Genomic DNA, 72,089 nt, shown 5'->3' with positions numbered 1-72,089 from the left:
ATCAGTTCTGGCAAAGTCTGACCAGAGTAATCCAGGAATGAAAGTTTGACTTAAGCTGTTTGGTTTTATCAACTCCAGACTCACTTGGTGTGAAATGCCACAGATTGGTGACTGTCCTCTCCCTTCGCAAAGCCTGAGTGTGACTGACCTTCAGCAGTAGCCTGAAGAGAATACATAATCACATGGAAACACCTCAAAAGAGGAAAATAGAAAACAAAGGATGCAACAAATTGGGATGAAGTTCCAAGGGGAGGAGCACAAGCAAAGTTATCACTCCTTCACAAACCCCAGCACCAACCAGTTTGCCAAGATAGGCTTAAGATCAATGATCTTGATCAGTGATCACAATGATGCTCACTGAGACTAATAGAAAAACAACCTTTTCTAAACATAAGAACTGATTCTCAGTTCAATCCTAACCTGTTTATGTAATTTTTCAGTATACATATTTCCTCTCAGAGGGAGCACATCTGAAAATCTTCAGTGCCACATCTGTTAGGAAGCATATAGAATTTAAATGCAAATATATAAGTAACCTTTGTCAGAGTAGTACACCAAATCCTGTGTCTTCCCTATCTTTTTTAATGCAGAAGGACTGAAATACATTGGAACTGAGATAGCTCTAGCACAGCTAGTAAAAAGAAAGTTAGTCCACATTCCTTACTGGCTATGGAAAACTATTCAGTGTAGTGCACCTCAGTACAATGAGGAACCTAAGAACAGAAGAGTGAAAAAAACAAGAGTATTTCTACAGGTAGAACTGTTTGTGTTATTGTTACAGAGGAACCATTTTACACAAGGGATCACTGAGTGGATATGCTTGTGTTTCAGAGCTCACCATTAGCGAGTGAAGGAAGATACCACCACTGGAACCCACAAAATAGCTATTTTGCTTAAAGGCCTGCGTTCAGACTGAGCTCAAGAGGTGGGGGTTATATTCCACTAACCAATCTGGAAGTATTATCTAGATTTTATTCATCTTCACGATGAAAACAATTATAAAGGCACATCTTGCCTAGACAGAACATAAGATGTGTAAACCAAAAGCTTGTCTAAAAAGGCAGCTAAGTACAAAATTTAAATAAAAAGAATGCTGCAAAGTAAATAGAGGTCTGGACTGGCAGTTACCATGGCACCTAAAATTTGGTGGTACATGAATATAGATATTCTAGCCTCAGAACTCTGACATATTCAGAGGTTGGACTAGGTGATCTTGGAGGTCTCTTCCAACCTAGATGATTCTGTGATTCTGTGATATTCCTTGCTAGTCCCAAGGAGAATCCACATAGTAAGCATTTTTTTTTTCAGCAAACTGCAGAATAAAATCTTCTCCAAATGCAGATTTTGTGACTGTTCTTTGAAAGGATTGTTGGCACACTGGGCATGCATGATACCTTGCAGTTACCCAGCTGGAGGGGAAGTGGGTTTAAAACTTTTGCCAGCCAACTTTAATATGCCAATAACTAAGTCCTGGGAGATTCTTTATCTTCCGAGAAGCAAAGCTGCTGATTTCTTGAAGAAAAAATGAAGTATTCAGAGGGCTAGAGAGACAGAGAGAAAAGGAACCACAACTCCGTTACCATGACAAGTAGCCTGCCACTAGGGAATTTCATATGGTTATGAGGGGACCCCCCCACAAGTCCCAGTTCCTAAAGAAGCTGCATTCATTATGGCCAGTGCCTGCTTACTGCAAGTTGTTCCTTGAGCCTTTCTGCGAGAAATTTCCATGGTCCACCTTCCAGATGAAAAGAACCTGCCAAAAGCCATGTAGTACCACAGTGGCTTGAGCCACTGGAGTCTGCACTTAGTCTGAAATAATTTTGTAATGCAAGACTTGTATCAGTTATAGTCTGAGGGCTAAGTTACACTCTGTGAAGGCAGTGTAGGAAACGCATCCTGGCCTGGCTGGACAGAGCAAGACACAGGGAGACACCCAGGTGTCTGAGGTGAAACCCATCTGTATCACCTCATAGGTCTGCCAGAATAAACAAAGGAATACATGTAAACTATGCGGCTTGTATGGAGAGCAAATATACACTTAATCTTCTAGTGAATCACCTTTTTCACACAAAGATCATCAGTGATCCCTAGCAGAACAGCTGCTCAGACACATTCGGCTGTGGCCTCAGAAAACTCCCACACCAATGTCATGAGTAAAAAGCTATAAAAGAGCTGTTCTGCCAGGTTGGAGGGTCAAATAGCAGCCTGTAAATGTTTGTAATAGGGGAGAGTGTGACCACAGATATTCATTTCTCTCTCTTAATGGCCTTATGCAAAAGTAAAAAGTCAAGAGATTTTTATACTTTTTTAAAATGGGAAAACAAAGTATAGGTGCCCTTCACCAGAAATGAATCATTTTCATCACACTTTATCTTTTATATTGCTGGAGTATGCGTCTCAGTTTTGAATTTGCTCTGATTTTTGTTGTTGTTGTTATGAAAAAAAGGTATATATTAGAAAGTGTCAGCTCCTGAAACATTGATCTAGAATGATCTGCCTATTATCAGCCTCTTCTGAAGAGTCTCATTCTTTTTATTTCCTTACAAGAGAACCAGGCAGGGGAAAAATGAGTGATTTAAAAATCTCAGTACCGAAGAACAAGAACTTCTCAGTTTCAAACAAGAACCACTGACTAAAACAAAACTCACTTCTTATTATATGCCATCAATTAAATGCATTATATCATGTTTTGTCTTCAGCTCATGTCTGTGGAACATATTGTGGTGGTTTTACTCAAGTGGGCAGCCAAGCTCCACCACAACCGTTCTCTCACTCCCCCTCCTCAAAGGGAAATGGGGAGAAAATGTAATGAGAAGGGCTCAAGGGTTGAGATAAGGACAGGGAGATCACTTTACAGTTACTGTGATGGGCAAAACAGATTCAGAGTAGGGAGATTAGTAAAATTTATTGCCTCTTACTAACAAACAAGACAAGTGAGAAACAAAGGAAAGAAACCAAAAACACCTTCCCCATCTACCCTCTTCCACCTCCTCCCGCCGAGCATAGCAGAGGAACGGGGAATGGAGGCTGCAGTCAATCCCTAACGCTTCATCTCTGCTGCTCCTTCATGGTCACTCTCTGCCCCTGCTCCCCGTGGGGTCCCTCCCACGGGATGCCGTCCTTCCCGAACTGAGCCTGCGGGGGCTGCCCACAGGCAGCAGCTCTTCAAGAACTGCTCCCACACGGCTCTGTACCATGGGGTCCATCCATCCCCCAGGAGCAAACTGCTCCAGCACGGGTCCCCCACGGGCGGCAGCTCCCCCCAGACCTCCTGCTCCTGCGTGGGCTCCTCTCCACGGGCTGCAGCTCCGGCCCGGGGCCTGCTCCTGCGGGGGCTCTCCATGGGCCGCAGCCTCCTCCAGGCCACATCCACCTGCTCCACCGGGGGCTCCTCCACGGGCTGCAGCGTGGAGATCTGCTCCGTGTGGGACCCGTGGGCTGCAGGGGGACAGCCTGCTCCACCAGGGGCCTCTCCACAGGCCGCAGGGGAACTGCTGCTGCGTGCCTGGAGCACCTCCTGCCCTCCTGCACTGACCTGGGGGTCTGCAGGGCTGCTTCTCAGTCCTCACTCTCCCAGCTGCTGTTGCCCAGCAGTTTTTTTTTTTTCCCCTTTCTTAAATATGCACTTACAGAGGCATAAACAGCATCACTTATTGGCTTGGCTCTGGCCAGCGGCAGGCCCCTTATCTAACATGGAGCAGCTTCTGGATTCTTCTCACAGAAGCCACTCCTAAAGCCCACCCCACTACCAAAGTCTTACTATGTGAACCCACTACACTTATATTGTTACAATTCGAATTAATAAATTTTAGCAAAATGGTAATCCCACAGAAAGAGTGTCTTTCTCACCTTATAAGAGCCAGAAACCTTTCCGAGATTATGAAATTTCATGTGGTCTATCTCATACTTTATAATGACCTTTTTGTTCTTTAAGAACAGACAAGTCAAGTTGTTTTCTTTCTCTCTTCTTGGAGAGGAGCCCACGCAGGAGCAGGGGGTCTGGGGGGAGCTGCCGCCCGTGGGGGACCCGTGCTGGAGCAGTTTGCTCCTGGGGGATGGACCCCGTGGTACGGAGCCGTGTGGGAGCAGTTCTTGAAGAGCTGCTGCCTGTGGGCAGCCCCTGCAGGATCAGTTTGGGAAGGACGGCATCCCGTGGGAGGGACTCCAAGTGGAGCAGGGGAAGGGAGCAAGGAGGAAGAATCAGCAGAGACAAAGTGTTATGGACTGACCATAACCCCATTCGCCTGTGCTACTCAGGGGGAGGTGTTAGAAGAGGGTGGATGAGGGAGAAAATGTTTTTAGTTTGCTTTTAGTTCTCATTGCACTGGTCTGTTATCAGGAGGTAATAAATAACATTAATCTCTCTACATTGTGTCTGTTTTGCCTGTGACAGTAATTGGCAAGTGATCTCCCTGTCTTTATCTCAGCCCATGAGTCTTTTTTCATCACATTTTCTCCCCCTGTTCTTTTGAGGAGGGGGAGTGAGAGAACAGTGTGGTCAAGCTTAGCTGTCCATCAGTGTGGAACCACCACAAACTTCCAGAAGAAACATGATAGTAAAGGTCAGAGTATTTCAAGCAGGAGCTGGACCACTGCTGAAAGGTTTATGAACTTTCAACTAAGTAACTGACTTAACTCTCAGTATTTCAGGCCAGACACATTACAGTCCTTAAAGTGAGCAGCCCCTTCTCAACTTACAGTATTTCCATTTCCTTCTCAGCATTTGAATGGGCAAGAAAGGCAGAAATAAATTAGGGGCAAGACTTGCAAAAACGGCTAAATGAACTTATGATATTGAGTATCCCTCTTATATGGGATTCCCCTGGGAATACAAAAGCAGGCCGTGGAACAGGAAAGAAAAGTAAGGATTTCTGCCATATACAGAAGGTGCTTACTGTCCTAAGAACATGATCCCATACAATAGTGCCAAATAGAAACACTCCAAGAAATGTGGTTTAAGTATGTGATAAGATTTAGTTTGAGAAAATAATAAAATCTAATCAAAGGACAGGTTGGGATTGCTAGAAGAGAGAAAAAAAAAAAAAGTAAGAAGGGCAGCTCTGTAATGAAATGGAAAAAAAAAAAACAACACATTTTAGCAGCAGCATTAGCAATTAGATCTAAAAATATTGGCAATTTTGGTATTCATTTTTTGCTTTTGCTTTAAAAATTAAACCAAACATAATTATCAGTTGGTCGCAACCGGACTAGATTCAATAAAAGTTAAATATGGAGTTTTTCTTCCCATAAACTGTATTTCCATCATGATCATAAAGTACAGTTAAAAAAAAAAAAAAGATACAACATAGTACAGGACTTGAGAAATCAATTATTTTTGGCTTACAGATTTATGTCAAAATATTGTAAATACTAGTGACATGAAAAAAATGAGCTGATTTATTATAAAATTATTGCTATGTGATATCTTGTCTCTGAAGAAATTATGTTGACAATCTTCACTTCCTCTTTGCACATGTAAGATGATGGAGGCTGTAAGTGTCAGGTATGTGAAATGCTTGAAATAGCTTTTGTGCTTATCTGCTGTTCCACTACAAAGCAAAGTCAATCGTATGTAGGACAAACACATACACCAATTCTATGACTTCAAAAAAATGACACTTCAGCCAGAGTTAGGAGTTGCTCACTGTACTCTACTTCTGTGAATATTCTTGCCTGACGTTGGCTTACAAAGAACCAGTTTCAGAACTGCAAAATATTTCAAGGGTTGTATTGAATAAACACATAGCATCCTCCTCAGATGCTTAGCTGGCTGCTTTCTCAAAACCTTACACTGATCTTGATGGTCATTCTCTTTCTATCTGTTCAGATGTAACAAAATAATGTTGTACTGTCTCAACCAAACTGTTTATCTCTAAAGTTTGGGTAATGTTCTAGTGGGCTATAACACAGGCAAAAACATAGGCAATATTTTAAGTATAAATGGGACATAGCACATCACAAAGTATTTACATGTCATTAGCTCTGCTGAAGTTAATGGGGAGTAAGATGGGGGGATATGGTAGCGTGAATTTTATTTAAACCTCTTAGCCCAGAAAAGAATATGAGAAAATGGAAAATTACTACTGTGCATACGACAAAAGCTACAGTTTTTTGTTGTTTAAGATACCTAGCGTGTATATGAGTATGAAAGAGGTATGCCACACTTTCAGATTGTGGAATGCTATAGCCAAGGTATCAGGTTATAGCAAAAAAAAACAACACTCAGATGTGTGCCAAACTATGGAAAATATCACAGTCATGTATGGAAACCCCAGCAACAGCCAAATATTTTCTGGAATATCCACCAGAGCAGAAAGAGCTCAAATGTGGTTCCACAGGCCTCATCTGCAGAAGTGTTCTTTCCACCTTTCTATAGTTTTCCACCATAACTAATCAAGATATGCCTGAATGCAGATTTACTTGATTTTTTTCTCCTTTCTGTGGCATGGTGAGAGCTACCCTAACTCCCAAAAGCTCTGGAATATGCCTATTAAAATTCTAGGCCTAGCAAGACCTAATAACACTGCTAGTGTCGATGTTGTTATACTAATACAGGATATATATGTGGTCCTTGATGAGATTATTCTCCATTCATTTAAGCAATTCACGTGGTTAGCACTATGTTGTCATGAACGAGACATACCCTGCTGAAAACAATACCTTCACTGGCAGAAAAAATCCGTTAATGTAAGAAAAAATTAGACAGCTTCAGTGCTGATCCATATTCATACATACAAGGAATGAGTTCAATACACTGTAGGACTTAGCAGTACAACTGTTATGTGCAGACAAGATATGGAAATATTTAATGTCAGAGTTTCCAAGACTATTACGGTTTTATTAAAATAATTCAAATTCAAATAATTCACCCAGGTAGTGGAAATGGCACCTGCATCTCTTTTTAAATATTCAGGCACAGTGTGACTGGAAAAGAAGTCAAGAATGAAAATTCAACTTGAATTATTTGATTGTAAAAATGCTGGATACATCTGTTGTGAGCTTTCATCAGACTGACATTTCTTATCTACTGAAATATGTTTGATCTTGACCTTGGACCACTAGAGCTGATACTCAACCCTAAGCCCAGAGTACAAACACTAGAAGTTAGTTCTAATAAAAAAAATGAAATGTTGTGATAAGAAAGTCCAATAAGATCTAGAGAACCCAAGCTTCTGTCAGAATATGGTATTAACAGTATCAGCATGACATAAGAGAAAAGTCTTACCTGGCAGCACACCTACAGAAAACACTTGCCTCTTACAAATTCCTCCACAGAGGAAAGAGAATCAAGATCAATCAAATATAAGGTAAATATGAGATAATGCACAGTGGGCAATCCTGCCTTAGAGGTTCAGAGAGCTTGAGTGCTCTGCTTCCTCTTCAAAAACAGTAGTAAGTATTATGCTAGTGAGTGAAGCAATATTCCTTACAGTCTTCTTCCATGGGATTTTCCCATATATTTACCTGGAGAAAGAAAATATCTCCAAGAAGATGGTCAGGAACACATATTTTCTGTGATATCCACTCCTGAATAAGGTGATTGATGTTATCCATACATCTGTATTAAATTTTGTCCTGATCCAGTTTCCTGTATCGCCTTCCTTGGAAATTCCAGAAAGCTTCAAGGCCCCAAAAGAGATACAACTGAGAACCCTCACTATTTCAAACACTCGTGTACTGTCAGGAATAAATACAGAGAGATGCTTGGCCTCCCAGTGAACATTCCTGTCATGCATTTCACACCATCTGACCATTTCATGGGCTCCCACCAGTAACTACCCATTTTTGTCCCTCTGCATGCTCTACCATTAACTGCATATGGATAAAGGGAGTACCTCTTGGTTTCATACACTGTAAATAGGCATTTGTTCCATGACCTACCCTGGTACAATGCCCATCATTTTCTTTCATGTCTGCTGTCTCTCATTTTAAATGTACTGTATTTTGGATGTTTTGTTTTGTTTTGTCTTGTCTTGTCTTGTTTTTAGATGAGGGATTATCTTCTTTTTCCCTGCATTTTGACACAGTTTAACACAACAGTTTTCTGGTCCATGACTGGGCTTTTATGCTCTGTCTACATGAGCAAGTAGAGTGAACCAGTAGGAGCTGACACGAAGAGCAGAAGGGCTGTATGATATTTCATATGATCATTTCACGAGTGCACCAGCTGCCCTCTGGAGCACATCTTACATTTCATTTTCATGTAAAACTTCTCCACAGTCCAAACCAAAGTATAATAAATAGGAATGGCATGGAGGTTCATTTATATACTACACTCCTGACCTGAAGTAGACAACTAAGTTAGACAGATGTCTTAACGTTAGTCACATGAACAACAAACAATAAAAAAAGCCTCTACTCTTTATACGCTTTCAAAGTTGATTGCTCAGCCATGAAAGTCTGTTCTTTAGGTATGATTCTTCTCTCATGTATCAACTTGTGTTGCTAGATAATGTTAGTGAAGTTATTCACAGTTTACTCAGGTGCAATGGAGACCAGGACTATGCTTTGGATCCTGGGACTTACCTGCCCCGCAGGTTTTACACACATTTAAAATAATAAGTCATTTCAGACTTGCCTTCTGGCTGCATGCAATCACAGTCAAAATCCCCAAGTAAAAGAGGTCAAGCTCTTTCCTTCTTTCCCACTTCATTTTTCTTCACTCGGTTTTCGCACCTTCCATCTCCCTTTTTTTCCTGTTTGTTTGGATGTCTGCTTTCCTCTCTACATGTCTTTATTCTGTGGCCACCTCCACCCCCACATCCTTGCAGGCAGCTTTAACAAGCAAAACCTCCTCATCCATTTTTTTTTCTTGTTTTTTTTTTCCCCCTCAAGATAATTTCACATCACATCCCCAATCTTCTTGTGGCTTTAGCTGGAACTGTGAAAAATGGCTCATGGTCTACCTTACAGCCAGTCCAGCCTTCCACTACACCCACACTTTCTCCGTCTTTGCCCTAGACCATCACCACTTCTTCCTTGCTTTTTCCTTTGTAATTGGAAAAGCCGCAGCTTGATTTCTGGATTTCTCCTGTACTCCAGCCACATCTCTGGTTAAGAAACACTACTTTATACCCTCCCTGGAAGTATCTTTCCCTCATACACTTAGATACACACTTGGAGACCACTCTCATCTGGGAAATGACTTGGTACCTGCTGCTTCTGAAACAGCAAGTTTTTCCGGTGCACGTTGGTGTTGGATGCCTACCCACTTAAGGGAAGGTCGCGCGTGTGTGTGAAGATGGGAGCTGGGGATGGAGGGAAATGGTGTTATGTAATATACACAAAATAGTTAGCATAGTTTTGCAGCATACCAAAAGTTTACAGCACTGCTCATAATCAGCAAAGAGAAAAAAAAAATTGATCTCCATTGCCTGTCTTAAAGGCCTTGTCAACTCTGGCACATTAGGAAGACACCTGTTTTAAATCACTTTCACATCCATCTATTTCCCTCTGCATTCCCTGGAATATCCTGCCAGTAGATTCCAGTTATTCAAACTTTAATCCATTATAAATGTTGTTAATCTAGTAGGACTGCTCACACGATTAAAGTTAATCATGTATAGATGTCTTAACCCAAGCACTCTAAAACTTACCAAATCACAAGATAAAGTTCTGAAAACACAGGTGGAAGCATAAATGAAGCTACTGAGAAAGATCAGTCTAGAGATTCAATACTTTGAGAAGGTACATGTAGCAATGCTCCTATTGAACCATTATAGAAAAGGGAAACAGAAAAATTTCTAAATAAAACATCATGCTTTCAGCTAGTTTTAGATTACTTTGCCATACCAGCAGTGAGTTCAAATGATTGTCATATACTGCTCTGAAACTGTGAGATATTTGGACAAGACACAACATACATTTTTTTCTCCTGTATTTACCTGCAAACTGTATCAACTACTTCCATCTAGATTTATGCACCAGTCAAAAATCAAAAAGCCTTAATGAGATGACAGAGAACAGCATTCTTATACTGCAGCAAGTGTTAGCATACCTGCTACAACGAAAGAAGTGCACAGCCTCCTGAAGTGCTTCTAAGCCACGTTAGACTGGGATAAAGCTTTCCTAATCACGTCCAACAGAAAATTATTTAATTCTTCTATTGTAACTACTGCACTGAATAAGGAGGAATTTGGGGGATACAACAGAAGCTAAACGATTTATTAATTCTACAATAAAATGCTTTTCAGTAAACTACTAGAAGCATAGTTACTCATACAATAGTATTCTAACGTTTGGATTATTTGAAGACTAGACAAAATTCTCATATTTTCATGTTTTTCTATATTATCAGCATCTTTTTATTTGAATTATGTCTCAGAGCTCCTTCACTTGTAGACTTTAAGCACTGGGGGAACCATAAGCCAGCACATAACTGGGATACATAATAAAGCAATAGAGTTTTAATGAATAAAAGTATCATTATGTTCTTTACAGTAGCTTTATATTGTAGTAATGTAAAATCTCACTGAGTAAAAATGACTGTGAGCCTGTCTGGTGCGGATGGTTGGAAGTTGACTTGAGCACTTGTGCTTGTGTCAGATTTCACAACAAAATAACCTACTCAGCCTGCAGAGATCCCAAGTGGAATCATTACCCCAATCAGTGTCAGGGACCTCTGAGGATCCATAGCTCTAACTACATGAAGAATGCTCCCCTACGATGACAGCATAAATCTCTGGCATATCAGATGTGCAAAATGGTCTTAATTCCTGACATTCAGGGCTTTTGCCAGTGCTTTTGAAGCTGTAATTATTGAGTACCCTATAGGGAACTATTTTAATCTTCCCTGCTTCTCTTAACAAAGAATTGTTTTCTCAGCAGTCTTTACTAAAATAAAGAAATAAAAGGAATGACCTTTACATATTTTATCAGAAAAAACCCTGCAGCCAATTATCTGAAAACAAGCAGCAACACTTTGCAGTAGCAAAACTGATGACAGTGTACTACAAAAATCAGAATTTAAACTTACAGAGCCACAAAGGTCTCTCTGATTAGCTGGGCTGACAACCTGGTCCTTTTGTCTTACATAAAGTGGTCTCAGCCGTTACAGTATTGTTAAGTTATATAACTCTCCAATTAAAAAAAAAGAAAGAAAGAAAAGGATATTTCAATCTATACGCTGCTATTCAGAGGCATAGATCTCCTTAAATGCTTGGGTACCTGGAATAGCACTCCTGCTACTGATGGGATGAATTGAAAATCTGACCACGTATGGTGTCGTTTTTCTGAGCATAACCCTGTGCTTTCCTTTGCTATCAGACTAGACCACACTGGACATCATCTGCAGCTGCTTTCATACCCTATCCAAGGATTTACACCAATTAGCCAGGCAGCCTTTGAGAACTACCTCTTGGAGAAAGGAATAAGTGAGTTTAATTTTGTTTTGTGATGTGTAACAGTTGTTGCAAGGCTGCTCTGTCTTAAGTCGAGGCAGTGAATTTTTATCTTGGTAAAAAAAAACACAACTCTTAACCTCCTGTTATGACGCTTGCAAAATTGGAGCTTTCTTAGGCCAAAGGCCAAAAGCTTTCTTTTTAAAATCTCTAAAGTCCATGTCAGGCTTCTGATTCACTGTAAGCACAATACTTATTGTGGAACTCATTTAAATGCTCTCCTGAACTTACTTCCTCGGCAACTTTATGGTGTGAGAGAGGGAGAGTTTAATCCCCTTCTGAAACTGAACAATTAACTTAAATCCAATTATGAAAACAGTGGGTCTTTATACCAGTGATGGCTCACAGGCTGTTCAGCAGCATGTGGTTAGTCAGCAGTTTAAGTGTTGCCTCCATGCCAAGGTTTAACACGACACAGGTGCTGCTAGATAATCTAAAGCCAAGTCTGTGGAAAGCAGTAAAGCAGAAGGCTCTGCTGGGACACATATCCACTCTCCTTCTCTTACTCTTCAGTGTTATGCAGATATGGTGGTTCCCAGAGCCAAGAAAGTTGGCTGCTTCTCCTCTCAAATGAAACACTTACATATGTTGATGGTTATAGGAAGATCAATAAAACTTCCCCCCAAATCCTTTTTGTCTCTGGCCTAGTCTATGTCCTAGTCTACTGGCTGTACTCACATTGTTAGTGTATATTCCTTAGCATTCTGATTCTTCTCATGAACACACATTCTGAAAGTCAATGCATTTTGGAAAGCCGCAAAACTGATCTGATCATTTACTGTGAACTGCAATAACCATGAAACCTCCCTACCATGTACCATAATCTTTGGAATATTATCCAGTGCATAAAATCCTGGGGCTAGAGATTTCCAAGTGTTTCCAGAGGAGACTTACTGACATGGTTCCACAGATTTCTGCATCCATTTTCCTCACCTTGTTTTTGTAGAGAATCACAAACTCTAGACAATACTCAGCCCCACTACTGAAGAGTAGAACAAGTACACTGGCATTAAGAGAAGTAAACCCAGGAAACACACAACACTTTTTGCACACACTTTTTCCCACAGGTATGCAAGGCAAGAATGCAGGTTCAGTGCAAAGAAGAATCTGTCTCATCGCATCTATTTCAGACAACCACATGTGCTCTGCAACTAGGGAACCATCTTGTGTTTTGTGTAAGTGTGGATATTAATCCAAGCTGCCCTGTGCTTCCGTGTGGGATCACCAAGTCTCTGTCTTGTTGTAGCACATAAAGGACAAAAGCCACAGCCACCTTTCTCAAAGTTATCTGCTCAGGTTCCCTCAAGTGGTCTTTAATCAGTCCCATGCCTTTGGTATGCCCGTGTCACCACTTACCAATGAGGTACACTCCTGGTTTCAAGAGACAGAATCTGACCCTTTCGTGTTTCAGGAGTCCTGAAAACCCAAACAGTAATAATGCTTATTTACATAGCATGCATGTGTTTCATGTATGTATGGATATACATTCAGATAGATAGATACACAGATAGTGCTTTAAAAGCACAGAGTCATAGTTCTATGTGAAAAAGGCTTTGAGGCAATGGAGTCAAACATTATCCAAAACAAGCCAGACATGTTCCAGCTTGAGCCAGCGTGTTCCACTGGAGGCGTGATATGTTCTCTAATGACCATGGTTAGGGATTATCGCATGTCCTTCTAGAAGGATGGATTTCTCCAGCTGACAGATTGAAGAATTCAGGCCAAGAGAGATGTCACTGCTGTAAAACTGCCTGTGAACAGGACAGAACACCTGTGCCAATCATTTCTTGTGATCACAAATATTCACCATAGGATGCTTTATTACAAGAACACAAAAAATGCACAACAGCCTGATTCTAGCTGGAAGGGCTGTGTTTTTCATGAAGAGATGTCATAGTAAAACCCTACATCAAAACAACCAAAAAACCCACAAGTTTTGGGGAGTGAAATTACATCTATGAAATGAGTTTCCACATGCTTATCTTTGAAGTGGCTGAAAACTAGACATTTTCCCCAAGCACATGAGGAGGGAATGTAAATTGAGGTATTTCAGTTAGAATGTGATCCTGTTGTTTTCCATGGGGGTAGTATCTAGTAATACTCACGTTGATAAGATGAGACTATGGGAACAGATCTGGCGCCATGTGTACTGCAAATCAAAAGCTCAAATGCAGACAGCCCACGACTGCTACTTGGGAAGCAGCACAGACTGCAGAGCACCACTGTGATTCATCCACAAGCCCAAAACTTAGAAACTGGTCCCACTGTGCATAGTGTGTTTGTTCCCTGCACAAAGCCTGTAAGTGCGCTCTGCAGAATAAGGCAACAGAACCAGGGTAGCTGGGGGACAGAATGAATTCCCCACCAAATCAACGTACATCAGGCTGTACAAACCACTCTATTCAGCTGCTGCCACAAGTTAGCATCTTCCTCTCTAAGAAATGCTACAAAAAGAATGAGATATTTACTTGGATACCTCAGATTTTTCAGAGAAGTAATTTAATCGCAAGTCATAATAAAAAGGAATAAAACAATCTTCAGACACGCTCGGGGGATTAATCTTCCTCTCTTTTTCATATCTTATTATCTGCTTTTCCCATCCTTCTCCCCTTATCTCATTCATAGATAATACTAATATTTGCCTAGTCTTGATTTTACATTGGGTATCTTGAAAGAGAGTAAGGAGGCAAATTGCTAGCCATAAATCAAAGTCTGAAAACACAGAGCAAATACAGAAATACACAAAGGCCAGTTGTGCTGCTTTGACTGTCTTGTGTCCTGACTCTTCCCACTTTACCCTATTCCTTCATGGCCTTTTCTGCTTTGGAAAACACTGCTGTGGAGCTTCTGGTTTAAAAGCCAGAAGCTTCTGGTTTAGAAGCTATGATTCTTTCCATATATACCTTCTTACTCATTTTCAAGTGTGCCAGTGACCACAGGTACACCTGTGCCTTTAGAGTGTTTCAAGCTTCAGGAAGACTTGCAGCACCACAGACCTAGACCCAGCTGAATTATTTGTGACATCTGCAGCAGATGAACAGGGACTTGGAGAAGACGCTGTCAATGAACCTTGCAGTGTGGCTGAATGTTTCATGTCTGCATTTCTGCTTTAAAAGGACTGTTCCTCATTAGCACTTAATACAGCCAAATATAGTCATGCATATAAGCCATATAAAATAAAATATAGTAACTCACTGTTTTCTACCTGACCTAGATGATTTTTTTTTCTCCCTTTTTAGCAGGTATTTCTGATAAAAAACAGACAGCTGGGGCTCCCTGCTCTCACTGTGCTTAGAACTACACCCCCATAGAGGAAATGTGCAGATAGAAGTGAGATATGTGGGATGTTTTGACTACAGTGACCCGTGTTCATGAATTCAGTCATATCAGTGATTAATTTTCTTATAGGTACAGAAAGCTGCAAGCTAAAGGCATGGGAGGACATCTGTAAAATAACAATGAACGTGGCCAGAGGGGAGGGAAAATTGCATCAGACATGAACACATTCTAAGTGCTGACTCACCCCACCCCACATTTCCTCCCTTGCTGCCTTCAAACCTCTCCTTAATCTCCTCATACTTTCAATTTACAGCTCAATTTACAACTTCAGTGCCCTGCCACCCCCATTCTTTAGCTTTCTGTTTTCTTTCTACTCCTACACTTTTCTTTTTTTTTCCTGATGCTTGCTGAACCACTGCGTTCTTGATGTCATCCATTACCTCAGACAGTCCCTTGGACTTAGGAAGGATGTCTGCAAAACAACTGCTAAAGCCCATATGCGCACACAGTCTCATATCTGCAACTGAGGGAAAACAGTCCTGAGCCTAATTTATTCTACCTTTTACTAATTATGAATAAAAGTACTATGGAAGCACCTGCATGGGAAATTCAAATGACACTTTTTTTAGAGAGGTAACTCGGCTTGCAAGTTTAAAAGAGCTAATAAATGTGATTCTAAAGGATGAGGCTGACCTCAGCTTCATTTACAGAACCCAGACAGCTCCTTCACAAAGTGTGTCTGGGAAAGCACCATATAATTAAAAAAAACCCTGAGATTGCATGTCCCAGTTTTGCATTGTCATAAACTGCAAGAAAGGTAAAGCCTACTCTAAGCTTTAAGATATACAACTTAGTTGTTATTATAAAATAGCCTATCTTCTAATTCACAGGACATACACCACAGAACTGACTGGAGAAAAGAAGTGTTTATAGTATTGTTTTCTCATATTTGTATGCATCAGGACATGTTCTTATCCCTGCAGCTAATACTGTGTTGCGTACTGGTGTTCAAATAGGAAGCTATGCTTTGAGCCCTCCTGGAATGACCCAGCTGGGAAGAAAATACATTTAATCAAGTATTTAAAAAAATAAATATATTTGTTTTCAAACACAGGAACCACCATAGGCTTCACTGATATAAGTCATTCATTCAAGTGGAAGTATATGTAAGACAATCTAACTCAGAAATGCATACATGCAACATAAACAGCGTTAACTTATCCGAATCATTTCACAATATGGCTACAAATGAAAAGCACAAACACGAACACCACAACGCAACACATTTGGAAAATCGGTTGGGAAAAAGCTAAAAATGACTAAGTGAAATTTCCCAACCAACACACTACCTGTTTGAAGAAAGAAACAGAAGTGAGGACATGGTCCAGAAATTTTCACAGTGAGGAATCTGGAGACAGTATGCATATCCCATGTCACATCAAGGAGCTCAGCAACATCCTCCTGCCCTAGAATGTGGCAGCTAAGAATCTATTCATGACACAGCAGTAGCTAATTTGTATTTCTGGAGCTGAATCTTAATTACAATTCAGATTAACAGTCTTAAATACACATTGAACTTCTCTGTTGTACAATCAGCTTGTGAAGGGGTTGGTTGATTCATATGATATTACATGAAAGCCATTGCCACAATAGTGTGATCTCATTGAAAGAATTGATATAGATCTCTCAAGCATGTAGCACATTTAAGATGCTATTTCCTTGCGGTCACATAAAATATCAGTACTCTTGTGGTTCAAAGAGCCATCTGAAAAAGATACCATCCATCCTCAATTTCCATGAAGGCATATTATAGAGGACATCGACAAGTACTTCTACAGAATTATTATTTTTGTATGTTCCCAAAACTGGAAAAAAAACATACAAAACAAATTCTTAAGTAAATGTATTTATTAATGTTGCATTTCTTAATGCAGAGATACTTTTATTTCAAGTATAGGCTTACAATCCTGCTTCATTGTTCTTGATTCCAAAACAAAAGACAAGAACACCCTGGTCAACTGCTTTTTGATTAGAAGACTCAAACTGTAGTTTCAGATATTTATGCACAAATCTCATTGATAGCAGAATCAATTATATTTGCACATGAACAAAGAATTTGCCTAAAAAAAATACTAAAAAAATAATAACTCTTGCTATCTTAATATCCTTTTAACACATAAAAGCTAATTCCATACATGAAAAAACATATATTCAGGATACTAAGATAAAGTCCTCAAAATCCATGTCACTGATTGCCACAACATTAAAATGCAAATTAATCGTTTAATATGGACAACCAGTTGTGACATAAATACAAACAAATCTTCCCCAATTCCATGGTTTTAACTAAGTATGATTCAGTGAATACTACTTTCAGAATAGATTTCTACCTGTCCTGTTACACTTGTCCTTTGTTTTAAGAAGTTAAATGCTGATTTTGCTATCAATGGTAATGAATCAGTTTTCTATCCTTTCATATTTTATGTGAATATCAAATACCAAAAGAGCGATCTCATCTATTAATGTGCAAAACTGGTGCAGCTCAGAGCAGAATATGCTTAATCTGAAAACATTTAGTGAAAAATATGGTATTATGCTGAAAACAACTGCAATATCTTTAGTTTGTAGCAAGACAAGCACCAAGGGACATGTGGGCAATAGGAAATGCTTTTATAGTTGTTAGTAGCATCTTCTTTCGTCCTTCATACTAATACCAAAAGCTAATTTTAAAGCAGTAATGAAGAGCCAAACAGATTCTCTATTTCCAGTTTAATGATAGGATTTTCCTATGTAAATTTTGCCCTCTGAAAGTGAAATTCCCTTTTTACAACTCAATGTTTCAGCCTCCAAACATACAGCTGGAGTTCCGTCTAAATGTAACAAATAACCCAAAACAAGACCATCTTCTAGTTCTAGAGGTCACCTCACTCGGGAAAAACCAACCTGAACCAGGTCCTAAAGGAATGATGCGCTCACCATCCTGAAATACCGAGGCTGAGTTGGGCGCCAGTTATCGACCAGGGGGAGATCAGGTTCATTCTCAGCATTCTTGGATAAGCTACGGAGCTTTGCCATCTGTAGGAGAGCAATATCGAAGTGTCATGACAGAAATCCCTGAGGATCAAATCCACAGCCCAAGTTAAACCCAGCCCAGTTAAACCAAGGAGGCTCACCCAGCCCCAGAAGCTGGGGAGAAAACCTCCTTCAAAGTTGTGAGGATGTCCTTCACACCATCACCACAAGAACTGTACTCACCTTCTTTTTCTAGCACTGATATTCTTAGAAATAGTCAAGAGACAAAACAATGGGTCCTATGTGAACAGGATTGTGAGAAGTTAAGTACCATCACTTATGTGCTGTCTACAGAACTGCGTACAGCTACAGAAATAGTAAGAAGTCCTCGGAATATGTGAATAGAGCAGCCTATGTCCTAATAAACTTCTACTCTAACCCTGCCTTAACATCTGATTGTTAAGTAGCCACTGGAGTTGAAAGGTGTTAAGACTAAATTTTAAACTAAATTATAAACTAATTGTTCACTTCTGTGGTGGGTCTGTAGCAGCGGATAAATTCTGCTGCAGTAACACAGAAAAAATTCATTACTAGTGACAGGAATATAAACCTGGATGATGACTTGGTCAAGTTTTCAGACAGTTTGTAAATAGTGTCTGCAGCTTCACTCTTTTTGGTCATTTTTTAAATCAAGGTATATTTCTGTTGAGGGATGCTGTAAAAATTTTGCCCATCCTCTTCAGAACTGCATAATGGTCTTCCTCTACAACTTTCAGATTTTCAAAGGAAGCAAAACACACACCCACTCACAGATACATTATATTCATTTGCTGCCACTGCTGTGCATGACATTAGATAGGAAGCATATCAGCTGTGATTCAGACACTTGACATTTCACGTTCTGAATGGCTTACTGTGAAGAGGATTGCATACATTTTTCTGTGCATACACTTAAAAATGTAACCCCATGCGTGGCACACATCAAATTGGCTCATAACTGGCTTCAATACTCTGATGTACCTACCTTATATAGTACTGAGTTCAAGCCCAATGGAACTGGAACTTCTGTCTGGGCTGTAAAAACTGTGTTCACAGTGACTATACTCATTCCAGTTTATGGACTGAGCTAGCTCACACATCTCAACACTGCTCTTCACTATGTGGCTGAGAAAAGCCAACCATCTCAGTTTGCCTGACAAACGATATGTGAGGGTCACATTCATAATCAGTATAATGTGCATCAGCTGGATTATTCATCTGAAACTGAGTTCCAGATTTCAGATGAGGAACAATTTGTATGAGAACTGTGAGAGAAAAATAGTTCATCAGTTTTGGTAATGCTGAAAAAGTACAGTTAGAGAAGAGACTGATGCTTTTTGCTTTGTGGAAGACACCCTACACTGAGTTAAAATAAATAAATAAATACATACATACATACATATATCCAGGCTATAACTACGTAAAGGTGAAAAAAAATTAGCCTGTAATTGGATAGAGGAATTCCACAGTTAAGTTCCTATCCTTTCATTAAATGTAACCTGAGCAGCTAGGCCACCCTCTCTACATCTCACAGGGATTTCTGGCGAATTGATTTTTCCTACAGAGTACTGATTACCAGCGCCTGCACTTATCCTTGCGGCTAATATGCTACTACCATCTGGCTGCAAAAGCATCCAAGTGATCCAAATGCATATGCACTTCAAATAAGCACTGTTAACAGGGCTGCGATGGTGGCACACCTTCTAGGATTAGAAATAATTGGTAACATGATCCTTTCCTATGAATGCATTATTTAGACTGCAGACACTCTGGAGTAAGGCAAGTCTTTCTATTGCACTTGCATACAGCACTTCACATACAGTGCTAATTCTGGCTGAAAAGAGTTAACTCAGGAAAGAGCCAATGTCCCATCTATATGTCAAAACTTCCTTTTTACCTTAGATGCTCCATTTTTTCTGCAGTAGGGTCAGTTAGAGATCTGCCTATACGTCTCCCAAGACTCACTAACTTCAGATAAGCTGAAAAAAGACCATAACCCAAATACAGGGGTGATCAGAAACTCTTCTCATGAAGCTGGATCAATGATGTGATCATATATTCCTTGCAAAACACATTTTAAATCAGAGATGCTCAGTAATGACTACACCTTCCCTAACAAAATTTGTAGTTGATCTTCTATAATACAAATCTTTAAGCAGATTTATTTTGTAGAAACCAGCCAGAGCCAGTATTTTTCACACAAGTACCAGCTTCAAAGTATCCCATATATTTTAATTTTTGGATGGGCAGAGAAACAGGAGGCAGACCAAATCCATAAACTGTGAAAATTAAGCTGTAAGTTATATGAATACATTACCATATTTCACCTCTTGCCAGCTAAGGTTCACATCATACCTGAGTTCTATTATTTGAAAGATAAAGAGCCACATAAATGCAAAGTAGTAGCAAACAGATTTTTTTTGTGATACATGGACATCAATGAATACAATGAAATGCCTTATCACCCTGAGGACTTAAGATGAAAAGTTATGTGTCCATATATAACACCTACTTAACATGTCAGTCACTTGATTAATGTTCATTTTCTCACTGTGGAGTCTTGAAATTGGTGATATCATATCATTACAGTCTGCTAAACAGAGGAATAATCTCAGATGAGAAAACTGACGTGTGGTATTAGTCACTGGCTGAAATGTGATGAAGGAAAGAATTCAAATTTCTATAAATGTGACTGGGGGGAAATGAACATTAACAAGAAATACCGCTTCATAGTAAATGACCAGAGAAGGCTTTCAAGTTAATGCGAAATTATAGTTTTCTGATGCTTCTCCTGTTTGTAAAAGATACAAGCATGAGTATCAAGCAGGTAACACACTTCCATAACTTTCTTGAGTACCTGAGATCATCCAGAAGGTGGGGCTGACAGATTCAACAAACCTATCAAATTTATATTCTGATAAAATATGTTTTTGAAAGAAACATGCCATAAAACACATTTACAAAGTAAAATGTTCAAAAAGTTGGAAATGCCAAGCTGCATTAGATGAGCTCTGTGGACTCTGGCTTCATTCAGTGCAACATAGTTATGGTACCTGTTTATTATTAGTCTGACCCACTGCATTTCATTGCAGATGGTCACTTTTTCATAGCAGCTTTATTTTGTAATTTTTCCAGTGATTGCCCTCAAACATCATGAAAAACAATAAGGCTTTACCTAAGGAAGCTTGAGAGAACATAAATGATTGAAAAAATCCTACATAATCAAAGCTGTTGGTGCAAACCCAACAATAACCTTCAGCCAAATGCTTCAATGTTCCGATTTAAATGGCTGCAGAACACAGGTTAATGGTTAGAGATTTCCTACAATGGGTCTGGGGGTAATGCAGGGTTTTGAGCTCTGTGTAAAATAAAGTGTATGAGCCACATCCAGATCCACCCTTAACTACTAGCAAGAGTTAATACCATGGGAACACAGAGACAAGAACAGAAAGAGAACTACCTCTTTTCTTTAGCTGATGTCACAAGGGATCTCTTGCCCATGAGAGCAAGAACTCTCATAAATAGTAACTACTGCTTGCTACCAGTTCTGCAGCTATAAACTCTTACCAGCTACACTGTGTTCTGACCTTACTGATTTATAAAGGTCTCTGACGCTTGTAGATTTGAACAACCTTTCTGACATGGGCTGGGAAACAATCAGTTGTTCCCAGTAGAGGAATAGTAATTGGAGAATGTTAATGCAGAAGTCATAGAGAGACAGTTAAGGAGGTGGGTCTAATAGGTTGATTGCATATATTAGGTTGTAGACTGCAGTCTTTTGAAGATTTTTGCAGATTCCCTATGGATCCCCAAGATAGTTTCTAAGGCATTCCGTTCTTTACTGTCTTTTTAATCAAGCAATTTCTCACAGAATCCAGTAAGCATTTTCATTATCAAAAGATAAGATCAGTTTACTGCATGTAACTAAAAAGAGGTGGGTAAAATATCATCTAATTGAAGTTTACCTGGTCTGAGCTGACTATGATAGGCTCTCTAAGAATAATCCAAGTGATGCACTCTTCACAAGGTGGAGTAGTGAAAGAACCATGGTATGTCCAGTAGTCACGAGATTTAGGGAAAAGAATTGAAGGATCGAAGTTTGGAAAAGGAGCTTCTTTCCCCTTAAAACAAACAAACAACATTTTCAACAGCTCTAATTATGTGAAGATTTAGCTCTGACATAGAATTTGAAAATTATGAAGTCATGCCACTTGATGTTTTTTGTCCTGAGAATTCCCAACAATCAACAAAACAAAACAAACAAACCAAAAAAACCTCCACCATCGTTACCTTTGTTTTGATGGCATTTATTTCTTCAAGAATTCTCTTCATCTCTGGTTTAGGAGTTTTCCCTACCTGTGAGGAAGAAAGCGTGAGCAAACCAGAGTTCTGATGATCAGTTCTCTCCTTTCTGATATTTTTAATATGTGCATCCAAACATATATTAACTATAAAATTATAATACAACAACCCAACCTGTCACTCCTATCAGCTGAGTAAGATACGTATGCCATCTGTACCTTCTGTACCTTCTCTCTGTACCCTAACAGGTATTATGATCCAAATGAGGAAATTACATCAGTAGAGAAACCCAGCATCACAGGTAATTTCCTAATATCATTATTCCTATTGACAGTGAATTTTAGCCTAAGAAAGACCACCAACTCTCCAGACTCAAGTACAAACTTTGGAAAAAGTTTCATTCTAGTTTAAAATCACGACTTCATGGTCAGATCTACTGTTTGCAATTGCTGATCTCAACACAGATGTCCATCTATCTCTGGTGAATATTGATTAAACAAGACATAACAAAGGCTGGTATTTCAGGCTAAGACTGCATGCCCCGAAAAAGGATTTTTAAAAAGGATTAGTCCATTTTGCCTAGTAGAAAGCTCATGAAAAGCCTAGAAGATGTATCTGTCCCTGAAATCAGTCCATGACTAGCACAAAAACCAACTGATTGCTATTGGTCCAAGGGCTACTATTGATATTGTGTCCCTAAAGCAGGAAAAAATGCATCTGAATTTACAGTTTCCACCAGCCACATGGTGACACTATAGCCGCTGGGACAAGTGTGTGGAGTATTGAACACCATTGGAAATATCATGACTCATGCTCTATTACTTGAAAAGCACGCATTATTGAAAGTCAAGCCCTTCAGTGTGGTATAATCCTTAGAAAATACGGAAAAAAAAAACTGAAAAGGTTTTGCTTTTTAACCCTGCAAGAACAGGAATGTGTACAGTAGGAGTACAGAGAAGGAATACATACTTCTACTTACTTGCAAAAAAATGGCCAAAACAGCTATACCATCTGTTCTTCTCACAGCATCAAGGTAATTACTGTATTTTGGATTCCAGTGTAACAAATGTAGCTGGAAACAAAGAGAAACAAACATAAAGAGATCCATTATTGAACTGCAAACCATTAGAGGCTGAATTTAGAGTTCTTCATGTTTATGTGAAAGTTTGGAGCCATAAAGAATGAGGATTAAGCCTTCAAAAAAATTAGACCACAATTCCTACATGAATTATACAAGTCATATTACCATTTAGACTACTATTTTGCTTTAAAATGAACTACAAACATCTCAGTGTTAAAAGAAGTCTCATCCTAAAGATGAGGAACATAGACAAGATGTTTACGTAGGCAGGCAGACCACCCACAATTCAGAAGTGATCTACCAATATGTAATTAATTTCCATTTAGTTTTCAAATTACAGTAACTCTAGTAAAGAATTTATAAAAATATATGCTCTGTATATTATTAATCTACACTCCTCATCTTCCCTTACCATCCTAAAGGTAGAAAATTAATGTAAGGCATTCCTTCTCATTTCTGTGGCTACAGTCTGACACTTTAACCATAATACTATATCTTCAGAAAAGCATTTTAGTAAGTTTCCATTGCTTCTCATTAATTCAGTCTTGATGCCCTCTGTTTCAAGCTACAATGGCTTGAAAACATGGAAACTTTTGTTGCACATATAAATTTTTTATTTTACTATACAGTAAGAATTACATCAGTGCAATTCACATTTATAAGAATCTACAGAAGAAGAAAATGTCACAGATAGATAAAGATAATAGAAATATTTGAAATGCTGACAAATGACAGTTCTTGTCCCCCTGAACAATAATGAAAATCCTACTTTATAACATATTTTAAAGTAAGAAGCAGTGAGTCTTACCTCTCCTGCATATCTCACTCCATTCACAACATGCTCAGAGCCATGGTCATCAGATGAACCCCAATGAAAGTGAAGTTGACGCAGCCTGTAGACTCCTGGAAGTGGCCCACCTCTCAACACTGCAATTGATAATCTGCATCAGCATTAGACTCAGGTATTTTTCTTTTTTTTTTTTTTATTATGAAATATACGTTTAAAATATTTACATACAGTTACTGTACAGAGCTCCTACATTCTCAGAGCACTGCATACCTCTTGGATATCTGCAAGAGCACTTCAGGCAACTGTTTTCAGCTACATCCACTCACAGGCAGCTGAAAATGCATGCCTGGCTTCCATAATAGTCAATTGAGACCACCGTTTTAATTAATTTACATAAATGTGAGCATCTGAGCTATGCCTATCTACACAGGGCTGGCAGATATGATACAGAATCAGTAGGAGAACTGTACATTTGTAAAGCTGTATCTGGAGGCAAGGCGATTTACATTAGGTCATCAAAAATGACATGAGATACCTATGTTTGGGTAACTGAATTAAGCCCCTAATCAGAACAGTCAAGCCTCTGAAGTAATTCTGCTTGCCTTAAGTAGGCACTCCGCAGATGGTGACCTGAATTGCTCTCCAGAATCCATTGATTCAGTATGATTCCATCTCCACTGGCTAGGCCTATATTAAAAAAAAACCACGAGACACCTAAATTTAATATTTACCTATATGAAAGCAAACAAAAATAGCCATGATTAAGATCAGCTACTGAAATGCTGGATGTTAAAGAAATTCCTGCAAAATTCTACAGATTGCATCTGTTACGGCAGATGATGACTTCTTTGTTTAAAAAACTACAAAAATACTGATGCTGCTTCTGCTATAATGGCTGCTCCCTCTGGCTGTGGAAGACGGGAGCAAATGGTCCAGAAAAGCAATCACTGAGAATGCAAACTCTCTTCCTAAAGAAAAGTTCAGCCTGTGACAAGCAATAGCCTGCACTCTAGATAATCTTAGCATTTTTACACAGCAGATGAAGGCAGAGTATTTGAAAGGAGCTCACAATAAAAAGGGAAGAACCTCTCAACATTCACCAAATACTAATAAATATTCAATTCTCATTCACTTTTTTTGGAGATAGAAGTGAATATGCATTCCTATAAACCATTCAGCAGTTCTCAGGAACAGGTTTTTGTATAGTAAAGAAAAATATCCTTAAATCTGAAGAGATAAAGGATGAAATCCTTGATCACCTTGAGAAACAAAGTACTAAGGACATCAAGAATATTCTTTAATGAATATTAAGAGCAAGCTGTTACTCTCAAATTCGTTTTACTTGCTCCCACAGTCATTCAGTACCACAGCTGGTGCAGACACAGTAACAGTAGTAGCTGACAAGGCCATCAATTCTCCATTAAAATAGATCTGTAAGACCAAATAATCCAGTTTAAGGTAAAAACGTGTCATTATTTCCACAGATGGGCCATCAGCAGACAATTGGGCATTAGGTGAAGCTCTGCATCACCTCATGCCAACACATTCCTGCTTCACTCATCTATAAATAGGCAGTGGATTTTGCTAAGCAAACTTTCAGCAGATAGAATGATGCAAAGACTAAGATGCCTCTAAACCAATATCTCCCAAAGGACAAAACTTTTTTGTTGTTGTTTTGTTTTTTAATTTAATTGCAAGTGTGTAGTATAATAAATAGAAAATATATGACATGACAGTAAGTAGAAATTATGGGACTCCCTCAGAATAACAGGGCCTAACTGCAGGAAAATGCACCACCAGCCCAAGAAAGCAAGGGAGAAAAGAATTCAGCACTTTTTAGTGCCTACAGGGCCCTTATCATTGCAAACTCTCGTCCTACTGCTCTTTTATCTGGGCTTGCACACTGACCCTCACCAGTGCCTGCTACCAGGCACTGCAAAACGCTAACAAAAATGTTGTGTCAGTCTGAAGCACTTGCTCAAATTCTGTGTCTCGCTAAAGTAGGACTGGCAAAGTTATGCCAACACAACTGTCTGCCCTGCTGGCTGTGAAGGCGTACCTTGAAAGTCAAATGGAAAAACATAGGGAGAACCAAGCAGAGTCATGAAGTGAGTTGTGTTTATAAACACAAGAAAAATTAACTGCTCCTGCAAGATTTACGACCCTTGCATGCTGCCGCATCCATAAAATGAACTGGTAAACCACAGTGAAATTAAATTAGTAAGATATTACTGCTCGACAACTGAAAAGGATGCATCACCTTTGTTATGCTTTGTAACAGCATATATGCTGCTTTGTAACAGAATGTAACAGTGTAAAAACTACAGCTTTGTAATGCCAGTGACAAATCTTAGCCATTATTAAATCCTCTGCTCAAATAGGATCTCAGTTCTTAAACACACTGACTAATTGCAGGGGTCAAATGTGTTTGCTAAAAGTTTTCTGAACATACTTCCACATTTCTCATTGAATTTTTCCTTGAGTAAACAGTGAATAGATATGCAGAAGAATTGCTCTTGTTCATATTTGAACTTTGTGCTCTTCAGGGGACAGACAGGGAAAAAGAGAAGTCCCTGAGGAGTTCTGCCAGTCTGCCAGAGACCTTTACTTGACTGCAACACCCCCATTTCAGCTCTGTGCTTCTGGATCAGAGCCTGCTCTCAGTGAGCTCCCACATCCTCGTGATCTCAGGTAGGGCTGGCATCCCCGTCTCCAGGGGCAGAAAGCTGACAACCCACTTCATAACCATAGCCTCAGAAGGCCCTTGACTGTCCAAGAATTTGTACCACCAACAATAGCATGCAAGTCCAAAATTTATAGAAACTCAGCTCCTGCATCCCCCGGACCCAAGCTCTGCAGTGCTCCTTAGCACTCTATACCTTCCTGCAGACACCACAAATGATAAACGTGCTAAGCACCGAAGGAAGAATTTAACTTTGCTGCCTTTAGAAGTACGCAGTATAGCCATGAAGTATAGTGGTAGCTATGCTGCCTACCGGGGTACACAAGCATGGGGATTTAGCTGTGCTATTCTTGTAATGCCCACCGACTTCTTCCAACATAAAGTCGGTACACAAAATGTTAAGTAACTTTTTGCAGGAATAAACCAAAACTGGAGGGTCTATGGACAGACTTCCCAGTTCTAATTAAAGTTGCTGGGCTTTGTACTAATTGTTTTGGAACAAGTCAACACATGACTGTTTATTCACCGGAAGCTGATAATCAAAATCTCATCTGCAAAGATAAACGAGGTTTCCCACAAGGTGGTACTCTAGGAAATGGTGCCCACGAGCACTTGTCATGCTAATAACAGACCTATAAGCAAAAGTTCTCACTATTTACAGTAATCGTCTGCTTAACTTCTTTTTTCATCATCCACTCCCAAAAGGACACATTCCTTTGATAAGAAATCAAGAGATTCTGCAAAAAAGCATCAGGGTAGCCTTATAAAAAAGTGTGCCTGCACTGAGGTACTGCATAATTTATAAATAGCTGGAGATAAACTCTCCAATTGCTTGTATTGGAGTAGCTCCAAAGATAACAGCAACAGAGCCCTTTACAATATAAAATGTGAATTACATTGGATTATACTATTCCCAGAAACTTCTCTCCAATAATTTGAGTTTAAGAAACTGTCCAAAAGATGAATATTCAATGCTCTTCTGGCAGAGAAGACACGATAGAAGGAAAACTCTGAGAGAGGTGCATAGTAATTTGTTTTATCATCTTTGCAATCTACTAAGCAATTAGGGAATGTTTACATCTACTTCATCTATCACTATTAAAAACCTAGATGTAACTACAGATACAAGTATGACCACTGTAACGAAAAAGTTATGAAAAGAAAGAAAGCCTTTAGTTTTCTGGCTAACTCAGAAATAATTCAGCTAAAGTGATAGATAAATAGATAGGTAGATAGAATGGTTTTGTTCCAAAGGAATAAAAACTTCATTTTGATGTTATTGCTATTATATATATTATGCAGCAAGTGGTTTCTTTACACAGAAAATAAGTCACTATACATATCCAAGAAGCTTCAAACTTGCTCAAGTCAGTAGGAGTATGCACAGTGGAATTTGTCCTGCAATTAGCATTATATTAGAGAAGGAACACCACCCACAGACTCTACAGACAATGGTATAACACAAAAAGGCATAACAATAAACACTGAATGTTTCTTGCCTTCAAAGAGTTGAGAAATACACCTACTTTTTTTTTTTTCCAGTGAGTCACTTTTTATTTCTGAGATCAGAACACAACAGATACTGTGCAATTTATCTGAAAAAAATTCAGAAAGTTCCAAACCTTTCTTCTCTTTCTAGCCACAGCTTTGCATCTGTGTTATACATTGCTGTACCTGGATACTCCCTATGGTGCACAATCTGAGTAATTATAACAATAACTGACAGTAATGCAAGAGATGCAACCATTGATTCATAGAATCATAGATCTGATGCTGTTCCAACAAATAAAAGAGATGGTAAAAAAAAGAAGTAAGCAATGGTCATGGAGGTCTTCCCATATGCCACAGCTACCTGTCTTTACTTATGTTTAATGCTATCTGATACTAAGAATAATATTTTTATACAAATAACACTAAATATTACCACTTTGCTAGAAAGGTAATCAAACTCTTGATGGCGTAGTCATTTGTGACTTTTGATAGTGTATTACCTAGTCCATTACACACATTTTGATACTCAGTTTTTATGATAACCAAGTCATTTAATCTAAATTAAATTAGTTCATGTAGGTATTTAAGACCAACAAACCTATAAGCAAAATTCTGCTTAGTAATTATAGCAGTCAATCCTAGTTATATTGTAAAGAAGCTTATACTGTAGTTAAATTAGTCTGTTCAGTGTAGAAGATTGACTTTTTATTACTTTACTGAAATTGACATTCCTTTTTCCTTTTCTTACCATTTCATGTGCTATAAATAATAACACAATTCTGTTGACCTTGATATAAGAATAAAGAACGAGGTATGCATTTGATTTTTCCCTTTTATCTTAGTACTAATGCCATTTCATACTTTAATGGGATGTTTTTCCTTTGAAATATAGCCAACAGTGTCAACATGAAACTTCAATGGTTATGCCAACGCAAACTAAATACTTCTAGCACCTGTTGAACAGAACAGACACATCTTTTCAAAATACATAGCCCCACTAACTCTTAAAAGCTCTGCATTATATATGCAGCATATTACTTCTTGTATTAACTGTGAGTGATGAGAAAAGATTCTGGACAGTAAAATATTTTGGACATTGAAACTGAAATACTGGAATTTCTTATCCTCATTAAGACAAAATTTTATGAATGTCGAAGTGAGTTTTAACTGATTAAATAAAGTGACTTAGTGGCGATATCTGGTTCAGTACTTCATTTATCAGAAATTACATGGGTACAGTTTTCCAGTATTGTGACTTCAGCCATATACATAGTTACAGATGTTCTGCTGGTCATGTCAAATAGCCTCAAAAGGATTTCAGTCCTCATAGGCAAAGCCTGGACTGCATGGGCCCCTGGAAAGCAACACAACAGCACTGTGGCAAGTGCAGAAATTTACCCTTCACCTTAATTCATGCTGCAACAAGCTTATCTGCAGTTCTCTCCATTCCCTAGGATTTTACCCATGGACTTTAAAAGTAGTCACAGGCCTTTCCCACCAGTTGTGCGGGGCACTGGGGTCACAGTATCCTGTATGTGCCATGCAGGTGCTACATAAAGACCTCCTTACAGCCATGAGCATTCAGAGCACTGTCTTTCACACAGTTTGAGAAATATTCGCTAATATACCATAACAGCTCAAGGTAAAAACGTAACTAACCTGATCTATCGAAAGAATCATCAAATACAATTCTGCACGTCTTCCCATTATTGAGGATGGTCTTCGCTGCACCGGGGTCGTAACTAGCGAACCACGGCAGGAGGGAGCGATCATAATGCACTTCTTTGTTATTGATTTCAATAGGTGACTGATGGCGTCCTTTGGCAATAGGGTAATTTTTGTGCCACTGCTCTGGTCCTAGAAAAAAATACGGAGAAATATCATGAAAACCTTTTCCAGCTAGGTATGAATTGCACTTGTTTCACAACAAATGCAAGTTTGTCTTTGCCGTGCTATGGAACGTAAATAAAATGTATTCGCAAGTGGGTTACTAATCACCTGGCTGTTAGTCATGGCCTGTCAAGAGCTGTGCAACAAACAATTAGCTCATTCCAGCTCGCATATTACACACCATAAGTTATTCAGCTGAACCCAAACCCACACAGCACCCCCCAGATCTTACGTAGCAGGTGCCTGACAACGCACCGGGGGAGGAAACGAAAGGTGTGTGCTCAAAGCCCGGCAGTGGCTAGAAACACGACGGGGTACACCCAGATGGTGACCCAGATGGGACACCTAGCCTCGGCCCCAGGCACCCCACTGCAGGGCAAAGCCGGTGCCGGACAGGAGCTCACCGTTGTCGCTGTCGTAGCCCCAGGGGTAGTAGTTGGGGTTGATCATGGTGCCGCTGCCTCGCCCCAGCCCCTCCCGGCAGCTCCGGCAGGACGGTGGCCGGGCCTGACGGCGGCTTTTTATCCCCTGCCGCCAGCTCCATGCCCGTCCCCGCCGAGAAGGACAGCGGGGCCCCGGGGCGGGGAGAGCCGCGCTCCCTCGTACCGCCCGCCACCGCCCCGCCGTCAGGGGCCGCCCCGCCGTGAAGGAGCACGGGGGGATGGCGGCCGGGGATCCGCTGTGTGGGGAGGCCCCGATGTGTGGGGAGCACGGAGGGGATGGCGGTGGGGGGGGGGGGTTCTCGGCCGTCCTGGGTGGGGCACGGGGGCTGGGGCACACCGAGGCGGTGCTGGGAAGGGCTGCTGAGGGGACGGCTCTGCTGCCGCCTCTCCCAGCTCTGAGTGGGGTGTGGAAACGTGTGAAGGAGCTACAGGGCTGCCAGAGCAAGCAGTCCACTTTCTTCACAAGTTTGGACTTTCCCTCGGGCTGAGGCTGAGGAGTGTTATGGGTTCTGTCACCACAGTTCTTATTCTTACACAGGAGGACACCGGTGCACACCCTTCACCTGTGCACGGCCGATACATGCCTGCCCCAGATGCTCTGCCATGGTGCCACTTGCCCTCGTGTTTCTCCGAGGTTGCTGGGCTTTGTGTGGTCTTATCTGGAAAGCCCACTTGCCGTGAGACTGCCTCAGGTTAGATCAGGCTGGGTGTCTCCTGAGGGGACTGCGTTAGCAATGTGTTTCCCACTTGATCCACAGTGCAGCACCGGTTTGGAGGTCGTCTGGGGATGAGGCACTGTGTCTGACAGCTTCTGCGTGCAAATGGTTATCACAGATTCACACCCTTCCCTATAAAATTTCCACATATACAATTGGAATCCAGTGTTGCTCCCTGTCTCCCACTGTTGTCATAAACACCTTCCCCACAAAAACTGTGGTGTCGGTTGTCCCTGGCCTTTAAAAAGGTGCTGCTTCCTACCGCAAGGATTTTTGGAAAGTGAAAATCATCCTAGCTGAAGATCCAGCTCCTGCCTGCTGCAAATAAAGTCTCCATTATCGAATTAAGCATAGGATCTGTTTGTTTTGCTTCTGTTCTCTTTTCATTTAGCAGGGTGTTATGCATCAAAGTGCACTTAAAATTGTAAGCATACTTGTTAGCATGTGCACGTTCCTTATGTGACACGCATGTGACGCGCAGAACTCAAATAACTTCTGAAAAATATTTGTTATTCTGTCACATGGGGAATTATTAGGTGAGTTAGATACAGACACTAGCACGCTGTTGTAAAATGGATGACAGACTAACTGGGCAGAAGAAAAGATATTGGACTGAAAGGTGAACTACTGTGGTTTATGCTTTAGTTGACTTTCTGAATAACAAGAAGTGGAATTATCTTAATAAGTAGTACTGAAGTAGGGAAAAAGTACAAGTCCATTAAAGAAAAATGCAGATGGCACAGGTTGTAAGTGTGGGGTTGTCGTATGGGAAAGTCCAGTACCCCTGAACACTGTGTAAGCTACAGTGGATGAAATTCAGTAGCAGAAAGTGAAACACAATGGTCCTGAATCATGGTCTTGGCTGACAGGTTTGTTTGTTTGTTTGTTTGTTTGTTTGTTTCTGATCCGAAGTGGAAGTGAAAGAGAAGGGGGAAGAGTGGGATTTGTTGGTCATACAATGTCGGTAAACATGGTCAGGGACTGCTCGCAAAAAGCCGGTACAAACCGGGGCTTATCAGGCCGGGTAGTTTCACTGGAGCTGGAGACATGCTGGTATGACCTCCTCTGAAATAGGTTTGTGCTTCTTGGTGTGTGTGCTCAGTAAAGCAGAATGAAGATGATTTGGAACAGGTGCTGTGGAGACCAGAGCACCAAAGAACCTCTTTTACAAGAGGAGTCTATAAAAGCTCAGTGTGCTTTGCATAGCAAACAGGGGGAAGAGGGAAGTGACAGCTTTCTGTAGATACACATCAGAGAGGTAAACACCAAGAAATGAGAAGAGTTATTGAAGCTAAAGAGCAAAGTCAATCAAAGAACAATACATATGCATGTGCCACAAACAAAGGCAAGAAAACTGATGAAGGTTTCGAGCCTCCCAAGGCAGTCCAGTAGCTTTTTAATAGGAAAAGTGGGGCCATGAACACCGTACACAGGAGCTACATATTTATGCTCTACAGAGCACATACTATTTCCCACCTCTTCCTCATTTTGTTACTCCTATCTCCCACCATTTTCTCACTATCATGACCCACAGACAAATCTCTAGATCCACAGCATCTTCTGGTGACTCAGACACTTGCCTGTCTTCTAGATAGAGCTACATTGCAAACATAATCACAGTCTATCTGTAGTAGCCCAGGACTATGAAGAGCACCATGGAAAACAATTATAAGCACCTCTACCTCCAGTCCAGCATTCAATCAGCTGGAGCCCATCTCTCTTCACATTTTCCAGGTTCTCAGCCTATTTTTGTGAAAACAATTTTATGTTGCTTCTTAAAACCAAATTAGTGGTAAGTCAGGGAAACCACAGTGAGAAAATATCTGGGAAGAAGAGAGAAAAAAATAAATGGAGTTCTGGTACATGAATATAGACATATGCATTGAAGGTAATCAGTGTGTCTCGCCTGCCACATACAAATATTTCCCCAACTTCACCATTTTTTCAAATATGTGCCCTGCACCCACCAAGGAACCTGTCCCAGGTCACCCATTTCTCACAATCAGACCATTTTTCATGTTCAGCCATGTCGTTGGGGCAGGATTAAACTTTGGGACTGTTAGGTAGGCATCTATGTATTTACGGTGAAAATGTGCACTAGTAGATTAGTAGATAATAACTAGTAGATTGCAAGGGTGCACAGTGTCCCCCAACATACCTCTCCCAGTGAAATATTCACGCCTGTCCTTCTCAGAAAGTTCCTGAGAAGAATAACTTAAAAACACTGACCTTACTAACAGAAAATCTCCTCTTCTGGTATGAGAAAACTATTAAAAGTCTGTGTTGGTCTTTTTTATTGGTGGACATGGCCTATGTTCTCTACACATTACAGACTAGAGAAGTGTTTTAAGAAAATACACAGATTGAATAGAAGAGAACAGTCACAATTAAATTTAGTCTAAAGAGGAGGTTGAAACAAAGAGCTTTCACAGAGCAAAATGACATTCACTATTGGACAATGACATATTCCAGTCTGCCACAAACCAGATTACAATATACGCACCAATGCCTGCAATGCAGAGACTACTGGATTCAGTGAAATACTTTTGCAGAGAGCATAGCAATAACTGCTTTTAAAGCTATAGGTGTGTTATGGGAGAAAGTTATAGGAGAAAAATTTAAAAATATATTAACATGTTCTCAATGGGATCTCTATGGCACTCTCTATGGCAAAAAAATAAATAAAATAAAATAAAAATCCCCCCAAAGTACTGATATTTCACTGATTAAACTGCATGGCTATGTGTTCCCTGTGGAGTTCTGATTAGTCATTCATTATTTTTTCCTATACCACATATTTTCTCCATATACATTGCTAAGATTAACATCACTTTATAAGGTTTAAAGAGTATCTTTTTTTACTTTGAGAACATAAGCTACTTCCTCTGGATCCCAGCTAGGCTCCTACTTTTTTTTTTTTTATTTTTTTGAAAATGTGTTTCCTTCACATATGTGTTTATAGGCTGTATTACATCCTAGGATTATTATTGTTGCTATTTAGTCTTTATGTCTAGCAGCAACAGTCAGAGGACCTATCATGCTAGATATCACACAAACATATAATGAGACCTTTTTCAAAGGCCTGAGAGACAGATGGGAAGGAGGTAGGCAGTCAGGAGCACTAACAGTAGCTCATGATTACAAAGCAGATTAATGACACAGTAAAAAATAGTATTCCAGGATGCTTGATGATTCATCCCCTGCACAGATCACTAGAACCTGGACTTTCAGAAAATATTGTTGTCCTAATTTCTTGATGGGATACAGAAGCTTATTTCAGGGCAGATCACAGGTCACAATTTGCTGGGTCCTACCCTTGTGTTGGAACTAATAAATACCACAGCTTTAGATAATAACAAAGTCAGATAAGAAACAAACAAACAATCAGTTTTGATTTCTGATTTAAAATCCATTTTAGAAATAATAGTAAAGTTCAGAGATAAAAGTAGTCAAGAAGTGAAGTTAAGAAGTCATCAGACAACACCCATTCTTTAAAAATAAATAAATAAATAAAAAAGCACATTCAATACACAGAACCCTATAAGCTTTCTAATAGAATAGCTATTGTGGTGTTACTGTAAGATTACCCACATGGCATGTACACTGAAATCAAAGTCTCCATTCAAGAATGAAATCTGAGTTGAGCCATCTGCTCATCTGTGCTCTGGCACCGAGTCTTAGGACAATAAGAATTTGACCTCATCTCTTCATAAAAACGGAGTCTGAACATGTCTGCTGTGAAATTCATGCAATTTGGTGACTCTTCTCCACTAATGTATAGTTCGTGTTTTTTATTTGGTTTACATTGACCTTAAACTGTATGTCTGAAATGAAAATGTCTAGTAAAATGTTAAACAGATGACTGTCTCCCAGGCTAATTTGTTGAAGCTTATATAAACCATTTATTCTCAGTCCTTGGTATTAACTGATTTGATAAAAATTCTCAGGCTTAGGATTGGAACAAACATAAGGAAAAATTGGAAAGAAATCCAACCTCTTTATAAACTTAAACAGCACTGCTACTTCCCAGTCTAAGGTCCCCAGCTCTTTCTTTCTCTCAAAGGGAGACTACCCAAGCATGTTCACTGATGCCTGTCTTTATCAGAAGATAATTTAGAGGTAAGACAAACCTGAGCACTTTTAAAATTATTGTACAAATCTTGCCCCTTACTTATTTGTTTTTTAGAAAGACTGAAATATATCTGAACTGAAATAGTTCTGCAATATAGCTAATGAGAGAAAAAGTCCTAGAAGAGAAAGCAAAACATGAACCCACTTTGCTTACATGTCATGGAAAAGTGCTCAACAAAAGTGTCTTCTGTGTCAGTAAGCTAAAAACTCTGAGGAGCACAGTGGGAGGGTAGATCTGCAATTGAGAGGATCCTCAAGCCAAAGCCTTGATGCTACTGATGGTGATGGCTATACAGATACAAAAACTACTTCCAGAAATAGATAATAGGTTGTCTTTGCTCATGTTTCATAACCCACTTCCAGAGAGTGGAGGAGGTTGCTATTTCCAGCTATCCTGACATAGTGATTCCTCCCAAATGACTTTATTTAGGCTTTGCTCAAGGGACCAGGAATTAGTGCAAGGTCCTTGGCTGATTAGAAGACTATTACCTCTCTATATTGTTTCCATCCCTCTTGATTATTCACTTCTCCTTACATATGCATAAGACAGAAAATCATTAACTCAGGAGTGTGTAGTCTCAGTCTGAACAAGTAGAAGAATAATTCCAGTTCAGAGAGACAAAGGCACATAGCTGGCCAAGGGATTTAGGCTGGGCAGTTGCTCCTTATACATATGTTGTTTGGACTTTAGACTTCAGCTAGATATTTTTCCATATAATAATAATCATGATTAAAACTAGGGTTTGTTAGGATAAATGAAGAAATTATTACAAGCTTATTTTGAATTTGGGTCCAAGGCAAAACAGTTTTAATAAAACAAAACAGTTTTAATAAAAAGCTAAGTACATTCAAAGTATCAGCCTAAGAACTGCTATATTTCTCATTAACATAAATGTGTCTTCATACCTGGATCTAGATTTATGCATTTCCAAAATTCATTAAATCAGTGTGTGCAAATTTTGCTTTCATTATAAATATGCATCTATTCTTCCAAGTTATTCACGTTTCACAGAGTCTCAGCAACTCAGATGCTTTCATTTCCAGCTGCTGAAATTTCCCAAGCTGACACTGTGCTGAGAACATGAGAAAGAAGCTATTAAGCTATAGCTCTACGTAGCCACATCAGAGGGTCAAATTATAAAGCAAGCGAAAAGGTTTTTTAATGTGTAACATTGCCAGTCTCTTTCTTTTGTAATAATAAAAAAGTGGAGCGTGGGATACGTCTGTGGTATTTTTGTAATTCCTGTTATGAGGTCTAGGAAGAATCAGCTCCTGCTGCGTTAGTTTATTACAGGACTTTCATCCAAAGAATCTTGTTCCTTGCATGCTTTCTTTTCAAAACTAAGTGAAGAAGCAAATATAAAGAGTGATTGAGAAAGTCCACTATTAAATCAGAGAAATTCCTTCTTCCATTATGAGGCAGATCAACAGCAATTACAAGATCAGTCTCTCTTTCATCACATGCTACCTACCACTTATACCACAACCCCAAATTTGGCTTATTCATATAAACACTGATATATATTGCATTTTTAATTCAAGCATTTTTCTTTTCCAGACAATATTTCCTTCCTTTTCTCTTCACTCTTCTTCCCCATTCCTATTTTATTTGTAGGAGGGAGAACAAGGTAATGGAAGAGCATTGCTCCCAAGTACTGAGCCTTTGTCAAAAGGCTATGTCTACTGAGGCCGTACTTACTTCTTTGGGGTTATACCTACGTTTATAGAACAGTGCTTCTGCAAGAGAATGAGCACAGTAACCCACCCATTCACTTCTCTTTTACTCCCAGAATAAACTTATAATAAAATTTACAAAATGGAGTGAGGAGCAGAACGTATAGATAACAAGACCTCTGGGAACCAACCTATCTATGGTTCCCGAATTGTAAGCAGGTATTTCCCAGCAGGTATTTCACAGCACCTTCACAGATCACATCCAGAGACTTTAAATGTGAAGTTTGGTGGTAAGTATACATAACAACTTAAGCAGAGACATATTGAGATCTGTAAGTACTTTGTATCGGTTGGGGATCACCAAAAGGGTGCAAAGAATTCCTACTTCAGAAGAATGGCTACCAGCTCTTTCTGAAAAACACTGGCAAAGCAGTTACTTGAAGAAAGGAACATGCACAAATTCTTTAGATCCTCCACCTTTATTGGATATAGTTCCTCCCGTTCCCCCCCCCAAAAAACAAACCAAACCAAACCAAACCTAAGCAAACCAAAACAAACCAAAACAAAACTTGGAAATCAACTGATCACACCCAGAAAACTAACTTAAGAAATATTAAGTAGAAAATATATTCCAATCTGTCATGTCATGATTATAGCTCAGCATAGCTGTGTTTTTATGGTAAAATATATGTAGAGGGGATACCATATGAATTTCATATTTTAATGTCAGAACCAGTTGAAAATATTGCTGATGGCAATGGCACGTTCTTTTAAGGGAGTGAATGAAGCACTGCTTTTCAAAAAGATATAGTCTGAAAGTGTCATCTTTGTCTCATATCTGTACATGGAAAGCATATGAAGGGGATAAAATCCCAGTATTATTAGCTACTAGGAAAGCTTCCTTGCTGAACTGCTGCTGGTAAGCTACACTGCTACAGGTATTTGCACAGTAGGCATGTTATTCAGTAAATCTGGAAAATGCACATATCCAGGAGAGTAAAAATATGAGGGAGATGTGCTAACAAAAGGGAGATGTATTAGTACACACAACTTTATATATACAAGCCTGCCTAAAACTGGTTTATAAAGACTTAACCTCAGAATTGCAGCATATTTCTAAACTGTTGAGATCAACATCACATAATTGAGTTGGCTAAGCGTTATGACATCATCTTGATGACATTTCTCTGTCTGTCTGCTTGGAAGTAATGTGATATCTACAGAATGGGCAGCACCATAACACTCTAGCAGCTAAAATACCTCTGCAGTTTTCTGCAGATCAAATAAACAGCCAGCTGGTCACACCAGTTAATACCACACTGCCTAGCTATAAACTGAATTCTTTCCTTATTCATCTTCCCAATTAGGCATATTTACAGGTAAATCATTCACTGATTTATTGGCTGGGCAGGAAAAAGATAAAAATAAAAAAAGAAAGAGAAGAGAGATGTGAAACCTCTCTTGAGTGGCGGAGAGAATATCTTAGGCCATAAGGAGAATGGGAGCTGAGTATGGGAAAAGAATAGCAGAGGCTGATATGAATTCCTGGGACAAGCAGGAAGAAGTAAGAAAGGGGGCTGAATATGAAGGGGCAGCAGTGAAGAAAAAGATGGAAAAAGACTTGTGGCATAAGGAGTATTTACTTGACAGAAGATAGCCTGGTTGCCAGGAGTGCGTAAAAGAGAAATAAGAAAAGAAAGGCAGAACACAATGTCTGTGAGTGCAGAAGTGAAAAGAGGCAATGGAAAGGTCAATAAATATGTCCAGTAAAAGCAGAAATGCACTGCAGCAATCCTCCAGTATATAGAGTCTCCCTCCTTAAAGTCTTGTAAATCTATGATCAAAATGAAAGAGGCAAATCAAAGAGATGATGATAATTCAAATGAAATTAGGGTAGCTATTTATTGAGATACTATGAACAAGGCTTGCTGCAGTAGAGTATCTACTAGTGTCCCTGTGTGACATTTCTTTTATTTTACTTAATGGCAAAACTGCAATGACCTGACCAGTGGCACAGAATACACCCTCAGCAATTTCAGGGATGAAATGAGATGCTGCTCTCCAGAGGCACCCAGACAACTGGGCCCATGGGAACCTTGTGAAGTTCAGCCAAGGCAGTGCAAGGTCCTGTCCTGGGCAGGAGCAAGCTCAGGCACCAGGACATCCTGGGGAGGGAAGTGATAATTTCCCCCTCTTCAACGCTTGCGCAACTGCTTCTGGAGGCCAGCTTTGAGCCCAGTAGCACAAGAAAGACATTGACAAAGTGTTTTGAGTCCCGTGGAGGGCTAGTAAGATGGTTAGTGGCTGGAGAAGGTGACATGCAAGGAGAAGCTGGTGTTATTCAGCCCATAGACCAGGCTAAGAAAGATATGCCTGCTTCACTTTTTCCACATCGGTGCCTTCATGCAGAAGGATTGCAGCGTATTGCAGAAAAGTTTCAGAATGACTGTTTTGTTCCTAGTACAAATATTAATATAGCATAGCTTCCATTTTAGTTATGAATTTGTGGAAAATAACGCAACAAAACAGAAGCTGCAGAAAGCACCATATTGTTTTGCAGCAGACTGGCATGTGTGAGATGTTCATGTTGTACTTTTCATTGAGCATGCCATAGTTGGTGTGACATGTCACAGCCAAGAAGCCAGTTTGTCATATGCCTTCTACTTCACTGGAATTTGTGCCAGGTTATGGAAAACATGGTAGGCATGAATGGAAACCTATTAACAGCCAGATCTTTGTCTACCAAAATAAAAAGAGCAGCATACTGAGTGAAATTAGGTTGCTAATATGTCACAATTTCCCTGTTTTCCCACAGTTTCTATTGTCAAAGAGCAGAATCTGATACTGGCAGACTAAGGGTAGATGGCTTATAAAATATCTTTTGGCCAGCAATTATTCTATTTTTATTGGTACTAATCTGCAGAATTGCCTAGCTGCTATAGCTTTCTCCACTCTACCACTTACCTTATTTAAAAACCCTCATGAACAGAATTCTATACTAGAACAAGAAGAAAAATGCAAAGTTTGCTAGTATTAGTAATTTTGTCACCTTCTCAGGTAAAGGTTTTTATATGTGGAGGAGTTAGAAAAAACAAAAACAACAAAAAAACACCACCAAAACAAGTAAACACAGCTAGGTGAATGATCAAAATGTGTTGGCAGTCTTGGCTGGAACGCTGGTAAAACACTTGCTGTATTTCAGCATATGTTCCCATCTACTCACTTTGCAATGCAGTGCAGCTACAACACATAATTGTGAGCTCATTTGGATACTTTCTGAATGCCATCCAGCCATTTCTGTCGACTGCATTGTTTTGTCTGCTACCTTTCAATTCCTTTCAGAGCCCTGGAAAATATTTGCTTTTGTGCCCGCACGCACTCACACACACATTGCCCATGTGTAATTGCCAGAGGCAACAAGTTTGCTTCATTTAATAATAAAGCAGGCTAGCTGAACAGCCAAAATAATACCCAAGAAGAATATTACTGGGTGGGCAGAGGACCACGTGAAGTTCTGCATAATAGCTAGTATTAGGACAGTAAAGGAGATGCTAATGCAAGACAACCCAGAAACATGTAGAAAGAACTCACCTGCAAAAGTCTACCTGATACTCTGCCCAGAGCTGGGAGCTCATAAAGTCCTCCAACAAGTCTGGCAACTCTGATCAGGCTGCTTCTGTGAAAAATCCAACAAGTGTATTTTTTCTTACCAGCCTGTATAGTTTGCAGCCTGCACTGACCATCTCCTGTGCAAAGGGATGCATGCTTTCTTAGACCAGTCACAGGTAAGCAAGAAGACATCTCAAAGAAAAAGATTGATGGTAGAAGGGCCCCCCAAAAACCCTCCAAAATTTTAAGAAAAAAAAATAATGAGAGCAAACTTCAGAACAAAACCTGCTACTAGAGACAACCCTGGGACAAGTTAAGCAGAGAGAGAACCAACAAGGACTGTTTGTCTTATCAAGTACACACAGAGAGAGAAGCAGGAGGAGGAACCATGTCCACAGCAAGATTTGAAGCCAGATGCATAACACTGAGCCATAGATTATTTTGGAAAATGAGTGAGAAGGATTTCTGGGCTGTGGCCAGTGTAATTATGTTTATGGAGTTGGATTTATCTTCTATTACGGTGAAAGCCGTACAATTTCCTTCCTCGGGTGCCATCCAGCGAATGTACCAAATGGGGTAACTGTAAATAACAAAGTTGCTTGTATGCATTAACTAAGTGTCCATATCCTGATGGAATAATTAGATCATAAATTCCAGCCAACACTAATGTTCAGGATAATTGCATTATATAGTGATTCCCAGTGACAAGGAGTCTATGGGAAAGCTTTCTCTAGGTAATACTACCTTGGTGCCCTATCCATCTGAGCTGCTTGGCAAAACTCCACATCCCCATTTCAGATAATGTGAATGTTCTTGCTTATTTCCACCACCAGTTCCGACTACTGAGGCTTGACATTTCGTATGCAGCAGACAGACCAGATGGTGAGACAGAAGCTGAGGCAAGGAGATGTTCAACAGCTTCTCTTCTTGTGATTGATTATAACCATTCATTGCTATGATGCTTACTTACCAGTCCTGACTTTTTTTTCTCTATACGCTCATAAACTGAATTAACTTACTCCTTTTTCTGCCACGTAAGGTATTGAGTTTCCTTACTGACATGGAAATATGTGCATTCATGATGTCTATCTGGGCGACAACTTTAAAAGAGGATACCTTTTATTCAACAGTTCAGTCACAGTAAATATTGCCAAGTAAAGAGGTTACTCACATGAACAAGTGCATTGTGAACTACCCCTCACAATCATACAATACGGAGATACAAATGCAAGTATTCATTGTAAGAAACGGATCCACAGTTTAACTTGAAGCTTTATTGCTCTACATGTAGTATGGCCTAGATGCTACTGCGAGGCTGTTCCAGGCAAATCTTTTCTGAATCATGGAACTTCAATTCCTGATTAAAGATGTTTCAATACAACAAGAAAAAAAAAATGTGTTGCTTTTTGCACTGCATTTAGAGAATTACAGAGCAAGAAAATAGCAGAAATATCTAAAAATTACTAGCCCTTTAGGCAGATCTTGTGACAAGCAAACACCCACCTTGCTTCCAGCATGGATGACAGAGAGCTCAGCAAAATAGCACAAGAAGCAAATTTTGTCAGGTTTCCAAAAATTAACTGGTAATTCTCACTTTTATTAATTTTAAACAATACATTTTAAATTGTTTTGTACTATTAAATATTAACCCTTGAAAGTTCAAATTGATTGAAATATCAAACAACAGAAAGCAAAACTCTTTGTAACTCAGATCATATCCTTGTGTAAAATGTCACAGACAGGGATCCAGTGAGAAGTTGCTTTTATAAAGAACTGCCAGGCAGGATTCTCTGCATGAGCTCTTCACTCCTCATCAACTCTGAGGTAAGGAGAATAATCACTGAATCCATAGCAAATATGTTTGTTTGTTTGTTTGTTTGTTTAAATAACACCAGGGAAGAAGGTATAGGAACTCTGGTTGGGAACATTTGAAATGTTTTATGAGACTTCTTACAGTGGCACTGAAATAGTCTGATGATGGACACCAGTGTAAGTAATCTTTTTCATTTTTAGTTAATACAGTACAGAACCTCTTTAATGTAAGTCCTAGCTCAGTTACTACTTTAAAGATGGAAGACGTTCCATATCTTCAGCCTTAGATTTCACTCATCCCATGCCTTTTTCAGAACTTTTCAGTGGAAGGTCTAGTAAAGTGCTCTAAGACATTAGGCATGGAAAGGATTGTTTCTAAACTTGCATTGCCTACCTTTCCTGACAGAGACAATGAAATCACTGTTACAATTATAGGTCTTACACATTGTTGGGCAACAAATCAACTTTGATCTGTTTATTCAAGGGTCAGTAGCATTTGCTTAGCTATAAATTTAGGTATGTTGCAGACACTGATGCCATCCATTGCTCTGTGATGTCTGACAAGAAAAATTGTTCCTTGATTATATTCTTTCTCCTACAGAGATTTATTACACAGACAATGCACAACACCGTGGGAGCTATTAAATTAGTGTTTAATGGCTCGAAGCCTGCAGTGTTAAGGGAAAAAAAAAAAAAAAAGCCATCACTGTTCTCTGAAAGAAGTGAATTTTTAATGGAGTGTCTTTGTTTTTTAATTCAGCAGAGAAATTTTCATTACCATGCAGGATGATTGAGACATCATGTGCAGAAAGAAAAGGGATATGTAGGCTGAAAGAGCTAGTTAGACAGCCTCTCACTGACATGCAGGGCAATGCATCCTTCAGTCCTGGTCTCATAATTACTCAGATCAGCAACTAATGTAGTGCTTATCATTGAGAGATTTTCATCCGTAACTCCTCTTACCTTGTGATAGGATTCTTTGGGACTTTAAGAATGGAATTACATATCCTAGCTGGACTTTACTGAGCCTATGGAAGAAAAAAAGCACTTATATGCAGAGGCTTTGCATTATGTAAACATGCAGGCAAAATATGAGATTTTTAGAAAGAAATGGCTACCAGTCTGTAGCTATCAACATTTATTTAAATGCAGGATCTTATAGCCCAAGTATCAAAGTAGGGAGTATTCATTATTATAAATACAACACTATTTTTATATTAAACTCTATTTTAAAATCTTTACTGTGACTTTCCTCCTTATTCTGTGTGGGAGGGTTTGTGCATGATTCAGTAGTGCACACCAAGCTGGACTAGCCAGCGAGCAGGAAGAGAGCTGCACCTGAGACTATCCAAGGTCAGAGCTGGATAAAGATAGCCTGTGGTTGGGCAGGAAGCCTGGACGAATTTACAGCCAGGTCGAATTTACAGCCTGGTCTAGTTTTTGAGGGACCTACAGATGTGTGTGCATGTGATGAAGCGTGAGGCTGTGTATACATCAGCAAGTGAGCTCAAGCCCTTGTGTTCACGTTTATGGGAGTGCTGTTGGTGTTTCTCTGGGTGCTGGCAGAGGCACTGCTCTCTGTCTGTCTAATGTGTGTGTGTGCACATGGGTGCACGTAACTCAGCCTTATTATGGCCTGGATACCTGACGGGAACAGCAGCAAACAGCCTGGGGAGGAGAAATCCCTTCTGTCTTGCAGTTTGCAGGGTTCAGTTGCCTTTAACGAGGGCATGTAACAGGTAGCTGGTCCACGTTCAAGACAAGCCGTATTAGGTTGACTGCAGACTGCTCATGGGGCCCCTGCATACTGCAGGTCCTGGCATGAAGATCAGTACCACTGATAAAGCTGAGCAACAAACATTATTAGTGATGTTAATTGCTCCATGATTCTATCAGTACATGGTGAAGTGAACCAATGGGTAGATTACATTTCAAATCAGTGGCATGGGATGGGCCATCTACAAGGAGCTTTTAATACCAAGAGAAAGACGTTTCCGTTTCATTGATATTGTTCCCACCTACACCTTTTCTTCTCAGAATTTCATCCAGCTGTCTTCTCTGTCGTGTAGGTGAATAGCTGTTAGACTTCGTGAAGCTCCAGGTAGAGTATCTTTCAAGCTGTCACCAATTTCCTATTCAAGATCCAAAACAGGAGCTGTGGATGGGGGCTAGGATCTTCTCTCTGAACGGCTCAGAAGTAGGAGGAGGGTCTGACAGCAGCCAGCGATAATCAAAACAGTGCAAGGAACTTTGAAAGCAAAGTGTGGGAGATGTAAGATGTGTGAGAGGGGAGTGAGCTTGTGGATGAGGCTGGGACAGCCTCTCTCATGCAACATTTCTCCTTTTTAGCCTTTTCAAGTTTCTCCGTGTTGCTCCATTACATGTATCTCCATTCCCTTCTCTCACAAAACTATTTCAACTCCCTTAGAAGACCTTAGATCTTTTTATTAGCTGAATATTGTTGCTTCTGTCACCTCTGTCATGTCCAGAAAATAGAAAAAAGTGTGTAGGAGAACCACCTCTAGCTATAGAAACCACGGTAAGCTGCTGTAATGGCCTATACACACCTCTGCTGATTGAAGAGTACAGTGGCTGCCAAATATTTGTGTGCCCCACCAGGTGTACAACAATGGCTAGAGTGGCAAAGAATTTCACCGCCTTCACCAAACATCTTTTGTTTGAGATCTGAACTACATTCACACACCCCATCTGGCAAATATATCAATACATTATTTCTCTCTTGCTTGCTCTTTCTCTCCTCTCTCAAACACCACTATAGTTTTTATATAATAATCAGATTATTTCAAGAATGCTGTTAACATAGTTGGCTTTTAAAGCTAAGCTCTATAATTTGAAAATGAATGTATTCAGTGCCTAATATCTGTGATGTTTCTTCACTAAGGAGGGATTCATTCCACTGAATGCCAAGAATCAACAGACAGATCACTTTTGGGGTTTATTTAAACATGACTATGGTGGGAGTTTAGTATTATGAACGGTCTTTATGTGGTACAGCAATACAGGTCTAACTTACAGGTCTGAATAGTGCTGGACTGAGATTCCAGTCATCAAGTACTGATTACACACTTGTCAAGGTAAGGAAAACCATTCTGAGTCAAATTGAACACCTTCATCTTAGCACACTTTGCCATAAAGCTGTCCACAGTAACTCCCTTCTGGGAGATCCTAGTGCTATCTTTTCTCCTTTATTTCCTTGGATTGTGCAATTCTTAGCAACTAATCACGTACAAAATTCTTTGCAAGGACTGCAGCCATTTGCTTCCCTTCTAAACAAACATAAAACTTGTACAATGGAAAGAAGCATTTGCCTTACCTTTCAGATTTCTTTTAGTCTCAAGCAGTCATTTTTTCCTTGAACTGAGCATGGAAGCTTCCTCTCATGCTATGCCTTTCCCTTTTCTGTGTCATAACACCAAAAGTTTAAAATCCTGAAGTAAAATTTCTGAAATGAACACCCTTTTCTGGATATGGGTGGCCAGCATTACAGTCACCAACAGGACACAGAAGCAACATGGGCACTGTGATGAATTTGTCTGTTGTTCTTCTAGCTCTTATTCCGCCATCAGAATCACACCGAATCAAAAGCTGAGCTTGGAAGGGCCCTCTGGAGGCCATCTGGTCCAACCCCCTGCTCAAGCAGGGACACCTGGAGCAGGTTGCCCAGAACCGTGTCCAGGCAGCTTTTGAAGATCTCCAAGGGAAACTCCACAACCTGTGGGCACTCCAGTCACCTTCACACTGAAAAAGTGCTTCCTAGTGTTCAGACGGAGCCTCCTCTGTTCCAGTGTGTGCCCATGGCCTCTTGTTCTGTCACTGGGCACCACTGAGAAAGGCATGGCTCTGCCCTGCACCCTCCCTTCAGGTATTTATGGACATTGATGAGATTCCCCCTGAGACAACCCTTCTCCAGGCTGAACAGTCTCTCAGCCTCTCCTCACAGGAGAGGTGCTCCAGGCCCTTCACCACCTTGGTGACCCTTCCTTGGACTCTCTGGCACATCCATGTCTCTGTTGTACGGGAGGGCCCAGGACTGGGCACAGTACTGCAGGTGGGGCCGCACCAACACCGAGCAGAGTGGAAGGATCACTTCTCTTTTGTTCTGCAGGCAACTGCCTAATGCAACCAACCATCAGCCTAATGCGAAGTTGTTGGTGTTGTCGGCTCACCTTTGGTATACGGAAATTATGAATGAGAGAACTCATTATAGAGGTTGGCACTCTCTGTAATTATTTGAAATCAATAAGGGTAAAGGATACTCAACTTCAAGCACCGCTCAGCGAAGGGTTTGGTCTGTGGCCCTCTGTATCCAAAGTAATCAAACCGCAGAGTAAACCAGAGGCAGCATATAGCCCAAGAATTCATCTCCTTGTTAGACATAAACACATACATACCCCTCTCTGCCTGAGGGGGCATGTCCAGGGTCAGGGTGTGTTTAGTGGGAAGTAAGGTGAGGAGAAAGCAGCCTGTACCTCTGTTATTTTGGGAGTCCTCCAGGTGCTGCACGTGAGGTTTTGAGAATGACCAGCTCCTTGGACACTGTACGGGGGACATGCTAGTGGCAGGAATGACAGAAATGAGGACTGGCCTATGCAGGAAGTAAAGATCAAAACATCGGATGTGGAATTTAACTCAGCCATGGGTGTATGGTATCTATTACTGTATAGCATGCTCTTACCCCACGTTCTACCCGTTATTAACACATCGGTTATGTTCAGATGATCAGCTGTTTTTACATGAATATACCACCACCGTCACTGCATGAAATGAGCCCCACTTTGGCTTGATGGAGGAAGAGTGACTGTTGTAGACAAAAGTGTAATTTCACTGATGAAGGTAGATGGTATGATGATCCTACGTTCCCCAGAAAATTTTAGGATGCTTGGATCTTTTTTGTTCAATACCTTTGTTTCAATGCTTATTTCATTACTCCTGATGGACCAGAGGAAATCTAGACCACATTGTAGCTCAGGCCTCCTGTTATTTACAAGCAGTATCAGACACTGTGAATGATGGGGAACTGGCTCCACCATGTGGGCTATGAAAACTGAACATTAGAAAGTCTAGCAAGAAACTTTAAAGGAGTTCTAAATAATGATGATAAGGAAGCACATTGTGTAATTAAAGAAAATACGGCAATATTTTGCCCTTTTGTTAATGGTATACTGGCTGTGGGAGAGCTACACTCAGAAAAACAGGCTTTGGTAAGATAGAAAATAGGGTACAAAGTTAACACTGTACCAATGCTGAAAACCCATTCTCTTATATATATGTATTGAGAGGTACATAAAGTATTCAGTTACTTCTTCTGGGTACCATATCCATAGCTGGATCTTTTCCAGACTGCCCGTTTTACTTGCTCTGGCTGCTTCACATTGCCTCTGGAAATAACGCTTTCCCTGAGACCAAGTGGGTCACATCAAAGGAAGCAGCTCTGCCAAGAGGCCCACAGCACCCAGGAAGCCATACCAGTGCAGTCCTGCGGGGAGCGATGAGGAGAGGCACGGCCAGACTTCAGAGCAAAGAGGCTACAAAGGGACTCACACAGGACTGTGTGGTATTTTTTGCAGCCTAGCATATCATACAGACATTTCCTGGCTCAGAGAAAGCCTGAAGGGAATACCTTCCTAACAGATCTGTTTGATATACTCACATTTCTATTCTGCCTTTAGTAGACCTGAATTTTGTCTATTAAAACACAAAAAAGCAAACAAAACCTATTGTTCTGCTTTATGTCACGAGCCTCACTTTGGGGGTTCAGAGCCTTTTGATGGTGCTCAGTTTAAGGAAAAGAGAGACGGTAGACCCTCCTTTTTCTAATTCCCAACACCTGCATTTGGTTACTCACCTCCACAATAAGTCCTGCGATGTCTGCTGCTGAACATGCAATGAGTCAGTGCTGGAGCCCAGAACTGGAGGCTTCATGAAAATGTTCCTGCAAGCCAGTTGCAGTGGACAGGCTTTTGTGCAGCAATGGTTACATAGCTTGCCTCTTTTTGGTAACAAATGGAAGCAAGCAAATTACTGTGTCAAGGAGTAAAAGCCTGTATGTAAGTGTTTAATACAGAGTAGCTGATATTAATTATTAGCCCAAACATGTGTGCAAGCTCTCACCTCATGGAAGGCAGTTTATTTGCTTTCACTTGCAAAAAATTACCATTGCTTAGCTGCTCTGCAATGCTTATCTGTTCAGAAGCTCTTCTCTTTCTCCTCTTCCATCTTCCATCGCCACTCTTCTGCAGCCTACCATGAATTCTGAAAATGCTGAAATCTTCCAGCAATCCGGTCCCCTACTCTCCCTAGACTTTTTGTGAGGCCTCCTCCACTTCTTGTAATTCTTCTCTCTTCATATCTTTAAGTCAATAGAATAAATTAGTGTGGCACCGTTTTGCTTTCATGCCTGAGAACAATTGATGAAGTTGACACCTTCTGTGAAGGAGCAGGAGCAGGAACCTCCTGCTCCCAGCAGGTCCAGTTAGAGCATGTTGCTCAACAACATGTGCAGTCAAGGTCTGAGCATCTCCAAATTGAGATGCCACTGCCTCTTTGGTTTATAGATGTAAATATTTGACCACCTTTCTGTTTTTTTTTTTTCCTTTTTTTTTTTTTCACATTACATCTAAAAATTCTCCATGTTCCAGCTTTTGCCACATCTCATCTTCTCCCTGTGCATTTTTGGGATGTGTCTAACTTTTCTCCCCTTTCCTCCAGATTGTTGTAAGGTGTCTCCTCAACCTTCTCAAGTCATAACAAACCCAGCTCTCAGCATCAGGATGCAACATGTTGTGCTCCAGCCCCCTGAACTGACCTTCCGTTGGACTCAGAACACTCTGTTGATGTCATCTCTTTACCTGGGAGTCAAAAACTGGACCCAGTACTCCAGCAGCAGCCTCACAGCTGCTGAAGAGAAGGATGCTACCACTCCTCTCAACCTGCTGGCTACGCTCTTGCTAAAGCATTTTTGATTAGGGAATAGCAAGTCTTTTCCTCATTTAAGTGCATGGACATTTCCATTCAGTTAACTTGTCTTGACACAAATACTGAAATCTTGCCTTTTTGATATTAAAATCTTTGAAGATGCGTTTTCATTTGTTCTTCTTTGTAATTTGAATGGAAGCAAATTGCAATAATCCATGCAAGATTAATTTAAATGACAAGCACATTTACTCACTGTAATTGCATAGAACATTATCTCATCATGATTAACTGATAAAGAAATCTGGCATTTGTTACATACAGGATTAAGTGGGTTCTGCATATTCATACAAGTATTTTGCTGTCCAGTCCAAATTTAGAAAGTCAAAAATTACCATAATAATAATATTCCTTTTGTAATATCATTTTTTAGTATCACATGATCTCTATTCTAATTTGAATTCTAATCTGAATTTTAATAAACATGAAACTTTACAATCTTTCTGTCTCTCCCTCGCAAATAACCCTGAACTGGTCCATTTCATTTTATTGCACTTTTTTTGCAGATCATACTGATGATCTGTACAGCAGCCCTAAACTGAAGACACTTTGTAAAATGTATTCTTAAAGACAAAGTGAGTCAGATTTGTTCTGTAATACATCATTAGCTGTACATGAGCTGTACTTTTTATGGGAAAGTGTTATAATATATTCTATCAAATTCTCATTTTTGGAAATAAAAATAATTCCTGAATGCACGCTTTATACTGCAATATATACAAAGATAAATTGGAGAATTCATGGAGAAGAAAGGCTGATAGATGAGGTGGAACACATAAGATATAGATAAATTTACTGGGGGACAAAAGGCCTCAGGAAGAAACAGATTGATTTATTTTGTTAAACTGACAAAATGAACGTTCTTTAACTCTGATTACTCAGAAGATAAACATGAGCAAGTGCATGCAGGACTCTCTCTTAGAGATACAGTAAAAATAATATATATTCTTTTCATTTTGTAGTAGAAATGCATAACCCTAGCTGCTTGTATATCAATGGTCATACCAGGAATTTATGGTACAGTTATGAATTTACACCCAACTGAAAAACAGCCACAGCTTCTGGGAAATTATTTCAGCTAGTAAAAAAGCTTTGAAACTGCAGGAATAAACTTCTAATTCTCTAGCAATTGCTCTTGTGAGGTGTGGGATGCTGCAAGGTCTTCAATGTCTCTCAAAACCTAATAGATGGTAATTTATTTCAGTAATTTCTCTGGACTGCTGAAATTAATGCATTATATGCATAAAAGTAATCAAGGATTTACTGCACCGTACTGATTAGGATATTTTTTTTTTACACTTTAAAATTTATGTGTCCAGAGGCTTTTTTCTCTATTTAAGGTAGAAAAGACAGCAGGATTGTAGTCCACAAAACATATTCTTATTTTGTTACCAGTGTTATCAATACCAAACTATGCAATCCATCAAAGGGAGAAAGGCAATGGTACAGAACTATGCACTCTTTATTCTTTGAGACAAATGCAAAAGTCTAAAGCATATTTGCAATAAAGTTAGTAAATCTGAGGAGTAATAGTTTGAAGGCAGAATAGAATGAGAGCAAATGCATGGGGGAATAACCTATATTTCAGGCAGGACTTCCCTGTGTGCCAATATACAAAGCATGTGTTTGCTGTTGGAGCCACAACTACTGTGCCAGTAGTTGATGCGCTTCTGTCTAGTCTGCCACTCAAGAGCAGTACAGGTAATACTGAAATAAAGTAAAGGACATCTGATGTGTGGGGAGCAACTGCATAGTATCAGGGCAATTAAGATATTATTTCACTTTAAAAAGTTTACTTTGTGTGCTTAAGAAAGTATAAATGAATAAAGAAATTTCAAAATGATGTAACCATTTCAGCTATGCATGTGTTTGCTGCATGTGCTTCTTCCAAGAAAACCAAAATTAATATTCAAGTTAGTGATATTCAAGATCATACATGAATGCATGAACTTGGGAAAAATGTAAGAGATTATTTGAGTCCAGGCAAAAAATAAAAATAAAAGGCAAAAGTGTTTCATCTGATGTCTCAAGTTTTTGAGGATCTGTTTGATTGGATACACAGAAACCATGTTGAGATATTAAAACGAACTACAACAGATGAAAAGGTAGTAACTAGAATGGCTGTCCATCCTTGTATTACAATCAAATGAATCAAAGAAAACAGTAGCAAGGTTTTCTAGTAAGTTCTTGTTACTTTCCATCACCACTCAGCATTAGCAATAAAACCATAACAAATCAGTTTCTTATGTAAGTCAGTTTATTGGTTCTCGGAAGACACAAAAGCCATTATTTTAAGTGCAGGCAACTAATCCTGTTTTATTGCCCCAATAATAAGAAATTAAAACATCACAGTCAATGCCTTTTTTAGGTAGAAAGACTCAAATTCTTGTCTCAGTTATTTATGTAGAAACTTTCTCAACACCAAGATCAACTGCATAAGGATATGACAATAAATTTTACATGTAAGACATAGTATAATAGAAAAAGTTGTTTATGAGCTTCCTATAGAAACATTTTCATGTGTTGAGATGTACAGACTCAAAAGTTTAAAGATCTAAGAGACTCTTAAAATTAATGCTGTTGCAAGTGCTGCACTCCTAAAATCAAAAGCTGATCTTCTGATAATAAGTCAATGCCAAAACAATTGTAAACAGGATTCAATCAATACTTCATTTTCTGCCGACATGAACTTGGTTTTTAAAATAAAATTGCTTCATACTAAGCAAAATAAGCTTCTAATAAACTATTAATTCTCAATGGGAATTCAAAAATTATTTGAAAAATTCTAAGTGGGTATAAAGGATCAAAATCCTCCTTCAGTTTTATCCCTGAATTCTCATTGAATTGTGCTGGTAATAACAGCAAAATTTAGCCAATATTGCCTGTTCCTTACTTCACTGCTGGAGCACATTTTTTTCTAGCAAAGATGAAAAGTGAAATAGAGAAGGGTGACTGAGAAATGCCTCTTCTAGCCACTTGTACCCCTGATTTTTTCAAGTTTTGGCATATTCCTTATGTACGTCTCTGTGAACATGTTTGTTGCAGTATCTCTAGAACTCTCTTTGCCACCTATTCATGAGTTAGAGGAAGATAATCCCCAAACTTAATTTTCAGGAGACTTTACCCACCATGACTTTGACTACCCAATCTTCTGATTGGTACCACGCTGAGAAGTCATCCCAATGGTGAATATTAAGTAGCAGATATTAACTCACATATTCTGCATGCAGAGTTAACCTAGATGGTAGTTGTGTTACACTGTTTGGGGAGCATGCCGAAATGATAGCATTTTAGCATTGTGAAGGACAGGGGAAGATGTTTCTGTCTGCCAGTCATTCTTTGCTCAGATCGTATGTGCCAGCTGAACTGCCTCCCCAGAAAGTGACAGTGCTAAAGAGACTTCACTTAGAGCCTCCAACTATGCAGAGTCACAGTAAACAAACACTTAGGAGACTTAATCTGGATTTTTTTAGTAGCAGGGAAGACAAATGACACAAGTCATCAGCAAAGACCCTCTCCATATGCAACAAAATCCCTAATAGGGGAAATCATTAATATGTAGACTAAGATGCCAAAAAAAAAAAAATAGGCAGAGGATCAAAGATAAAATCCATCATCCTGAGAGGTAACAGTAGAGCAGCAGGAGGAAGGCACTTCACCCCCCAGCAATCCTAAAGCTGCTGTACTAAATACAAGGCAATCTGATACCAGCAGTGCTCTAGGGCTGGATGGGTAAAGTAACAGTAGCAGTGAATCAAGTAAAGATCAATGGGCAGCTGCAGGCCATGGCAAAGACAGCAAATGCTGCAATGACAGCAAGGTATGTCTTTTTGTCTTCACACACAAAAGCCAAACATGCCTGATTGTATCCCCAGAATCCTGGACAACAAACTATGAACAAGAGAGGAAAAGAAAAATGTGGTACATTAAAGAGGAGTTTATTCTTTGGATGCTTGCACAATGTGGGACATCTGAGGAAGTTATTTACTAAAGATGCTGTAGGAGCAGGCATTTTAGCTCCTGTTCATGTACTGTTTGACCCACTGTTATTTCTGCTTTCCTGAGCTACTGGTTCATTCTTCTGCCTTTACTACATTTCCTTTGAAATTCATTTTAAGTATTGGAACTGAGCCCGTTTTTCTTCCTAGACCACGTGGCAGAGAAGTGACACTATCACAAATGCTAAAACATGAGGTCAAGGAATACATGTATTTCACATTTCCTTCATAAGGTTAGTGATTGCATAGAGTATCTTCTTCTGCTTTAAAAATCAGATTCAGTTTTACCACTCAGAATGTTAAGCTGAGAAACACAGATCTTGATCCAGAGGAAAAGCAGTAGAGAGCAAAAACTAACTATGCTTTAGAATGCAGGGATTTTCTCAACTCAGGCTCCACAGAGCTTTACTTGAACGAGGCTCTCACCACCCTGCCCTTCACAGGCTGAGGTGGGCGCCAGTTATCAACCAGTGGGTTCATGGCTTCGTTTTCACCACTCTTAGAAAGGCTACGGAGCTTTGCCATCTGCAAGGAAGAAAAATAAAAAGTGGACATGTAAATTCATCTGGAAACAGCACCTTGATGCCTAGAACAAACGCTGAGGCAGATGAGGAATTTGATTGTACAACCAATACTTTAATTTGTATTATCATTAGGATTTACAGGTTCTAGCGAGTTTGGTTCTTCTCACTGACAACTTTTAGGATGTCAGTAGTTTTCCTGGACCAGTAATTTCTTAAACCTGCTAGACATTACTCTTACTTGCCACTTGATGTTGAAGCACAAAGAATGAACCGAGGCTGCTGAGAGGACTGACTTTTGTGCCTCTGGGGCAATTCTGCCTACACAGGTCTCCAAGATCCCACAAACACTCCTGCTGAAGCTATTCCAGATCATGTCTAGGAAGACAGCCCAATTCTCAAGGTCAGCTTTGCAGTTCAATTCAGCTTAACTCTTTTTGTAGCCAATTTCTCACAGTCTTCAGCTCTCCTCGTAAAATAATGCAAGGTAACATATGGCTTGCAAAACATTACACTGACGTGGTGCGAGACTGTTGAGAACTAGTAAAGGAGTAGCAGAACTAGCTGGAGTTTACCTGGTCTGGGCTGACTTCAATGGGCTCCCTCAAGAGAATCCAAGTGATGCACTCCTCACAGGGGGGTGTTGTGAACGAACCGTGGTAGGTCCAGTAGTCCCGAGATTTGGGGAAAAGAATTGATGGATCAAAGTGCTGAAAAGGAGCCTCTTTCCCCTTAAAAAACATGAAAAATCTCTTAAGTAATTCTAGGCATATACAGCATGAAAGACACCAGCATCAATGTTATAGGGGAAGTAGTTAAATATCAAGATTCATGCAAGAGATCAACCTCCTTTTCGTCTCGTTAAGTATCTGCCCTGAAATTAGTAACAACTGAAATTTTGACTCCATTAATAAATTAAGTGAAATTACAACCTGAATTGTGCAGGACCAAAGCAAATTCATTGCTATATTTTTCTATTCCCCGTGCCCTCAAAACTAATTAGTGATTATCAAAATTTGTTTTATTTGGAGTCATTTGGGATAAAAGTTAGGGCACTGTAGGTTCTGGTACCACTTTTATCCAATAGAACAGTGGCCAGGTGTTTATCCAAGATTCATCCTTCTTCTCTATCTCAAGGAATATAAATCTGCATCTTTCTCCCCCTGAACCTGTTCTCTACTTACATTGCTATGGTGACACTTTTAATCTTTTTGTTGGCACTTTACACAGAAAGCAAAAAATTGAAATACTCCCTGGAAGGGTACAGGACCTTGAATGCCTTTTTACTAAAGGTGAATATCAACAGACAAGGAAGAACAGCAGACACCAGACAACATTTCCTAAAAGGTTTTCTTTTCTACCAAAGGGCATACTCAAGAGAGTATCTCAACAGAAGCGTAATGATATTTTCTCGTCTCCCCTGCAGGTGACCAAGAACTAAACAAGAAAGTTTAGTTCTCTACTGGTATTTAGGAAGCAATTCTGAAAAACAAAATCTGTTCTTCCAAATTCCTGCTCCTCTAATAAAGAATCTTCTCTAGGTAGAAACAGAGAACTACCCTACAAAGTGTAATGGGAGGAACTGAAATCTTTTCCACGCATCCTTGCACGAAATACCAGCAGAAGGAATAGCACCAAGATTCCAAATGTCTTCCTGACAGAATTATTCTGTAAATTCAAGATGAGTTTGCAAATAGCTTCAAACAGAAATGTGCTTTTTCAGTAAATACAGTACAGTGTCCAAGAAACTCCTCTTTCTGTAATGTATCACAGCAATTGAGACTGCATGTGAGATAAATACGCTGATGACACCATCCATTAATCTATCCTGAAAAATAAGTCTCAGTAAGATGTATGTTATGACAGAAACAGAAGGTTTAAGAAATAAAATACAAGATCTGTATGATTGCACATGACCTATCTTTCTCTGCTTTTCTAGAATTGTTGCTTTTCCCAGAACCAAAACAAACAGTATCTGTAGGAAATCAGATTTCTTCTATTTTTTCTGTTTTGCAGTTAGAAGTCATAAATTCTGCCTGTGAGACAGTCCTGAATATGATGTAATGGTGTAGTTATCACTACCACCTAGTCATAATTATATGAGACACAGTGTTTCAAAGGGCAATTTATAAACTTTTTTCAACTGTAGCAAAGCTCTTCTGCATGTAAATGGCCAAAAAGGGACAAAAGGGTTACGAGAGGAAGCTCAAACTATATTAAGATTGATATCATTGACAAAGTAGGTGGCATAAAATTGACCTTCAATTCCCTCAGCAGAAAGAAATGAAATGTAATGAAAGCTAAGAAAAGCTAAGCTAAGGTTGAAACAAAATTAATAAGACTAAGTGAGGAGATAACAGATTTTAGAATCAGACCCTCACATCAATGACAGTAAGTATTTACAAACTTACATGCTTTAAGTATTTATATACTTAAAGTAAATGAAAAATTCTGTTAAATTTGCAAGAAAATGTTTATAAACTTTGCAAAATCGAGTCCTAGTGATCTGGTGATATGTTCAACATCATACATAAAAATGAGTTTTAGCATCATTAGATAGAATCATGAGGCTTTTCATGAAGTGGAATGGTAAGGTAGACCTAGGAGTTAGGTCTATGTTAAATAATGATGTTAAGAAGTAGCATCATAATTCTCTGCAAATAAATTCCCTTCTGCAGTTTTACGTACGTAAAATGGACTTTTGTTCTTAGATATGCATTTTGTCCTCTGACCTCAAGTTCAAAAAGCTTTTAGTTTCTTCTTGGTGTTTGTATACTAGCTTATTTACACATAGCAGTGCCAATAAGATTATCAACTATGCATGCAAGGATTGACAAAATATCATCCACATCATGAATAATTACAGAAGTCAAGAGTTATATGCTTACTTCAATAAAAAAAGTGTCCTGCTCCACAGTCCAGTCTATCACCTCCGGTGCTAATGTTAGGTACCAGAAAGATGCTAAAAAGAATGAATCTCAACTTTGGATTTCTACTTCTGATGCTTTTCAGCTACATTTTATCACAAAACAAAAAAAAAAAAAAAAGAGAGAGAAACTTTTGATACCTTGGTCTTAATGTTATCTATTTCTTCAAGAATTCTCTTCATTTCTGGTTTGGGAGTTTTTCCAACCTGTAATGCAAAGCACAAGTATTGTATATTTTCATCGTGTTCCACGGTATGTAGAAGTATATCACATCCATCAAGTTAGGCAGCAGTACCTTTGCAGTCCCAAGCTTTACTTATTTAATTAAAAAGGCATCCATGTGGATTCCAACTCTGTGTGCTTATTGACGGGGCCCACTGGACACAAGCCTATGGACAACACCCTTAGAGCATCCAATACAGACTGGCACAAAACTATGTTAAAAGAACGTCCAAAATAGAAGACTCAAGTTACCGGCTTTGTAATTCAAAAGTGTGCTGTAAGACTCCACAAGACATCTCCCACTGTCTGAGCAACAAACTGTGCACCCAGTGTCATCTAGACCCTGCAGGGCCCAGAACTAGGCTACTAGTTTGGAAGCAACCCACAACTGCTGTGAGATGGGCACTCAGCAAAGTACTGGTAGTCTGAACATACGGAGCTCTTACAGACACACAATATCCTGCTGTACATATGCAGTCAGATCAGATCTGGTGTAAGACATATGATGAGAATCATGTCATGAACTCCTAAAGCTATGGGGTCACTCTATTGCTTGTGTTCATGATGTTTAGCACCACCAAAAGCTTTGACATGGCTCTGCATCTAAGAGTAAAGACAGTATGCATAAGACATGCTTTTAATGACGTCTTTTTTACAAGAACAAATTAAATTGCATTATTCAGGAGATAATTCAATCTCTGTTCTAGCAATACTCAAAATCCAGTCATGAAACAAGACAAACCCAGAGCAGAACAATGACTCCTGTGTCAAAGAGCAAGAAAAAAATGAAAGAAGGCCAGGGAAGATAGAGCGATACTACTTTCTTTTGCAGACATTTTAGCTGACCTTAGCATGGTCAATAGGAACATAATGTTATACTTTGTAAATTGTGCTTTACAAGACAAAGCTTTAATCCAGAATAGACCAAAAAAGATGACAAAGGAAAAATAATCAAAGGACATTGTCTAGCGGAAGGTGTCCCTGCTCATGTCAGGGGGGTTGGAACTAGATGACCTTTAAGGTCCCTTCCAATGCAAACCATTCTGTGATTCTACACAGTCATAAGGGAGAATCTGTACAGGTGCTGAAATTCTATCACTATCAGTTTAAAACAACTACAAGAAAAAATGTCAGGCTGGTTCACAGTATAACAGAATTAAAATGACATTGGATTTAGTCTGTCCAGGGGTACTGTTGTAAAATTAATTATATCCACTTGCTACATTTGTATGAATGCAAATTAGCAGTGATTAGGCAATAAAAGGGGACGTATTCTCTGATACTGTGCTCAACCTGAAGATCACACCTGTGAGTACAATGAGAACCACATATTTGAAGTTTGCATAATTTATCCTACTGGGTTGTTTGCATTTAAGTGCTTCTGAGTGTCCTAGACCACATACAGGTTTGACACTAGGATTGATTTATGTTCATAAAAAAAAAATTGCAAAATATCAGTATTGTAATATTTTTTATTAACCTGCTGTATTTCAAGGTTAAGATGTTCAGTGAACTCCTTTTACCATCAATTCTTTCAAGTACTTGGTCTTTTGGAGCAGGTTCCTTAAACTCCTTTTGATTCTCAGCTCATGTAGGGATCATCAGGAGATCAAGGGAGTGAATTAGTCAACATAATCCTGCTAACAGGTCGATATAATACCTGTTAGCAGACAAAAGGCAGGAGGAAACACTCCTGTGCAGACTGTCCTCCTCACTCAGTACACATCACAGCACAGAGCTGACCAGCTATCAGGGACAAAGTTAGCAGGCGTCCCAGGCGTGAAGTTGTGTGTCTCTTGTTCAATACCACGTGTGATATGTGCCACTGGTGTCACAAATGGTGGCAGAAGTCTGCTCTGAATGGGTCAGTGCATGCAATCTGAAGGGCCCAAGGACATATGTGACTTCAGTCTGTGCATCACTTTGAATGTTTTCCTGTAAAACGATAAAGTGTAGGGAAAAATAAAGGTAAAAAGACAGTAAATACAGAAAATATTTGAGAACTGAATGTTTGCCACTTACTTTCAGAAAAATGCCCACAACAGCCACACCATCAGGTTGTTTCAAAGCTCCAGCAAAATTGCCATGTTTTGGATTCCAGTGTACCATGTGTAACTAAAAATCAATAAAACCTTGGTTATAAATGCAAGAAATTGCCAATGCTGCAGTCTTACGATCTCTTACATCATATTACGAAATTTCCACTAGACAGCAAGTAAAGGAATGGACATGAAAAAGGAAACTACACATAAGTATCTCCAGTTCGTGTTCCCATGCTTCCACGTGCTCGCACTTTCTATATATATCACTTTGCATTTGATTGAAGCATAAAGGAAAGAAAATGGACTTTACCACACAATGTCTTTTAAAAATTCATCAGACAATTCGGTTATACACAGTTCAACCCAAGCATGTGACATGCAAACATGCAGTGCATAAAGCACCTACTGACATTCACTTCACTCCAGTAGATCTTGAGGTTATGCAGATATCAGCTCTGGGATTTACACTGGGTTTTATCTAGTACATTTTATCTAGTACATTTGTTATTGCTGTTTATCTCTTACTGCTCTTTGCACATCATACTGGAGAGGAGCAGAGATTGTAACCTGGCAGTTCCTTCTTATTTCTGCTTTCAACAATGCTTATTTTCAGGATATACTTTAAGTTTTGTATCTCCTTCCAGAAAATCTCCTGTATATAGCTACAAGTGCTGCAACCAGCAGTGTCTCAAAATAAGCAGTGTCTGGAACACGGTCCCATACAAAAAAATAGGAGTCTGGTGCATATTTTGAATGCAAATTTTTACCTTTTTCTTTTAAACTATTTTATTTATTTTTTAAATAACAGCAAAGTAACTTGCCCGGAATACAAACTTGTGTAATGCTGTTTCTTTTCCCTTATGGATAAAGATATAATTGCTAAGGATAAAGGTAGAGTAGCCATGTATCTTTGGCCACATTTTGGCAAAATGTCATACATTCCAGGCATTCTTCTCTTGTCTATAAATACCCAAATACTGCAAAAAGAAAAAAAAAAGCAAAGTAAAAAGTCTGTGCTTGAACTAACCAAAAAGTAGCTTGAGGAAGCAGAATTTGTCTGTAGTCAGTCACAGGAAGTAGAATACTATTGCAATTTGGCTGTGGCTAAGGAATGTGAGGAAAAAAAAACAAACCATCACCCACAGTCGTTTCTGCAACGCATGTGCACACTGACCCTATAAAATATCTACCAGAATTTTCTCCTATGATGGGTGGGCAGAGCCCCTGTAAGCTCTGCACCTCGAGGTTACAGGTGATTTACGGTCATAAAACACTGCTGCAGTCCTTTTTTGTGGACATAGGTATATATTTTGAACCTATTCTCAGATAAAACAGAGGAAAGAAATTAAGGAAGAACTTGCTAGTAATTGCCTAGCATCACTAGTGAATTCTGTCACATTTATTACCTGCTGATGTCTTCAGGGCCTAAACCAGCCATTAGTTTTAGCAACTCTGGACAACAATGGCATAGTAGTTTATATATAAAAAAAATCTGTTTACCACAGTTCTTGAAAGCAGACAGATTTTAAAGCACACGTTTGGCAATTTGAACATACTCTCTTTAACAGCCTGAATCATTTTTAAGGTAGATCTAATTTTAAACTTCAACTTATCAAATGCACTTTTCGCCACTTTTTTCTACTCATAACGCTTCCTGAAACTAACTTAGTAATTCAAGTTATGCTACAAATTATTAACAGCCAACAAAGCATCAGCAGAAAACAGAGCTTTCTATTTGGAAATAACATATCACTTTGCCTCAAGGATTTTTAAAACATTATAGAAAAAGAGCAAAAACTCATTCAATGAAGCAAAATTCATGTTAGTATATATTTGTAACGACCTGTTTGTTGGCAGGTGCAACATATTCCACTGCACAGTGATGAATATTCACCAGTTTCATAGACAGATTTTAGAGAAAAAAAACACTAAATAAACAGATTTTAAAGAAAAAATAAATACTTGTAAAAGGGAGAACGGTTAATCTGTTCAGATGCACAACCAGATTCCAGTTAGTACTGAAGACTACTGTTAAAACTCCGTCCTACCTCTGCTGCATATTTCACCCCATCTATGACATGCTCAGAGCCATGGTCATCAGAGGAACCCCAGTGCAAGTGCAGCTGGCGCAGCCTGTAGGCTCCTGTGAGCGGCCCACCTCTCAGCACTGCAATTGATAATCTCCATCAACGCCAGCCTACAAACTAGTCTGTAAGCAAACTATGGTTACAGCGTGGTTGGATGCTTCTAAAAAGAAAAAATGTTCTTAGGCAAATAATGCTTACCACACATCAGCAATTTGCATAAACCCTGACTCTCAAAACACCACTCCTGTTCTTTTTGTTAGGTTTGGGGACTTTTTTCAGCAGGGACTGCCTAGAGGATAAGCTCTCAAATGTATTTTTTCATTCATTACCTAAGGCAGCAATGAGACGTGTTTCCTTACACAGAAAGCTGATAATGCAGTTCACAACTGCAGTGCCAGAAGACCTTGCTTAAATAGCATTCAAGTTTGAACTTCTAACAATAGCTTTGAAGTTCAAAGTTAACATATTTAAAACCTCTTGTATCCAATGGTGTCAAATTAATTCTTGATATCACGTGTGTTGGAATACCTACAGATAAAAGACGTGCTAAGCACAGAGCAGAAGGTTTAACTCTGCAGTTTCTCTTTTAAGTTGGCATGTGTCATAGCCATTGACAGAGGGCGGAGAGGCAGAAACAAAGCACTGCCTCAGGTTTTAGGCATGCCTTCCTCTTATTTTTTTGACTTTGTTAATACATAAGTAAATTATCCTAACTAACTCAATACTGTATAGAGCCCTCAGTGGAAGGTATATCACTTGATTATTATTCTTGTTTCACTTCTGAATATAGGAAAAATGGCACAGACTCTACGGCCCAAATTCTTGATAGTTATTTGCTTGCCCTTTTACACTGGAATTTGCGTGAGGGAGGAACTTTCCTTTAGGAGCTGAATTTGTGTTCAACCTACATTTACAAGCTAAATCAGTATCAGAGTTAGAAACTCATTTATCAGTGGTTTCTTACCAATGGCCCTTTTGAGAAATCAAATACTGTGTAGCGCTTGGAAACAGCACTCCATAAGGGTCCACAGATATCGACAGCATAAACATAAACCTTTTTAACTGGAAAGATTTTTCCATGAGATTAGACCAAAGAAGTGTTTCTGAAATTCTTTTTCCTGTGGTTCTTTAGAGCTGTTAAACATTGTATTTGATTCCAACAGACAAATCTACTACCCAGCAGCCTTCAGAAAGTTAGGTGCAGGGAACTCACACTGGGTGTCCGGAGGAGCAAGAGAGATAATGGGGAGGGAAAATGACTTACGGGAAGGGCTACACTTTTAAGTCATGGGATTGATTTTATGCGATGCTTGTGGACGAGAATTCCATGTTAAAACAAAAGTGTAATTTATTGTTTTTCTAAAGCTTCTATATAGAAATAGCAGAAATTGATATTAAAGCACAAAAACATAAAGAGATGGTCCTTGTCCTAAATAGTTCAGATTCTATCTGTGAGATGTGGAAAAATAACATGTAGCTATAATTGTAAACAGAGGAGTCCAAGGAAACAATGAACTCAGAATAAACAGGAATGACTGTAACCTTTCAATATACCATTGATATATATCATTAATTATATAGCTTCGTAAGAACAGAATCACAATAAAAATGCCATCAAAGCTGATGCAAAAAAAAACAAAAACAACACAACGGAAAGTTACTCTTTTCCATTAATTAGATTGTTTTCCTTCTTGTTAGAAGGAAGTCAATATCAATATTGCATGCTCTTGAGATGTCTTCACATTATACGGTATGTGAATTTACTTTTAACTTTAACCGCTGCTGCCTGTTTGTATTCAGAACTATAAGCTAACACACCTCTGGAATCCAGTTTTGAAAAATTTAACTTGAGATGCAAGACTGATCTCTCAACTAAATAGCAAAGCCATTTCATGGCTTTTCTGAAGTGGCTTCTACAAAGCAGAGGGAAAAGAATCATTATCAAATGTCAAAGGTTGAGTCAAAAGAATCTAAACATTTCCAGAACTTGCTGAACAGTTTTGGAATTACCACTCAAAGTAGACAGTCGCAATCACTAAGCTATGTAGTCTGCATGCAGCATACTTAATGTAGGTGTAATGCTTTACTGGTGCTGCAAAATATGTATTGAATATTACTGCATGAATATGCAGTGATGATAACTGTTGGGATTTTCATTTAATTGGAATTATATTTTTTCCCTTTTGAACATACAGTTGTAGTTCTGCTATTTACACAGTAAAAAAATCCATCTTTGGCATTTTGCTTAAACAGGCATTTCAGGCTTTGGGCTCTGTTTACCTGCTTTGTTCTATCAAAAATAACATTGCCATGCTTGTTTTCAGATAATACTACTCTAGTTCACATAGCTTCAGTGACTGTCCATCACTGTTTAAACAGGTATGACCATGACCATCAAGAAAAGCCAAGAATGTCCTAGGCAGCAAGAGGTGCTGTAGCAAGTTGTTTTTAATTGGTTGCTTCCTTTTGCATTCAAGGAAGTAAGTATTTGCAAATTCTTATGGGAAATGGTAACAGCATTTGTGATTTCACTACATCCATTTCTCCAACCTGGAAAAGCCAGTAAAACCTCAGTTTTGGGTAGCTGCTCATACCAAAATGATGTAGGTAACTTTTGCCAAGAAAAGTTCTAGATTCGAAGGCTGATTTTTGTGATTTAATGTTAATATATGTAGTAGAGATGGCTGCAGAACTAGAAAAAGTAGCCAGGACAAGGATGTACAAGTTTCCCTGTTATACCTAAGACACAGAATGAGTGTGGATTGGATACCTTCCCTGGAAAAAATAACCATAGTGTCCAAGTGCTCAAATATACAGGAACATTGTGAATCTCAAAATCTGAAATAGCCACATGGCTAAACAGAGCAATCATCAACCTGTCGAGGATGTGAAGCAAACAGAAGAAATCTAGATCAAAGCCTGTGAAAACATACAAGTTTTGTGCTTACGAAGTGTTTAATACAGCACATTAAACCCTTCTGGATAAAATTCTCTCATTTTACACAACACCTGAAGCCTTGGTGTCCATGCAGAAGGTTAATTTAGGGAACTGCTAGCAGTAATATCTGGCTGCTACTCAGTCTCCCTTTTCCATTGAATCTGTGTGACAGGGGTGTCCATGCAGCTGCAGCCTCCCTGCCCAACCTGTGCTCAACCTAAAAAAGGCAGGATGCACAGAAATAAACTCTGGACCACATCTCACCTACCCAAATAACTTCTTCCGTGTGGGCTAGCTACAGTGGGATGTGTTTTGATTACAAGCACTATGTAAGCTTTAATTCCTGACAACCCCCAAAAGCCAAAGCAAAAGCTGACCTGATCTATCAAAACTGTCATCAAAGACAACTCTGCAGGTCCGCCCGTTGTTCAGGATGGTTTTGGCTGCTCCAGGGTCGTAACTGGCATGCCAAGGAGCGAGCGAAGAGTCGTGCCGCACATCTTTGCTGTTGATTTCGATGGGTGACTGCTTGTCACCTTTGGCCATAGGGTAGTTTTCATGCCAGCGCTCGGGTCCTGGGTGGAAACACAAGGGCAGGTCACCAACACCTCCCAGCCAGACCCCGGCTCGCAGCGGGGCGATGACCCCCAGCCCCGGAGCTGCCCTCTGGGCTCCCCCCCGGGCGTTTCAACCCGAGGGAGCCCCCTCTCCCCTTCTCACCGTTGTCGCTGTCATAGCCCCACACGGACTGGGCCATGGTGTCGCTGCCTGTCGTTTGCCTCGGCCCCCCGGCGGCGCTGGCGGCACGGTGGTCCCGTCTCTCCCTCCCCGGGGGCTTTTTATAGACGGCCGCCGCTTCATGTCCCCCCCTCGGAGGCGGGCGGGGGGCGGCGGGGGCGGGGAGAGCGGCGCTGACGGCTGCGGGCTGCGGGCGGGGGCGGCTCGGTGAGACCCGGCGCTGTGCCCTTCGTCCCACAGCCCAGCCGCGGCCGTGGGTGTGACCGCGATATTCGTCCCCGCTTCGCAAGGCAGGGGGCTGGCGGCGGGACGCTGCGAGTCCTCGCCTCGGGGACTCCGGTGCACAGCGCGCCCCGCCCCGCCGGGCCTGAGGGGGCTGCGTCGGCCTGACGGGGGGAGGCGGCGGCGGGCGGTGGGGCTGGGGTGGCAAGCCATGGCAGGGGGCTTGGGCGAGGTAACGGCGTGGGCACACCTCAGGGCTTCCTCTCAAACTGGTTTCACACATGGTCCCGTATTAACAACCCCAAAAGACGCAATTATATGCCTGAAGGGATGTATCATAGTCGGAGAAAAGCCATGTCATTATGCAAAGCTAGCCTTTGTCAGCTGCAATATAAACCTATTCCTTACAGTTTGGTCAAATTCGAGTTTGATTTTGTCCGTTCGATTCTCATGTACACAGGGAGCCTTACACCAGATGGGGTGCGAGACCATGCATTTGCTGGCTGCTGAGCCCACGGGCGGCTTGGGTATGCAGGGCCTACCAAAAAGTAGGAAATTAGAAGGAAATTGGTTGGAAATTAGATGACACTTCTTCTCAGGAAGAGTAGTCAAATACTGGAACAGGTTGCTCAGGGAAGTGGTGGAGTCACCGTCCTTGAGGGTGTTCATGGAAAGGTTGGACTTGGCGCTTAGGGACATGGTTTAGTGGGTGGTGGAAGGGGGATGGTTGGACCAGGTGATCTTGGAGGTCTTTTCCAACCTTAATGATTCTGTGATTCTATGGAAAGCTGCACACCCAAAGGCCGGTCCTCCAATCTCCACAGCTACTACCCTCTGCTAACACTGGCAACAAGGAGCATTGGTGAGGCCTAACGGGCTGAAATTCAGACTGAGTATCTCATAGACTATCGTTAAGCATTGAGACAAATCAGAATAGAGGCTGCATATTTCAGCCTCTAAATGAAAGCAAGCATTTGCCACATTAGGCAACTGGGCAATCTATATTTTGGTCAGGAAAACAGCTGTTTTTCAGATGATGGGGAGTCAGCGATCATTATGGTGATAGTTGGCTTTCTCCCTACATTTTCGTTGAATGCTCAAAGGTTTTCTTTCAAATGCCACCTTGACTACAATCTCCCATGACTTTGTCACTCCATGTTAGCAGTACCGCAACCACATCGGCCTCCTGCTAAATACTATCTCAAACTGCATACCTCAAGCTAAATAATATCTCAAGATAAATGTTTGGGGGTCTGCCAAGAGGTGTTGCACACCACGGAGATTTCCAACATAGTTTCAGGGAGGTTGCTCAAATGCAGCATGTGCCCATCAGCACTGGAAAGTAGAATGAACATAAAAAACTGCAGCTTAGAGATGGTAAAAATTGTAAAACCCTTGTATTGGTGAGGTACAGGGAAGAGCTTGAGAAGCTACAGTATACAGAACATAAAATTAATTTCATCATATTTTACATCCCACAACCAGCTAGAGGATAAAGTCTCCACACATAGCTTACTAAAATTTGACTTTGTTCAGGTTAACTACAATGATTTATTTAAACTTAATTAGTAAATTCTTCTTGCTTAGTAAATTCTTCTTGCTCTGAGGTTAATCATAAGTTGATATCCCCTGTCTGAGAGGAAAGTAGGACAAGATCTCTTCTCTTAGGAATCTGCTTCTGAGAAGATTCGTATAGATCTTTATATATCCTCTATGTATCTTTAGAGAAGATTAAAACTTGTGAAACCTTAGAAGCTTATACAGTATTATAAGAGGTGTACCTATCAGCACCTTTAAAGATACAATGATGTGCTCATAACCAAAGTGTCCTTTAAAAAATGTAGTTCCTCCTATCTTTCTTAGACAGAAATAAAATAAGAAAATACTAGGAATTGATTTAGAAACAATGGGATGGAAAATTATATCTTTTCACTTTCAAAAAAAAAAGGAACTCTGAAACAAAAGAAAATATAATCTTTTACTCTGTCATCAATCAAATGGATAATGATACATTTGTTTGCAAGGACAGGTGTGTAAAATTGACACCTGTTGCAATTTTAATTCAGAAAGCTTAGACATTAATCCTTTTCAAATTGTTTCTACCTTATCTTCCTAGAGAGAAACATTTGTGAGCTCATGAAATTCTAATTGGAACAGCTTATTTTCTTTCTGTATAGGGAGACAGCTTTAGTAGGCTTGTCTATTGATGGCTCAGAGAGACTTTTAATCAACTTCAGATATACAAGGAGTGCTTTTTGGAGCATAAAGGACATGATTTGTATTACACACTAAAAAGTGCAAGTCAGTGCTTTCTCTAGTGTTCCATTTCCTTGTTCTTCATGACATTTTGCCCAATCTTCTCTATTAAGGAGTGCCGTGATGACAGCAAAAGTCTTCATATTTACATCTTCCAGTGAGCTGGTCCTGTTGCACACACAGGAGTAGCTTTTTGTCACCGTCTCCACATGTAAGGCACTGACTTACACATGTAAGTGACAAACAAATGCTAGGATCAGCAACGTAGGCACTTGGAGTCAGCCCCAGACAGAGTCATATCATACTGTTTCATTGATGTTATGGTGCTGTTATTCTTTTCCTTTAGGTTTCATCATCAAAGGTAGAGCAAGAAGAATTTGTAGTAGCTTTATCTACATTAAAAGGTAATCACAATAAAATGCTCTTAGCATCCCTTAGGACCTATCTTCATATTCATCTTTCTTTTCTGATATTGGCTCAGAAATTCATTATCATCTAACTTGAATAACATCACTTTCTGCAGAAAGTAAATGCATCTGTCACAGAAAAGCCATTATCATTAAGAAAAGCCCACAATTTAAAACATCTAAGAAGAACAGTTTTTCCTAGTGCATTCAAAGCTGCATTGCAATAATTTTAATATATTTTTTTTTCTTACATGTCTAGAGAGCCATCAGGCATCTGAAATAGTGAAGGGGAGAGTACAACAAAATCAACCTATATCATTCATGAAAAACTTCAGGATTTCTGTAAACCCGGCTGCAGTATGTGTACTGCACCGGCAGTACAACAATATGCTACTAATGCCACAGTATCTTCTGAAAAGAAATTATATTATACCCATTTTAGAGGTGAAAGATTCAGGTATGAAATATTTAAGGATGCCATCCATAAAAGTAGTCCTACATCTCTTAAGCACTTTTTAAAGTCTCACTGAAGTTATTTACCTGTGAGTACATAAGAAGACTGCAAAAAAGCAGGGAATCCAATAGTCTCTTACTGTATGTTTTCATCAGGTAATGCTTACTCGTGAACATATCTGCATGCATTAGTACTCAGTGGTAGCACTGTATGACATAGCAAGTTGATATCTATTTCATCAGAAAAATGAAGATTTGAGAAATCAGAGAAGGAAAAGTAAGATGAAAAGACTAGGGAATTGAATCAAACCAACTGAAGCAAATGGCAGATTTCAGCATCAGCATTAGTAGTTCAGTCTAAAAAATATTAGTAAAGTCATTATCAGTAAAGTCTTGATTTTACTTGCAGAAGCAAAGCTGTGCATTTGTTCCAAGTGTTCTGATTTTATTCTTGAAGGTAGAAGTGATTTGAGCATTGATAGGAGATTTCAAGGTGAACTGTAAGGGCAGGCTGAATAAATACTAAATTTGGCTTCTCTTAAACCATCTTTATAGAATGGTCCAGGAATACAGCACATATGATGCGAGGACTTAGTCAAATATAAAGCAAGTGACATAGCATGGAAAGTGATTTTGTTAAAGAATGCTGCTGATGTTTTAGCTTTGAAAGATAGCTGCCAGACAGCTCCCTATCCCTGCTGTATCTGTAAATACATATCAAAAAGTAGAATCCAATCCCAGTGCGTATAAACCAGCAATCTTTGTTTTCTGTTACAGTAATAAAATCATGTACGCAAAGTAGACAAGTATCTGCATCACACCTTCCTGTAACTGAAGAAAAATACAGTGGGATGACGTGTGACCAGAAGTGAAAGAATTTACCCCACACAGTAGTTGTAGAAACACTTGTCTGAAGCTGATACCCAACCACAGGATCACAGTTTACTTCAAAATCTTGTCTGAATAAATAAAACACAGTAGCCCTGTTCAATACCTAAGCAAGCAGATTCTGTTCATCCAAAAGAGGATTTTGTCTCCTAAATGAAAGACTGGAAGAGAAGGACCAGTACTGATTAATATGCTATAGCAATGGGACACTTTCTGAGGGACTTGCAATTCAGATGCAATGTTTGCTTCTGCCAGACCAACCAAAGCCATAATCAAGCTCATTTCACTTATGGAAATACCTCACCTGATGTCAAAGACACTTTCTTTGGTAAGGAAAGGAGAAATAAACAGAGTTTGGAAAATGGCTCAGAGCCATGACTTTATCCAATGCATAGAAAGCATTCACAGGAGAATGATGCATGGAAAAGGGACTTACTTTGTCAAGCTTTGGACCCCACCAGCCATGGCTGGCATGTCCAATACCTTGACATAACTAGAACAACCAAAGTGCTGTCCCACCTCAGTATGCCAATTTCCAGCAGTCTCCAAAGGCCAGCATGACAGCTAGGAATGGCTGACTGTAAGGGGACACACAGAAGTAAATATGCCAGCAGGATGTAATTCAAGAATTCCCCTGCTCAAAGCTAAGCTTTCCAGGTTCCACCATGCTTAGGGCTATTTCCCGTGGGTGATTTCATGCAAAGGGCTTTACCGGACGGAGCACAGAACGTGCCCACGATGAGCACATGGTTAAATAAGCAAAAGCATTTACTCAGTCCCTGTGGCCAATCTAAATATAAAATATCTTCCACTATATTTAATAGCTTGTGGAAGAAAACAATACAACAGAAAGGAATCCAATAATACAAAATATGGAAGGGGCAGCAGTGTTTTTTTAACATATTGTACATTGTGTGCCAGGGAGTGCAAAAAAGGTATGTCACTCAGTGCTTTTGATTGAGGGATGCCATGGTGGCACGCGGTAGCCAGAAAGCCAAATTGTCATATGCCTTCCACTTCACTGAGATGCCATGCTATGGAAAACATTGTAGGCATGAATGGAAACCCCCATTAACAGCCAGACCTATGTTGGAAGACTTGCCAAAGGAAAAAGAGAAGCATATTTGTTCAATTTTGTTGTTTTTTATACACAAGTTATTTAGCTACCTTACTTTATTTGTTGAAAAACACAATCTAGCACATCTAGACAAGCATTAGGCAGATTTTTTATGTGTACTTCCATTTGAGGAGGCATATAGCTCAGCAGTCTTCAGTTCAGACTCTAGGAATTTGCTTGCAAAATTACATCATTCTCCTGCTACAGTTCAGAACCTACATTACCGTTTGCAGACCTTGGTATTTAATCCATGAGGGGCAGTCAACATGAAAACAGTAAACCAGACTTCAGATTTGGCAAAAGGATCTTAAGTTTTCCTTGTGTCAGTCAATTAAAATTAATATGGACTTAATATCACTAGCAAAAATGAATAAATTACTAAATTTACTAAATAACATGTATAGATCTGATACCACAAAAACATGCTGCCTTTTAAAGACATATCATCCAGATCTGAAAAACTAAACTGCATAAACTCTGCAGGGAGATGACTCTTCTGTTTTTCTCATAGGAATTTGCTTGTATGGCATTCACACTGAAATCCAAATCTGAGCTGGGCTGTCTACTTTTATACACACTGGCACAGTCTGACTTGAAATAATCCAAGTATGAGAATCTGACCTATACTGTTTGCTTTTATAAGCTGTGGACGTGTCTATTCAGAAATTCCAGCAGATTGGCAACTCTTCTATATCAAGGTAGAGTTTTTTGTATGACCTTCATCTTGTATGATACTCTGGCAGTATCATCTACCTGAGAGCAGTCCTAACCAGACCACAGAAATGCCGAAATGAGGCTGGTGGAGTTTATAAGAGCTTTACAAAAGACATCTCAATGATATATGTCACATAGCTAATGATGCAGCAAATCAGAAATACTTCAGACATATTTTCCAGTGAGACACATCTTCTTAAAAGAGAATTTTATAAGGAAATCATTGGATTTGTTTTCAGCCTTTGAAATATGCCCTCTGCAGACAGCAGAGATTTCAGCTCTTAATCATCTTCCAAAAATCCCTGGAGAGATGCATGTCCCCCAAAGCCCTGAGAAAGTTACTCCTTATGAATCCATACCATTTGTGCACTTCTAAAGGTCAGAGCATAGCATCCCATTTCTATCAACACCTGTGGTTCTCTTCACTTTAATGGAGTCAAGATTTCACTTTGAGACCACAAACCCGCTTTGAAGCTTTGAAAACAACATTGGTAGGTCATAAAAAGATGACTTGATGTGTAGAAGTATAAACATTTATGTGTGTGTAGCAAGTGTAAGGAGTGGATAATTATAAAGGAGGCAGTATAAGGAATCCCATGCTTGTCAAGTACACAAATTTCATCAGCACATATTGAAGAGCAAGTGTTAGCAGCAGAGAATAAAAAAAAAGATATTCAAAAGCCTCCTGTAACTGATAAACACTATAATCTGGAAATGTTAGCATTCTCAGAAGAACACTAAGAAATTAGCAATATATCAAAAGGCTTTTATTTGTTTGTTTGTTTATTTTAAGAAACCCCACAGAAGCAGTCTAGAAGAATGATATGCAGTGATCCTACAATGCAATCTTTAAAAATCTATCTGAGGATGCAGTTAGAGAGCAGCACATCATTTTGCAGTTGGTAACATGCTGCAGCCATATGGGAAAAATCCTCAGATTCCATTCTCTGTGTTGTAAGTCCTATTTCTATGAATTTAAACTAGTGCGTCTCCATGGGCTCCTCTACAATGTGCAACTTTCTGTAGTATGACCACTTAAGCTCAGGCTGTGGTTTTTCTACATCACCTTTGCTCTTTAAAGTTGGCAATATAAGAAACTGTGAAGTGCTGTTGATCTGCCAGTTCAACCAGTGCAGTGGACTTCCCAGCACAAAAGATTTTCTTAGTTTCTTTCCCTCCATTCTTACCATTCTGTCTTTCTTTTCCTCAGCCTTT

At 39.6% G+C, this 72,089-nt stretch overlaps 2 protein-coding genes across 4 annotated transcripts; both read right to left on the bottom strand.

Moving 5' to 3' along the window:
- Positions 1-15,784: 15,784 nt before the first annotated feature.
- Positions 15,785-30,671, bottom strand: LOC106030552 (carbonic anhydrase 3-like). Of its 2 annotated transcripts, XM_066993143.1 has the most exons (8): positions 30,371-30,671; positions 29,736-29,933; positions 23,921-24,039; positions 23,011-23,103; positions 22,020-22,085; positions 21,695-21,850; positions 17,622-17,753; positions 15,785-16,543 (listed from the first exon to the last, which is right to left on the bottom strand). In XM_066993143.1, exons 1-7 carry the CDS (start codon positions 30,414-30,416, stop codon positions 17,634-17,636), a joined length of 798 nt encoding a protein of 265 aa, XP_066849244.1. In that variant the 5' UTR covers positions 30,417-30,671; the 3' UTR covers positions 15,785-16,543; positions 17,622-17,633. The 2 variants fall into 2 exon arrangements, with proteins under 2 accessions (XP_066849244.1, XP_047901804.1); XM_048045847.2 differs by lacking the exon at positions 15,785-16,543 and having other exon boundaries at positions 16,561-17,753; positions 30,371-30,667.
- A 20,908-nt stretch (positions 30,672-51,579) lies between these two features.
- Positions 51,580-64,954, bottom strand: LOC106030633 (carbonic anhydrase 3-like). Of its 2 annotated transcripts, XM_013172533.3 has the most exons (7): positions 64,800-64,954; positions 64,457-64,654; positions 61,103-61,221; positions 59,035-59,127; positions 56,931-56,996; positions 54,439-54,594; positions 51,580-53,867 (listed from the first exon to the last, which is right to left on the bottom strand). In XM_013172533.3, the coding sequence occupies exons 1-7, from the start codon at positions 64,834-64,836 to the stop codon at positions 53,748-53,750; spliced, it is 789 nt and encodes a 262-aa protein (XP_013027987.2). In that variant the 5' UTR covers positions 64,837-64,954; the 3' UTR covers positions 51,580-53,747. The 2 variants fall into 2 exon arrangements, with proteins under 2 accessions (XP_013027987.2, XP_047901803.1); XM_048045846.2 differs by lacking the exons at positions 61,103-61,221; positions 64,800-64,954 and having other exon boundaries at positions 64,457-64,618.
- Between the last annotated feature and the right edge of the window lie 7,135 nt (positions 64,955-72,089).

The sequence above is a fragment of the Anser cygnoides genome, chromosome 2 (genome assembly GCF_040182565.1).
Source record: "Anser cygnoides isolate HZ-2024a breed goose chromosome 2, Taihu_goose_T2T_genome, whole genome shotgun sequence".
In the NCBI taxonomy this organism is placed as follows: domain Eukaryota; kingdom Metazoa; phylum Chordata; class Aves; order Anseriformes; family Anatidae; genus Anser; species Anser cygnoides.
The sequence above is the reverse complement of the archived record's forward strand: the minus strand, read 5'-3'. Positions and strand labels throughout refer to the sequence as shown.

Excerpts from the sequence above, each read along its gene's own strand:
- LOC106030552 (XM_066993143.1), bottom strand. The coding sequence starts at position 30,416 with ATGATCAACCCCAACTACTACCCCTGGGGCTACGACAGCGACAACG. Across the intron at positions 24,040-29,735 it reads TGATTCTTTCGATAGATCAG|TGTTGAGAGGTGGGCCACTT; the intron begins GTTAGTTACGTT and ends TATCAATTGCAG. Across the intron at positions 17,754-21,694 it reads TCATAGTCAGCTCAGACCAG|ATGGCAAAGCTCCGTAGCTT; the intron begins GTAAACTTCAAT and ends GCTCTCCTACAG.
- LOC106030633 (XM_013172533.3), bottom strand. The coding sequence starts at position 64,836 with ATGGCCCAGTCCGTGTGGGGCTATGACAGCGACAACG. Across the intron at positions 59,128-61,102 it reads GGGTGAAATATGCAGCAGAG|TTACACATGGTACACTGGAA; the intron begins GTAGGACGGAGT and ends ATTGATTTTTAG. Across the intron at positions 54,595-56,930 it reads TAGATAACATTAAGACCAAG|GGGAAAGAGGCTCCTTTTCA; the intron begins GTATCAAAAGTT and ends ATGTTTTTTAAG.